Source organism: Diceros bicornis, chromosome 2 (genome assembly GCF_020826845.1).
Source record: "Diceros bicornis minor isolate mBicDic1 chromosome 2, mDicBic1.mat.cur, whole genome shotgun sequence".
In the NCBI taxonomy this organism is placed as follows: Eukaryota; Metazoa; Chordata; class Mammalia; order Perissodactyla; family Rhinocerotidae; genus Diceros; species Diceros bicornis.
In genome coordinates this window covers 74,656,299-74,728,387 of record NC_080741.1, presented here as the reverse complement: position 1 = coordinate 74,728,387, position 72,089 = coordinate 74,656,299, and the positions used below count along the sequence as shown (strand labels likewise).

Below are 72,089 nucleotides of genomic sequence, written 5' to 3'. Positions count from 1 at the left end.
TAGGCATTGATTTCACTTTCTTGTTGTATAAATACAGTCATCTTTCTTTGCTGTATGTGAAAAATGAAGTAAGCAAAATTATTTTCATCACACCTGGAAGCCTTGAGTTCAAGACTTGGCTATGTTCTCGGTTAGGTAGCCAGCTGTGTGATCTTGATCACATGACATCAATATCCTGGGACTGTAGAAGGAGGAATTTAGACTAAATTATTTTTAAATTCTCTTTCATCTAGATTTCTAAGATTACCCTTCTCCACCCCCCATGTAGGAACACACATATCTCAAATTTCCACTCACAACACAATCCTAAAGTTACTTGGTGTTTTTTTCATTCAAGAAACTTTCATTGGACACCCACTATATGCCAGGCACAGTGCAGATTCTGGGAATAAAACAATAGTCCACATTATTAAGAAACTTAAATACCAGCAATGACCCAAGCTCTGAATCTCTGTGATACAGCTTGTTTTATGCAATCCCTTGGTCTCAGTTTTCTAAGGTAACAATTATCTGAATGACCAATCCATGTTAATGCAGGCTACTTACTCTGCCCTTTGTTCCTTATGAAATGAAATTCTTGACAGTAGTAATAGGGTGGGTGCAGGCTCTTTTTATTATTTCAAAAAAATTGAGCTTTTAATAAACAAGCACAAACTGTACCAAAAAATCAAGTTTCTGTGCTTTGGGGTGAAATTAATTCTTTGATGTTCCAATAATTGTTATATGTTGATTAGAAATTCTGCATGTTAGGTACACATGACTTCGGTGAAAAGAAAATAGGAACTATATTAATAACTAGTTCTTAAAGTATAGTTTATATGGGAGACAGGATATATCAAAACATGGGATCCTTAATGGAACTGTATTATGATTGAATAAGATGATTTTTAAAGTCCCTTTGAACTTTAAAATAAGATTCTTTATACTTCTGGGTTACCTCTCTAGATTTCAGAGTTAAAAATTCCAACTTCTCTTCTTGGATTTCTATGTGGTCTCAAATTTCATACGTGATTCCAATGGCTGATTTTTGTTTCCTTTTTCCTTTTTCTTTTTTTTCAGATTTAAGAAACAGCAAAGTAAAGAGAGCCTTCAAACTAAGTGAAAAAGAGATAAATTCAACACTAGAGCTTATGTAATGCTGAAGTAATCAGAGTCACACATTACAAACCACCACAGCAAAATAATTAATCACTTCCTTAAAAAGCCTTATGAAATTTAAGACTGCAATTCCAAACAGAACTCACTATAAGAAGTAGCCAAAATGCTGCGATAAACCTCTTTAATATTCAAATTAAACTTGAAGTGTTTTGTACTAGAATGAAATAACTATAATTAAAAAAAAAATGTAGGGGGAGAATTACTAATAAGATTCAAATGCTGATTTGTATAGCACTAAATAACTCTGAAGTGTCCAGGTATTAATTTTAGCTACAAAGAATATTCCACAAATAACACATTGGTTCCCAGGAGTGCATAAACAGAAATTTTCTGCTCTTTCTTTTTTAATGCAGTATCATAGATTCATTGGTAGTTTGCAACTGCACTTTACAGATTTATTCAGTCAAACGAATGAACGAGGCCCTGAAAAAGCAGTTTTAAGTATTTCTAAACTTGTAGGGAGTTGAATTGTTTATGATATGTGCCTATTTATAACCCAATTATCTGAGGCAACAATAAGAATGAATATACCAGTAAAATCCTGCCTGGACAATGGTACATTTTCTATCTTAATTCTAATTTATAGGTTACCACATCGTATTTCTTTTAGCTGTATTCAAAAGTGGTCTTTAAATAAATAGACTAGAAAATTGTCTGCTACAAACTTGCAACAATGGAAGTAATGGAAAACAGAGTCAGGGACCATCTAAATGCTGTAAGCTGGGGGAAGAAAAAGTCCACAAAAGTGAACAGAATGTAATGTCTTTCTGAGAAACCCCTACAGAGTAGTGAGATTTGTTAGCAAAAATGAGATTTTGGGGCTGGCTTGGTAGCGTAGTGGTTAAGTTCCCATGCTGCACTCTGGCGGCCTGGGGTTCACAGGTTCGGATCCTGGGCACAGACCTACATACCACTCATCAAGCCACATTGTGGTGGCATCCCACATGCAAAATAGAGGAAGACTGGCACAAATGTTAGCTCAGCAACAATCTTCCTCAAGCAAAAAGAAGAAGATTGGCAATAAATGTCAGCTCAGGGTCAATCTTCCTCACCAAAAAAAGAAAAAAAATAAAAAAGAGATTTTGCTCATAAAATATGTATCATGGACATGGAAGCATCAATTAACTTGATTTCTGGTCTCCTTTTCTATCGCCTAAATAAGCAGCTCCTTTAAAGGTACTCAAATAGGCTGGATGGTCAAGATGTATGAAAATCCTGGATCAATCAAATGACTTTTCCTGGAATAAAAATGCCAAAAAAGAAAAATATAGACTCAAGATCGACAGCTATTTCTTTTTTTGTTTTTGTTCAGCACTCATTTGGAATGCAGGAATTTCTGTAATATTAGAAAGAAACTAACAAGGTATACTTTAGAAAATGTGAATCTCAAATACGAAAAGTCTGGATTAGTAAATTAATCGCAAAATGTTCCCTAGAGATCATCATTCCAGTGCATTGTCCTCGTTTTATATAAAAGGAAGTTGAGACCCAAGCATTAAGGATAACACAAAAGAAGATGAACACATGAGTTTGGCTTAGTGAAGACTCATATTTTTCAACCATAGGAACAATAAAAGCTATATCAGAAGTGTCAGCCAAGAACAGTTATGGTCTTTATGATCAGTCAAGCTCATGGTTCCAGAGAGCACATTTGACCAACACTTGAAAGTAGCAGTTATTCTGATTTCGTTACATCACATTGTTCTTTTTCAAAACCTTTTAACCTGATGTGTCTTGAAATTACGTGTAGGAATAGTCCTGAATATATATTTGTTTATTCATCTATTCTTGCATTTAACATCTATTTCTTGAGCACCTTCCTGGTTCAAAGAGTCTAAGGATTGGAGATAGAGAGGGAAACCACATAACACAGTCATTGACCTCAGAGAGCTTATAGGGTGGTGGAAAAAAGACAGGTGTTAAACATGTAACCCCAATGAAGTGTGATACACCCCATGATCAGGTATTATATAAGCATATATCATAACCCAATTTAAGTGGTCATAGAAGTTTTCCTGTAAGAAAAAATGTTTAAGCTAAGTTCTGAAGGACTAATATTTATTAGCAGAAACCAAAAGGTAACGATTGAGTGTGACTGAGGACATAGAACTTAGTGAAATATTAATGTGTCCAAGGGCCACCTGCATTTGCTACAGGATAAAAATATGACTAATACTTGACCTACTTTATTTACGGAACTCTTGAACTTCTTAAAGTCAATCAAAATTGGTCCTTTAACATAATTGTTTTCAAAGCTTAAGGGGAATTGTTGCCATTTCCACATGTCAATGATTTTCAGAAAATGCTTCATGTTGAAATGAAAATCTATTCAATTACATAGTAAATCACATTTGACAGGAAAACACATTACATAACTAAATGAAAAGAATTATGTACCCTTAAATGGGATTGTGAATTTTCTTAACACTACTTAGATTTTTTGAAACCTTGGGATTTTAACAAAAGAATTATATGCTGACATATAAGTAACTAAAGATAGTGAGAATGCCGTGAAAAATAGCTTTCTCTACTTGTTTTAACATCTTTTAATGTGAATAGATTTTATAATGGAATCTAGTTATGATGAAAAAATAAAAAGTTGATCTAGCTACAAACATATTTATTGCCTAATACGAATACAAAGCTAAGCTCTCATTATATTATATAATATGAATGAACTTTTAGTAATATGGCAGCTGACCTAATGTGGAATGATGCCTCCCTCCCCTAAAAGTACGTAGAAATTTTCTGGATAAAATATAACAAAAGCAGAAGGAAGAAGGAAGGAAGGAAAAAAGGAAAGAAAGAAAGAAAATCTCAAGATGCTAGCAACAAAGAAATTATTTCAAGTAGTAAAAAGTTCCTGATGCTCTGGGTCTCCCATAGGAAAAAAAAAAAAAAAAGAACCCACTAAAGATGAGTTTTCATTGAAAATCACAGCCAAAAGTGTGATCTAATATGAGGCATAATTAGCAGAATGAAGAAGTAGGAGATTCAGCACTCCCTCAAGGTTGACATGTAGAAAAATATAAAAATGAAACTTTAATTATATATGTGCAAGGTTACTGAAAAATAGGAAGTTTTATGACTAGTAATTACAAAATCAAAAAATATTAGGTTAGAAGGGACAATAGTTTCAGAGGGGGAACTGTAGCCAAGAGGATAAAGTGAATAAGTTCATACAGGTCACAAGGGATAGTCCCAGAACTATGTTCTTCCAAGTGTGAAAGTATCTTGTTCTAATTTTACGACGAAGTTTCTTCTGCTGTAGTCACATTCCATCTATTTTTGCCATTTCCATGTACTAATACATATTTAATAATATTATCTAAATTGACTCAATTAATATTCTTAAATTTATTTCAAATGGAGATTTTATATGGCTAGAACAACTGGAAAATCCCTGTTTGCCATAAATAAAAGCTAATTGTAAAAATGTATACAATGAAAATATAACAGTAATAAAAAATTGAGTAACATAAACAAGTAAATATAATAATAAATCTGGTTGACTTACAGAAGATATATCTGGGGGGCCGGCCCCGTAGCGCAAGCGGTTAAGTGCTTGCGCTCTGCTGCTGCGGCCCGGGGTTCGCCGATTTGGATCCCAGGTGCACACCGAGGCACCGCTCGGCAAGCCATGTTGTGGCGGCATCCCATATAAAGTGGAGGAAGATGGGCATGGATGTTAGCCCATGACCAGTCTTACTCAGCAAAAACAGGAGAATTGGCAGATGTTAGCTCAGGGCGGATCTTCCTCACACACACACACAAAAAGATACATCTGAAAATAAAGCCCCCACTGAGAAGGATATAACTGTGTAGGATCAATACATTTGGCATACTGCCTTAGTTTTAAAAAATGATGAAACAGTAAATTCACAAGAGGATTCCATTTTCTAGTTTCTTCTTAACCAATGCCACCCCCCCTATATATATATAATTACTGTTATTATTATTTTGGGACAGACTACCAAGATTTAGTCCCTAACCAAAATGATATGATTTTACTCAACAACAGTTTTGCTACAAAAGTCATTTGAAGCAACACAGAATCTGATTTTTCTCTGAATATGATGAGTTTTGGGAGAGTATTTTTAGAGTGATAGGAAAAAAATGTATTTTATCTATTCAAAGCTATCATTCAGATTGGGAAAGAACTTACAAAGGGATCATACAAGACTTTATAATATGGAAGTTAATTGAATGAATTAATAACTATATTTTCAGATGACCAAATCAACCCATTTCACCATGATCTAAGCATGAAAAGCATGGCTCCATTTTTTCCATTCTCTTTCTTATACACTGAATTAAGCTTTCCTTGTATAGATTAATTTTATTTTTACAAATAAGCAAATATACCAGCAATATATGTTAATTTAAAAATGCAATTTCAGGGCAAGCCCCGTGGCTTAGCGGTTAAGTGTGCACTCCGCTGCTGGCACCCCGGGTTCGATCCCGGGCGCACACCGACGCACCGCTTCTCCGGCCAGCATGGCCGTGTCCCACATACAGCAACTAGAAGGATGTGCAGCTATGACATACAACTATCTACTGGGGCTTTGGGGGAAAAAAAAATTAATAAAATTATTAAATAAAAAATGCAATTCCACAAGTGAATATAATATATTAAATAATTTTTCTTTTCTTTTTTTTTTTTTTTTTTTGTGAGGAAGATCAGCCCTGAGCTAACATCTGATGCCAATTCTCTTCTTTTTGCTGAGGAAGATCTGCCCTGGGCTAACATCCGTGTGCATCTTCCTCTACTTTATATGGGACGCTGCCACAGCATGGCTTGACAAGCGGTGTGTGTCGGTGCACACCAGGATCTGAACCTGTGAACCCCGGGCCGCCAAAGTGGATCGCACGCACTTACCCGCTACGCCACCCGGACGGCTCCTAAATAATTTTTCTTAAAGAAATAAAAACTATTAATGAGAACTTTTCTTTGAGAAGCCCAATTAGCTTCAACATGCAATAGTAACTGTTGGCAATCACACTTTTCGCAAGGCCGAAGTGGGGGACAGCCACGGATTCAGTTCCTTACTCTTGATAACGTTAATGGCTTCACTGAGTGCTCTTAAATCTTCATTGTTTCCTGGTGCTTTCCTTTGACAGCAAAATGAAGATTCTGATGAAAATGTTAGTGCAAGTGGTAATTGTGAATAAATCATATATCTTCAGATTGATAATTTTGCCTTTACTCTTTTAGCACACTATACTTTAGTTTGAATTTCCTTGGAAGTAGACCCTGAGACAAGAATCTGAAAGCAAATAGTTAATTTGGCAGGTGCAGGAACACTGGTAGGGTTATGGGGAAGTGATACAGGGAAAAGAGGTAATAACGAGTGTGACGTCAAGCCAGCAAGCACAGTGAGTCCCTGGAGCTCAGTTTTATAAGAAAACTCTTGTACGTGGTGCAAAACACAATCCTTACAATTATTCTGCCAGAAGGGAAAGGGAGCTGGATATTTATACATGACCTTCCAAGACCCACTGGTTGAGAACTGCATTGAGAGAGTGTTGTTTCTCTGGGACTTCCATCCTACAACACAAGCATGGGTAAACAGCTTTCTGTGGTTCTGCAAAATGCCTTAGGCTCAGAGATACATTGACTGACAGTTGGAAATTGCCGCAAGCACACCAAAATTGTAAGGTCTGAGGAGTATGGGTAGGGCATTGACAACATCTGCTATAACTGACAAATGATTTAGGTAATTAATGTATTTTTAATGATTGGTCTACGACAAATTCCAAAGAAAAGATGGCATAGGTCTGAAATCGATTCACAATTATTTTTATTTATACATATTTTGCTAATTAAAAATATCTTGTATAGTGTTGAAAAGAATGCTGTGGTGTATATTGATATTCTGTACATTAGAATCTATAATAGTAACCTATCCTGTCTCTACTATCTACACTTCTTAATTCATATAAGATGCTTTTGGCCTCCAAGGAACCAAAACCCCAACCAAAAGGGCTTAAACAATAAGGAGTTTCACTGTCATATAATAAGCAGTCCTGACACATGCCGGATATAGGAGTGGTTAATTTAGCAGCTAATAACATCAAAGATTTATGAGGTTCATTGCTGCTTTAGCAGGTAGGCTTTGCCCTCAAACCAGACACACCCAATTTTACAAGCTAGGTCTGATGGTTCAAAAACTCATACTTAAACGATGCACAGTAGAAGAAAGGTTTATCACTTTATATGTACCTCTTTCGAAGAATGAAGGTCTTGCTCAAAAGCATCCAGCACAATGTCCATCTCTACTGTTTTTATATAATTTATTTTTTACTGAGATATAGCTCACTTATGATAAAATTCACCTTTTTTTTTTCTCCTGAGGAAGATTTGCCTCGAGCTAACATTTGTGCCAGTCTTCCTCTATTTTGTGTGTGGGTTGCTGCCATAGCATGGCTGCCAATGAGTGGTGTAGGCCCACACCCGGGGACCCAACCTGGGCCACTGAAGTGGAACACGTTGAACTTAACCACCAGGCCATGAGGCCAGTCCCCAAAATTCACCATTTTAAAGCGTGAAACTGAAGAGTTTTTACTATACTCACAAGATTGTGCAACCACCTAATGACAGAACATTTTCATCACTCCACAAATAAACCCCATACACATTAGTACTCACTTCCATTCTCTCCAACCTCATCCTCTACTAATGACTAATCCACTTTCTGTCTCTATGGGTTTGCCTACTCTGGATATTTCATTAGATGGAATCACGCAATACGTGGCCTTTTTCTTCTGGCTTCTTTCACTTAGCATAATGTTTTCAAGAGTAATTCATATTGTATCAGTCCTTCATTCTATTTTAAGGTTGAATAATATTCTATTTTATTAGGAGAAGACAGAGCAGCAGCAGCAGCAGCAACAGCAGCAGCAGCATTCAATACCACTTTTTTTTATCCATTTGTCTACTGATGAACGTTTGGATTGTTTCCGTTTTGGCCATTATGAATAATGCCACTAGGAGCATTTGCATAAAAGTTTATTTGTCAACTATGTTTCAGTTCCCTTAGGTATATACCTAGAATTGAAATTTATTGGTCATAGAGTAACTCTATGCCTAACCTTTTGAAGAACTGCCAAGATATTCTCCATGGTGGCTGCACCATTGTATATTCCGACCAGTAATGTATGGCAGTTCCAGTTTCTTGACATCTTGACATCCTTGCCAACACGTGTTATTGTCTATTTTTTTTTTTTTTTAATTATAGTCATTCTAGTGGGTATGAAGTTGTGTGACATTGTGGTTTTGATTTGCATTTTCCTAATCATATTGAACATCTTTTCGTGAATTTATTGGCCTTTTGTATACATTCTTTGGTGAAATATCTATAAATTCTTTGCCCATGTTTTAATTGGGTTATATTTTTATTCTTGAGTGGCAAGTTTTCTTTATATATTCTGGATACGAGACACTTATCAGATATATGATGTGCAAATATTTTCTCCCTTTCAGGGAGAAGGGGGTTCTATTTTCACTTTCTTGATAGTGTCATTTGAACCACAAAAGTTTTTTTGATTTTGATGAAGTCCTATTTATCTATTTTTTATTTTGGTTGCTCATGTTTTAGATGTACATATCAAAGAATCCTTTACTAAATCCAGGGTCATGAAGATTTAACTCTGTTATTTTTCTAAGAGTTTTATAACGCCTACATTTAGGTCCATTTTGTGTTCATTCTTGTATATGATGTAAGGTCCATCTTTACTCTTGTACAAAAATACCCAATTGTTCCAGCACAATTTCTTGAAAAGATTATTCTTTCTTTATTGAATGGTCTTAGCGTTCTTATGGAAAATCAATTCGCCATAGATGTATGAGTTTATTTCTGAAAAGTAGACATTTGAATATTATAATGTGGTAACTCTAGATACAAATTCTCTTCATTCCCCAATTTGCTGTTTTATTTTGCTTTGTTTTTTTAAAATTGATGACAGCTATAGCAGTCTGTTTCTTTAGTGATTTTCTCAAACTGTTTCTGAAAAGACTATATTCCTTGTTGTGTGTGATCACTGTAGTCTCTGTTCCTTAGCTTGGGTTCAGGTAGTGTTTTGAAAGTGACTTTCTTAAATGCCAGAAAACAAAAATAAACAAACATGAAAAAAAAAATTATACCTGTCTCAGTCTTTGCATCTTGGCTCTGTGCCAGGGCACTCCATCAACACTTAGCCAGGCTTGCAAAGAGCTAGGGTTTAGCACAAGATAAAAGTTTAAAGTCTTCTCTAATCTTTTCTGAGTGTGCATCTTGCCCTGGGCAAGCTTTCAAAATTGGCTTTCTAAATTCCCCATGCACATAAGTCCTTTTGAATTTCCTAATTTACAAAGAAGTTCTCTCCAGCTTTTCCCTCTGGACCTTGGCAGTATACTGTATGTTTTGACTGTAATTGTTTGCCCCAGATATCTGTGGTTTGTTAGTTCACATTGCAATGTTTGTGAGCAATGCCCACCACTTTTCCAGCCTGAATTCTGGTTCATTCTAGATGAACCAAAGAAGAGTGTCTTTCATCAATCATTCAGATAGTCCACAGACAGGTTAGAGCAGACATACATAATGATTTGTGATTAAGGGCGTCTCTACTCCTGCCAGGATGAGGGATCAGTTTCACACTGGAAACATAGATTTCCCTCTTCAGGAGTGGTACCATGCCAGGGAGGAGGTGGGACAAGTGCAAATAAAATTCTTAAAAGTCAGTTTACCTGAGATAGGAGTTTATTTACCTGAGCAACTTGCTTGCTTATCAAACAACAGTTTACTTATCAAGAATCATTTAAAGATCCTTGCTTCGCTATGTCCATCATCTAAATTATTATCTTAAATTTTGTCTTATCCTGGGGCCGGCCCAGTGGTGTACTGGTTAAGTTCATGCACTCTGCTTCCGTGGCCTGGGGTTCACAGGTTTGGACCCCAGGCGCCGACCTATGCACTGCTTCTCAAGCCATGCCGTGGCAGGCATCCCACATATAAAGTAGAAGGAGATGGGCACGGATGTCAGCCCAGGGGCAATCTTCCTCAGCTAAAAGAGGAGGATTGGCAATGGATATTGCTCGAGGCTAATCTTCCTCACAGAACAGCAGGAGGACTGCTGATAGGAAAGCAGCTTGAGGACCGCCTCCACTGCCCTGCACCCTCCATGCCTGACTAAATGTTGCGCAGGTGCACTGAGAAGCTAAAATGACTGACTGTAAACTTTAGATGTCACAGACTAAAAACCCATTTCAGGCAACACATGGAACCCCCTCCAATTTGCACAGGCGACCCATGAAGAGATATGAAGCAGTCATGCCTGCGCAGAGGACTCTTCAAACTTCACCCCCAAGGCCACATGGATGCTCCCCCTCCCCTACCTAAAACCCCAAATAAAAACCCTTGCGTGTAGTTTTTCAGGGAGTTCGGGATTACAGCTTTGGCTGCCCGTTCTCCTTGCTCAGCACTTTGCAGTACAATTCCTACTTTCTTCCACTACACTCCGTGTCAGAGATTGGCTTGCCGCGCGATGGGAGGGCGAACCTACTTCCGGCTAGGTAACAATTTCATTTGTGGAATATGAATACATCTGATCTTGCAAATGTCTCACCTCGGGGAAAAGAGTGCACACGAATTCACAAACCAGCTTCTCTGGCAAAAACAGTTCCCTGCTGCCCCGGGAGGCTGAAACAGCCGACCAGATAGGTGGCAGCTAGGATCACTTGAGTCTGAAGAAAAATAACCTCAGCAAGCAGGGACCCCTGGGGTAAGGGGTGGGGTACAGGAGGGACTCGCAGGGTTCATTTAGCAAAGACCACCAGCTCGTGGCGTCCATCAATACCTTAGTGAGCCAGCTAACTAAATCCAGACATCGCCTTTCTGGTCATCAAATGCAGCCCCTCTGCCCACTAATTTCAGGAGGGTTTGCTGCGGAAAGGGGGACAAGGGAAGTTTCTCTGTTGAGCAGGGTGAACGGTCTACTTTTCTCTTTTCTTCCAGCTGGCCCTGACTTTCTCAGCTTTGGTGTGCTCCCGCCCCGTGTCTAACCATCTGGGGTTGTGCTGGCTTGGGGCAAGAGCCGGCCAATATGTGCTTCAAGGAGAAGGAGCTATATAGCCTAGGAGGTGATGCCCAACACAAAAGGGGGTGCAGTTCCTGCAGCAAGTGGCTGAGAGAGGTCAGCAGGGGACCAGGTGGTGGGAAATGGGGAGAGATCGGTCAAAGGGCACACAGCTGCCGGGAGGGAGGATAGATAAGTCCAGAGATCTAATGTGCAGCACGATGACTGGAGTTAACAGTGCCATTTCATATACTGGAAATTTGGTAAGAACAGATTTCAGGTGCTTCATAAAAAAACAGACATTTACGTAAAGAGATGGACACGTTAACTAGCTTTATTGTAGCAACCATTTCCCTATGTATCTGTATACCAAAACATGTTGTCTGCCTTAAATATATATCATCTTTATTCACACACACAAAAAGACGAGGTCTGTGATATGAACGCCCAGTAGCTGTACCTGGACTCTGTGACTTCTACGATGGCAGGAATGACACTCCTGCCAGGCTCAGGCCCAACCTTTAAAGCGACTGGCAACTTGTGCTCTCTCACTCTTAGAAACCAGCCACCACGCTGTGAGGAAGGCCACGCAGCCACGTGGAGGAGGACCAAGGCCCCTGGCCATCAGCCCTGCCGAGCGCCCAGCTGTCAGCCAGCACCCCCTTGCCAGCCATTGTGAGCAAGGCCTCAGCTGATGTCACAAAGGGCAGAGAGGAGCTGTCCCCCCTGGGCCTTGCCCAAACTGTGAAATCTTGAGTAAATAAATGATGATTCTCGTTTTAAACCACTAAGATTAGGGGTGGTTTGTTACACAACGACCAATAACTGAAACACCACCTCACCCCTTGCTCCACGCACGCTCCAGTTCTTCAAATTCCCCTCCCCCACTACAGGCTGAATGCCCAATGGAGTCTGGCCAAGTGCCCGGCGTGTGGGCTTCCCAGAGAGTAAACCTCATGGGCAGAGCGTCTGTGGGAAACGGAACCATTCAGTGTGAGTCAAGTGCAAGGAGGAGGTGGTAGTGAAAAGGTCCGCAGGGGGACAGGTCACAGAGGGTCCCAAAAGCCCACTGAGGAACTGGGACTTGCCCTGAAGGGAATGAGAGCCATGCACAGATTTCAAGGAGAGCAACACTGGGTGACCACACATCGGGCTGTTTAAAGAAAACCAAAACAGGGGACGTGAAGGGGGAGTGACAAGACTCCCAGCCCATCCCCAGCCCTCTTCTTACCTATCCTGGCCCTGCTCTCAGAGGGAGAAGGAAAATCTTCTCTGACCGGCCAGACGCTAGGACCGTCCCTGGGCAGTCTCGTGAGCATGTTGACAGACTCTGCACACACTGCAACCCAGCCCCTCGAGCAGCAGCCAGCGGCCTCCTGGACATTCCTTGGGCTTCTTAGGAGCCCATGTGGACGTTCCCTGATAGATGAAGCCTCCCTCTGATGAACCACCCCCCGCCCAGGATGTCTGGCTGCCCATGGAGCTCCCCTGGAACCTTGAGCTGGCTGAACAGCCCACACCTCAGGCGGGCCTCTTAGAGGGACTGCTCTGTGCCACTGTTATAAACAGGAGAAATCCTCACAGTGGAAAGGCCTAACTCCTGCATTATAGTCAGAAAACTCAGCTGCACTTGTAAGTGACCCTTAAACTGCTCTGGGGGCCCACACCCTTGTCACTTGTCTGACGCCCCACACAGGCTAGCTCACGGGACTTTGTTATCCTATTATGGACCTCTTGGTTGTAGTTAATCAAGGCCACAGGATCAGAAGTTTCCCTTGGTCCTTCTGAAAACGTTAGGTAATGTCAGTACCCAGTTTCTGTCTTTCTGCCCTGCAATATGCCTCACAGCCTTTTCCCTTCAGAACCACATTCGTTGCTGTTGTGAGTTACCATCATAATTCTAAGTCACTTTCCCATTTAGTCGTTCTGACTAACTCCAAGCACTACATCACTACACGCTTCTCACACTGCAGCATGCACAGCCCCATCCTGTGCAAGGAGGATGCAAAACAGCGTCTCTGTGACACATCTTTCTGAAACTTCAAGTTTATTATAAGACTTGGAAAACCAAGTACTTTATAAGAACCGTGCCTCTTCCCCACAAACATGGAAGAAGAGACGGAGAGGACAGGGGAGGGAAGAAGTGCCCCAGGAAAAACAGTCCGTTCTGGCAGACCTGCAGCTAGGGAGGCCTCTTCTCGCGGCCCCCAGGCGCCTCCAGGCCGTCCTCTAAGTTCACCAAGTGTTCTGGATACGATGCTTCTGAAGGCCACGGAGGTGCCGGATACCATTTTGACTTGAATCCCTCAGCAGTTTGCACCCCTCCGTCGTCCACCTGACCAAGTCCTCTCGCCCGGACGTCCGTGCACGTACGGCCCGTACTGCTTGCCCTGCTCCCACTCCCCGCTGAAGGCCTCCAGCCTCTGGCCAAACTCCCACACCACGCTGCCAGGCTCCCTGGAGCTCAGCATCTTGCTCTCCATTTACAATGGGGGCGATGCAGCTTGACCTCCCCACAATCGTTGATTTGTCCCTGCCAGAGCTTAAAGCGGCTTCACTTGGTTGAGTTTGACGTGCTTCTTCTTGCTGGGCAGACAAAAACAGAAGCGACTTATAAAGTTTATGAATCTCCCAGCGGCGCCCCGCCAGCCCTGGCTGGGGCCCGAGGGAGAGGCTGGGGTCTCCCCATCAGGCTGCCCGGCGTTGGGGGAGTTTCTGTTGTAGGATACACCCTGGGGGCAGTGGGTGTCCTCTGGGGCTCCAGTCCCGTTGCTGGTGCTGTGGGTGCGGGGGCAGGCCCCAGGGCTCCTCGAAGGGGTTGGGCTGGGGCTGGCGGTCCTCGACTCCAGGCTGGGGAGGGCACTGGCGGGCTCTTTGGCCTTCAGCCCTGACTCCTGCTTCTCCTCGGGCCGCTGATCTTCTTTGTGGAACCAGGTCGGAAGAAGAGGTTCGCTGTGACTTCGTCTCAGTGGAGATGCAGAGAGCAGCTGCCCCTCGCCGGTTGGGAAAGATTGGGGGCCAACGGTTGGGATTACAGTCGGGGGGCCCTGCTCCTCCTGTTGCTTGGATTTCAAGATGAGGTACGTGGCCATCAGCTGGTCGTATTTTCTTGCCCTTAATGAAGGCCGGATCTTGCCCCACTCAAAGCCCAGGTCCCTCACCATTACCTCTGTCACCGAGGGGTCCATGTTGTCACAGGGCAGCTCCCTGTGAGGCCTGAGTTTCTCGTGGCCCACATTCACCCACGCGTCGTTCAGGATGTCTTTTAGAGTTGCTCTCTCGCTGGGTTCGACGGTCAACAGTTTTCTCAGGAGATTTCTACATTCACCTGATAAAAATAAAGGAAGATGGACTCGCCTCGTCAGGACCCGCCGCTTCACGGTCCCTATGTCGTCCCCCGGGAAAGGCAGGCACCCAGTGACCATGACGTATAGGACGACACCCAGGCTCCAGACATCGACCGCGGGGCCGTCGTATTCTAGGCCCCGCAAGATCTCCGGGGCCACATAAGAGAGGGTGCCGCAGCAGCTAGTCAGCTTCCGGCCCAGGAACATAGTGCTCAGACCGAAGTCTGTCAGCTTTATGTTCAGGTCGTCGTCGAGAAGAATGTTCTCCGGCTTCAGGTCCCGGTGGACAATGCCTCTCTGGTGGCAGTGGTGGAGAGCGGAAACTAGTTGTCGAAATTTCCCTCGGGCCTCTTCTTCCGTCATGGGGCCGTGGATTCTTAAGAAATCATACATGTCTCCTCCCGTAACGTGCTCCATCACAAGGCATAACCTGTCTTTGGTGTCAATCACCTCAAACAATTTGACGATATTCGGGTGCTGCAGCGCCTTCAGGCTGTGGACTTCCCGGGCAAGTGTCTTGATGCTGGAGGAGCTCTGTTGGTTCTTCTCAAGGACTTTAACGGCCACCTCTGTCCCGGTCGGGATGTGGAGGGCTAACTTTACCTTGGCAAAGCTGCCCTCGCCTATGGTCTTAATGAACTTGTAATGGCTAATACTGGCCCTCTTCTCAGAAGAGGTGGCCTCATGGCCCGGAAGCATGGTGACCTGCTAACACTATCTGACTATACTAACTAACGATGCTAACTATGCTAACAAACAAAACTATAGTATGCTAACTAATACTAACTAATGATACGAACAATGCCACCTACACTTACTAACTACACTAGTAAATAATACTAACTATACTAACTGTACCAACAATACTAACTATACTGACTGTACTAACAATACTAACACTAAATAACAAAATAAATTTATCAACAAAAGGGGAACAAAAAAACAAAATGGGGAAAAAACAAAATGGGGAAAAAATAAACAAAATAGGGGAAAAAAGGAAAAAAACAAAATGGGGAAAAAACAAAATGGGGGAAAAAGGAAAAAAAAAACAAAATGGGGAGGGAAAAAAACAGGGAAAAAATAAACAAAATGGGGGGAAAAGGAAAAAAACAAAATGAGGAAAAAATAAGCAAAATGGGAAAAAAGACAAACGGGAAAACAAGCTAACTAACCGCAGTCCAAGTCCGACAGGTCACCACAAGCAGCTTCCTGGGCTATAAGGACAAAAAACCTAGGCCCGGCCAGAGACTTATACAGGTATTGTAAACCCCATCACAATGGCTCCTTATGAGGTCAGAGCAACAAATGGGCCAGTCACGGCTGGGGATAAACCATAGTGGTTTTCTCAGCATTTGGTCTCAAGACCCTTTACTCTTAAAATAAAGGACCCCAGAGAGCTTTTTATTTATGTGGAATATTAGAGAATGATATTTACTTTATTAGAAATTAAAATCTGTAGGATGCTTCAGTGGCCTTTTCATTTCTAATTTAAAAATCTGTAATAATTTTTGGCTTTTAAAGACCTCATAATGTCTACACTTTAAAATATTCAATTCCTTTTCCTTAAACTCTGATTAGTCTCAAAACGCTCCTATAACTTAACTGATATTATAATACTATAGGAAAACGTTCTGTCGCGTAAGACTCGTGAAGGGACATCATCAGCATTTATAAAGCTGAGAGGAAAACAGCTTTCACTGTATTTTCCCCAATAAGATCATGAGCAGATTTCTCAACAGAAACCTTGGAGCCCAGATGGCACAGGCTGACGTATTCCAAGTGCTGAAGGAAAAAAGAATCCAACCGAGAATCCTGTATCTGGAAAAACTGTCCTTCAAAATTGGGGGAGAAATTAAGACACTCTCACATAAATCAAAGCCGAGAGAGTTCTTGCCACTAGACCTGCCCTCCCATGATGGGAGTCCTTCAGGTTGAAACCAAAGGACAGGGGACAGTAACTCAACGCCTTATGAAGAAATGAAGATCTCTGGTCAAAGCAAGCACGTGGACGATTACAAAAGCTAGGGCTATTGGAACTTTGGTGTGTAGCTCCCCTTTCTGTTTTCTACATTAAGAGACTAAAGTATCAAAAAACCCAATTGTTAATATACGTTTTTGGACACACAATGCCTGAAGATGTAATTTTGTGACATTAATAACTGAAGTGGGGTGGAGTCAGAGCTGCACAGGGGCCGGGTTTCTGTGTGTTACTGAAGTTAAGCTGGTATAAATTGATATTAGAGTGCTGTAACTTCAGGATGTTAAGTGTAATCCCATGGTCACCACAAAGGAAAAAGCTATAGAATATACACAAAAGCAATTGAGAAGGTAATTGAAATGTTTCTCTACCCAAAATGAACTAAATGTAAAAGAAGACAGTCACGCGGTAATGACAAAAAAAGCCATAAGGCATATAGAAGACAAACAGCAGAATGACAGAGGTAAGTCTCTCCTTATCAGTAATTACTTTAAATGTAAATGCATTCGACTCTCCAATCAGAAGACAGACTGGCAGAACGGATAGAAAATCATTCTCCAACTATCTGTTGTCTACAAGAGACTCGCTTCAGACCCAACGACACAAAAAAGTTGAACATGAAAGAGTGGAAAATGACAGTCCACGCAAATAGTAACCAAAAGAGAGCTGAGGTTCCTGTACTAATATGTGATGAAATAGACTTCAAGTCAAAAAAGTTTACAAGAGGGGGCCGGCCCGGTGGCATAGTGGTTAAGTTCGCACACTCCGCTTCCAGCGGCCTGGGGTTCACACGTTCAGATCCCAGGCGTGGACCTGCACACTGCTTATCAAGCTATACTGTGGCAGCATCCTATATAAAGTAGGGGAAGATGGGCATGGATGCTAGCCCAGGGCCAATCTTCCTCAGCAAAAAGAGGAGGACTGGCAACAGATGTTAGCTCAGGGCTGATCTTCCTCACACACACACACACACAAAGTTCTATCCCAATCACTTTCCTGCCCTGAAAGCCTTGCCTTGACATATTTGAATCCAGACCCCAAGTCTTGTAAATCCCCCCTTATGACTTTCCCCTTCTGAGAAACTGGTAAGATTCTGTTAAGATAGTGTTCTCATTTACTGTGTGTTCTTAAAAAGTTCGTTTTGACTTATTAACAGGTTGTTTGGTGATATTTCAGAGAATTCTCCATTAAGTAAGCAACTGTGTATACCACAATGTTAAACAGTTATGGTAAAAGTTACTGAAGTTTTGAAACATTGAAGAGCATGTTTGAGCTCTATATGTGCCAGTAAGTTTTAACGCCTGCTTAATTTGGACTCTCCAAAGCTGAGTACTTCCTAAACTACAGTGTGTATATTATAATTTTCTATGCTAAATATATTGTTTTATATCATCAATTCTAAAAATCATATTTTTATTTTTTTCATAATATCTTTGTTCTACATAAGAACAAAGATACAAAGAAAGATGCCCTATCTTTCTCAATCTTTGAGAAATTTAACACAAGATTCTGTTTGAAGGAGCAGCCAATCAGCAATTGTGACCAGTTAGCAAGTACCATTGCTTGAATCACCCAAATTTGTCACGTAAAATTCCTAGAGAGTATGGTGTAGATTGCAAAGCAGCATTTTTGTAGTTATAGATGTAATTGTCTATCCGCTGAAGATAGTGGAGTAACCAGTGGAATCTCCTTGCATTCTTAATAATTGGATGGATAGACTTTGGGGAGATGGCGGAGGTACTTAAGAATAATAGCTGAACTCTTAGATATATTTAAACTTAAGCACTGTGTTTACTTAATCATCAGTTTCCTTTTTTTCCACACTCACTAGTCAATTTCAGCATCTCCTATGAAATTAGAAAGGAGAGAAGCTTTGTTGGAAAGGAAAAAATGTAGTCAATCTGATTTTACTATTTCGTTGTGGCTTCATACTCAATTTTCAACAAGTGTTTGAGGCACATTTACAATGACCACCAAACCAACAGTTCCACTGATATGTCTAGTCATTTATTAATCCATTTATTCATTGATAGCTACCATCTTATAGTTAGCAGACTTTTAGTTTTAAAGTGGTAAAGAAATGTTTTTAGGCCCTTTCTCCTCCTATACTGTAAGAAGTATGTGAAACAGAAATGTAAACTCTGGCCTTAATAAATTTAAGATAAAGCAATATCTCCAAATCACAATATAAAAAGATAGAGAATTGAAGACATGGAAATAGAATAAGCAAAACAGAAAAAAAAGTCAAATCTCCATGGTAGATGAGGAAAATACTAACAAGGTAGAAGATGACTTACTCCACAGGACTCCCGGAAGGCTGCAAGTTGGAGGGCACAGATTGCTGAAAAACATATAGTTGAGGTTGGTGGTGGATATACTTCAAAGAGATATTGATTAAAAGTCTGTAGATAGAGCAAGAGGAAACTAAGACTGTCACTCCTTTATTCATAGTCAGGTGGATAAATCTTCTACATCCCAAGAGATGGGAGATCTAATCTCTGGAATAATTGAATTAGCTACTCCCAAATCGAGGATCAGGGGAATGTAGGATGCTGCTTACGGAATTGTGGGACTTGAGCTCTTTTTTCCTTCCTGTTTTTTATAAAACTGGCAGAGAGGCTCATAATCTTCAATGAAAGATATAGGAGCATTCTTTTCTGGCTAAATTGAACCACTCCTGAGAAGAGACATCTAGATATTGATATTAGGGAGTACCAAATGAAATAAAAACAATTAGCCAAAATGAGGAACACATTTGGGAACCTCTCCAAGGTGGAAGATGACCAAATGAATAAACTTAAAAAAAAAAAAAAAAACTAACTCAGGATGAACAAGACTTTGCAGAAAGTAGAACATTTCAAACAAAATGTATAATCAGTATCCTCAGAGAAATCTCAAAATAAGAGCAGGGGAAGCTTTACAAAAGCTATACAAATTGCAATTAGGGAACAAGATAAGGATCTTAGAAATTAAACAAATGATTAGATGAAATTAAAAACATCTGTAAAATTTTACAAACTATAAATCTGTAATTCTCTTGGAAATTAGGGGGACAGAGATCTAGATAACAGCAGGGAACATATAAGAAAATTGAGTGAATGAGTCAGCCAGTCCAATATTCCTCTAAGAGTTATTCCAGAAGGAGACAACAGAGAAAATAATGGAAATTTATAGAGAAATAATATAGGAAAAAACAATCTCAGAACTGAGGTAAACAAGTCTTCCCATTAGAAGAGTCCACCAAGTATCTAAGAAAATGAATTTGACAAGATCCACTCTGTGGCACATGGTCATGATTTTATTTTTCAAAATACTAGTTATAAAAAAGAAGATCCTGGGGCCAGCCAGGTGGTGCAAGCGGTTAAGTGTGCACGCTCTGCTTTGGAGGCCTGGGGTTCGCAGGTTTGGATCCCAGGCGCACACCGACACACCGCTTGTTAAGCCATGCTGTGGCGGCGCCCCATATAAAGTAGAGGATGATGCTCATGGATGTTAGCTCAGGGCTGATCTTCCTTACACACACAAAAAGAAGATCCTGAAATCTTCCAGATACTGATAATAAGAAAGTTTCATACAAAGAATTGGAAATCAGTATGGCAGGAAACTCTTTAGCATCCACATTGGAAGCTAGAAGAAAATTGGATCAAATGTGTTCAAAATCAGAGTGAAGATTTTCTTTTTATTTATTTATTCTAATAAATAATATGACTGAATATAGATTTACACATTAGGTAAGAAGCTAGAATAACGATGTTTTGAGATATTCAGTGTCTCAAAAATTTTCCTTTCATCCACTCTTTTATGGGAATTGGAAGCACTCCAAAGGTACTGAGAAAGAAGACAAGAAAGAAGAGACATTGGATCCAGAGAACAGAGGATCTACTGCAGGAGAGAGACCTGGAGAATTCACAAGATGAGGTCAAAGAAAAACCTGTAAAAATATCTGGACGACAGGCCTTGATAAAAGCAATTAGTATAATTTGGAGCAGAAAGAAAGTGACTCCAGAAGAGAGATCTACAAGGGATAAAAAAAAAAAAAATGAAATTGACAGAGTTTTTTTACAGGTCTGACTATATGAATACAGTATTGAGAAGATTTTCAGATCTGTTGGAGAGTGTGGGAAGTCTTGGCAAAAGATCAAAGACTATTAAGCAATAAAAATGAATGATGCTTAACTGCAGGAAAAATAAAAGAGGGAATAACAAGAAAGTGTAATCATAGTACACTGTGACTCAATAGTGAACAATATTTACATGATCATGATAATTAAAACGCTGAACATGGAATTAACAAAAGATTTGATATAACTATGTGGGGAAAATAGACCTAGAGAAAGTAGACAGCAAGAGAGCTAAAATCCTCACCTGCAATAGAAAATTTAATAAATATCAGTCTATATATATATCCATCCAGGGACAGCAATATAAGCATGTTATTTGGAAATATAGAAGCAAGTTTTTTCTTCTAAGGTTGGGATAAGAGTAGCAGGAAATTATGGTGCTTATTCTAAAGACTTGGCACTATTTAATTCTTTAAACCCTATGCTTGTTCTACTTTGATAAAGTATTAATTAAAAGTTATTTGGCAACATTACTTGTGCTTGGCTACTGTGATAGATGCTAGGAATAAAGGCTTGCCCTCAAGCAACTTTCTGAAAGTGTTGAGAATTTTTCAAATTTCAGTAATCTTCACTTTTTGAGTAACATTTAATTCACATACTATTGAAAAATTTTACATTTTACATTATGTCACATAATGCTACGTGGTGCTGAATGAAGAACTTGGATTGAAAGCAAGACTCTCAAACTGCTTGAGTTCAAATCTTGGGTTCTATACCAGTTCTTTCTAGGTGTCTGAGCATTTATTTACTTCATTTTTTTTTTTGTGAGGAAGATAAACCCTAAGCTAACATCCATGCTAATCCTCCTCCTTTTTTTTTGCTGAGGAAGACTGGCTCTGAGCTAACATCTGTTGCCAATCCTCCTCCTTTTTTTTCCCCAAAGCCCCAGTAGATAGTTGTACGTCATAGTTACACATCCTTCTAGTTGCTGTATGTGGGATGCGGTCTCAGCATGGCCGGAGAAGCGGTGCATCGGTGCGCGCCCGGGATTCGAACCCGGGGCGCCAGTAGTGGAGTGTGCACACTTAACCGCTAAACCACGGGGCCGGCCCTATTTACTTCTCTTTATAAGCAAATTTCAGATGATTTTACTACCTACCTGATGGATTAGTTGCCATCTCTTTTTCCTACTTCTCTGTCAGGTTAAGAAGATAATCATGTAAAGTGATGAGCATAGAACTTGGTATTTGTTAACTAATGAAGGAATGATGGTGATGATGATGATGGCAATGATGAGAGGGACAACAGTGGTGTACAACTGTGTACCAAGGAGAACATTCATTATTCCTCAAGCCTCCTCAAAAAGTAATAAAATTCCCAACCTATATAATAAGCTACGTTATCCCTTCTTCTTTCATAAAATTTTACTTGATAATATCATGTTTGTTGTCATCAAAATGAATGATAAATTAGGAAGCAATCTCCTAAAGACACAAAACGTTGGATGATCCTAATAACTGAAATTGAAGTTATTCGGGTCTATATATTTTCATCGTTTTTCTTAATTTTGACTCCATTTTTTGTTGAATTCTTTTCCCATCCAAGTCCATATTTTTGTTTGCTTTGACTTCATTTTCTAAAATATGAATCTCTGTTGAAAGTCAAAGGAGGCTCCATGCAGGAACGATACGCAAAAATGTGAACCTGGGAGAAAGAAAGATGCCCCAAAAGATTGGATGGCTTGGTGAGGAGTGGCTTAGAATGAGGCAGATAAATTATCTGTTACTACCATATTTTTCACAAAACATTAGAGAACGGTGGAAGAGTTGAAAGTTAATGGCTCTTTGCCTAGTGATATTCTGTCCTTGTCATTTTTAATATGTTTTCTTGAAGGGACACCACTAGTTTAAGGCTGTGAATTCATAGGAAAAGTGCAGCTGATATTTTGGTGCTGAATCTTGTTTTTAATTACTAAAACTGGAGGGAGGTATGAGAAGCATGGAGTGGTTTTTAATTCTCTTTCCAGTTTACAGATTTTTCTTTAACAAATTAAATTGTAATCACTCATAGAGAAGAGTCACCTTGGTGCAATAAATCAACTGAAAATAGAATTTTATCCCTCAGTCATAGTTTGAAAGAACTTAGTGTTTTTGATATGACTACCTATATTTTGAAAGCTGTCTAGAGACATATCACAATATTAGCATGTTGTGAGCTTCTTCCAGGTCTATTTATTGTCTAAGTAGCACTTAAGAAAATTAGACATAATCTCACACTAAGCTTGATGTGTAATCAATCTATTTAATAATTCCCTTGACCTCTATGCCTTGACCTCCATAAGGTCAGTCCATTGTTCACAGGTCTTGATACAAAGTCAGTGATTCAAAGTTACAAACAGCTGGATAAGCCTATTGCACGTAATAGAGGCATCCATTTAGGCACTTCCTTAATACTTTGACCTTGAAAAACTTCCAATTCACCAACTGTGTCAGTGGTCACTTCTTGAGTATCTGACAGCTCCTGAAATTCCTGTTTTCCCTGCTTCTCTCTGAGATAGAAAGACTTGGAATTCATTTTAAATGTATAAGTGACAATGTGATCACAATTCACCATAAAGACTAATAATATAGTATCTGTTATGAATCTTACTTTTTTTATTTTTTATTGCCTCTAATGATAACTTGCACACCATAACATGTCTCTTTTCTATTCAGGATGAAAAATAATGTAGAACTAGCAACATATATTTGGAGTTTTTGAATTCTCAGGAAATATTAAAAGTTTAATAATTTTATACCTATTGAGATTATATATATAGTTAGATATATCTAGATCATATAAAACTACTTATTTGGGAACTGACCCAAATAAACTGAACACCTTTCTTACATGGTGAAAACTGCTTTTAATAATTAATTTTCTGGCATATGCTATTGTCTGGGAGAAGGTAATAAAAGGTGAGAAAATAATTGCTTATTTTATTTATTTATTTATTTATTTATTTATTTAGTGAGGAAGATCAGCCCTGAGCTAACATCCATGCCAGTCCTCCTCTTTTTGCTGAGGAAGACTGGCCCTGAGCTAACATCTATTGCCAATCCTCCTCCCTTTTTCCACTTTTTCTCCCCAAAGCCCCAGTAGATAGTTGTATGTCATAGTTGCACATCCTTCTAGTTGCTGTACGTGGGACGCTGCCTCAGCATGGCCTGACAAGTGGTGCATTGGTGCATGCCCAGGATCCGAACTTGGGCTGCCAGTAGCGGAGTGTGCACACTTAACTGCTAAGCCACAGGGCCGGCCCCAATAATTGCTATGTTAAGCGATGTCTTCAGGATGCCAAAACATCCCATCAGTTGGGTCAAAAATTCAGTCAAACTTATTCAGAATCATGTAAACAAAGTTGGGTTACAGGATGGGCATTTTTCACCAAACGTGCCATGTATGAAGCTTGGCTTCATCTCTGCTGTTTTCTTCTTTTCTATCTTGAACTAATATACTTTTATGAATAGTAATATCTTAAATTAATTTTAACACAGAAATTTAACATGGAAATTCTTATTTTATTATCTTTACAATCTTGGAAGATAAATAAGAAAAGAATTGTAATTACCACCTATATTTTACCAAAGGAATTTGCTCAGTCACCCAGCTAGTACATGGCAGGCAGAGACTTGGTAGGACTTGGAGGTATTATAACTCCAAGTAAGTGTTCTTATTAACAGAAATAGTGTCATGTATTCTATTTTTCTAATGTTGCTTGAGATATTTTAGACAAATCATCAGTATTAAGGTTGCTCGTAAACGCATCTGAAGATCAATGGAATTAAGTTGGGACAATTCTAAAATGAAAATTCAAGTGATGAAATCCCCCAGAGTTCAATTATCTGAGTTAAAGGTGTTTGAAATAATAGACCTTATTATTAATAACAGCTGGCACAATTCTCTGTTGTGTTTTTCCTCCTTCCACCACCCTTCGGTTTCTATTACAACTCCCTGCAGGGTATTATTAATAAATTAATTATTGCAAAAGCATATATAGCCTCAAGGTTCATGTACCAGTAGCCATCAGCCACAATATGCCTAGAATAGATATGCCATTTCCCTGTTGAAATACCAGTCAAGTAGAACTAAATGATCAATGTTCAGAGGACATGCAGAGGGAAGAAAAATGTATGCATATTTATTTGGAGTATTTTACTCCATAAAGCATGTTTACTGAAAAAGAATGGACTCATGCAGGAACTGCGCACAGCTGGTTGGAACCATGATGCGAAGAAATTGGGAGTTGTTTTATAAATGTATGTTCCAGTTTAGGAGCAGCTTCTCAATAACAAACTCCTTTTAATAGCGGCATCTTAGGCACCTGATCCACAGAGGGAAGTAATTAAATTTAATAGACACAATCCTCATTTTGAGGATACTCTCAATTTAAAGTAGCAGGGGAGCATAATTAAGTCTAATAGAAACCATGGCTTGAGAATGAAGATGTACTAACAAGCAAACACAGACCAAGTCTACACAGTACCAATTACCCAGTCAACCAGGATTACAAAATGTGTTTATTTCATAATATTCAACCAAAGCAAAGCTTGAGGGTTGAGATTTGTTTATTTATTTATCTAGTTTGAATTACATTTGTAGTTGGAATTGAGTGACTATTAACCACAATATTAAGATGAACTTAAGGTTTGCACATATCCAACACAAAGTAAAGTGAAGAAGTCAAATAATTAAACAGGTATTTCTAACCAAAAGAATATATTCTGAAACATACAGATATTTGAATTAGAAAATGTGTAGCCTAAATCATCAAAATAATTGTCTATGTTCCTCTTTCTAGTCTTACACAATTGACTCATAAATATGTCTGGAATTAAAGGAAATTACTTTGATTTATAGTTAGATATAACATATTATCTGTCGCCATGTCTGTTATGGATAAAGTCAGCTTGGTGCAATGGAAAGAACTCTGGTCTGAGAGTTAAGAATTCTTGCTTTTTATCTTGTTGCTATTCATTTATGCTTCTATTTGTCAAATACACGTTGAGCCTACAATGTGCCAGTTAGCATGGAGAGAAGCGGAGGAAATAATTAAACGGACAAGATCCATTTCCTATCATTGAAGAGCATGTAAAATATTCAGAGAGAAACATGTAAGAATAATTATGGTCAAATGTATTTAATACTAGAATGGATGTTTATAAAATGTGTTGTAAGAGATAAAGGAGGGAGACATAAATACATCTGAGTCAACTGGAAAAGAGCTCATGAATGAGTTGATGTTTCTTCTGTGACTCAGAGGATGACAACATGATGCCCAGAGAATGGCATTAGAGCTGGAGCAAGCAGTATGTGCAAGGGTATGAGTAAGGGCCTACGACATTTCTTTGAGATTCCAGTGTATGTGGAGGATGTGTGGTAAAATGGGAGTGGGGCTAGAAGGCTCTGGTTGTTCACAGCAAGAGGGACTTGAGATGAAAAAGAAAAAGTGAGACCAGACAGTGGGCAACCTTGTAGGATACGTTCAGGAGTTTAACTTTACCCTTTGGAAAATAATCTTTTAAGCCAAGGAGTTATGTTCTATCTATATTCTTACCTAAATTGCGTGATCTTGTACTTTTTTCTATCTAAACAGTGTACAGCATGCTGTGTGTTGAATGAATATGAATGAGAAAATAATTGGTCACAATCTGTATTTAACTTTATGTTATAATTTTTTAGTTTATGACTTTTAGAGGATTTAAAGGATTATGACTTTAATAAATTTGTCATCCAATGGCATTCCTGGAATACTTTTATGCTCAGATAAAACACCAGAAGCATCGGGAGAGTGTAAATTGACCATGTTAAAGAAATGGCACACATATCCAGAACCAGCTCTGCCTTCAGAAACACTGGAGAAGGGTGTGGATAGTTTAAGAGAAGGCTGTCTATTGGGAAGAAATAATGTAAGAAAACGTCAAAGAGAACTTAATCTCTGACTCAAACTCGGGCACAATCTGGCTGTGAGACCTGACATGTCACTCTATTCCTCTAAGTTTTATTCATTAATTCTACAAATATTGTTTTAGCACCTATTGTGTTTCAGACACTAGGGCATGAAGCAATGATAGACACAGTTCTTGTCCTAATTGAGTTTTTATTTAATGGGCTAAAGTCAACAAAGATTCTTTGAGAGGAAGCAACAGAAACCAACTTGAGGTCTCACCAGCCAAAAACAACTTAATTAGAAGGGCCCAGGGTAGCTGACAGACTGGAATGGGAAGCTGGAAAACCAGGACTTGGAAAGACCACAGGCCAATGAATTCCAGACAGCTAGGTAGCAGGAATTAGGAGAAAATGGACTATGTGCTGTGTTATCACTAACAGAAAAGACAATTAATACTGGACAGGTAAAGGAAAATGTTTGTCCCCAAAGCACCTCTTATTCCTTAGGTGATTTCTAAGGCCTTTACAAGTTGTAAAAATTCTAGAAACAGATATAAGATCATGATATGGTGTTTCACATTTTTTAGGTGTTCTTTCTTTTCTTTAATATACAACCCTGCCTTATGTGAATAGAATCTCATAAATAAAGGAAGACGGCTTTCATCTCAAAGTGAGATGAGAAAAATTTAGTGAAAACATATTTTTTTCAAAAGAAGAGGCCATGATTGTATTTAAAGTAGTTCTATAAATAAGCGTTCTGCAATCTGCGACACACTTTAGGGAAAGAGCAAGGTTCAATTCTATAGCTCATTTAAAAATATCCTTCTTGAGTTGAGATGGCCCCAGAGAGGTTTATTTTCATGCTTTTATAAACTCTCAGAAATTGTAGGTTTAACATGGGCTAGCTAAGAGATGTTTAATTACTGACTTTTGTCATTGCAGCAATGACATCGGTCCTCTAGTTAAAAAAAACCCCGACAGTGTCATCAGAACTAACCTGTAAAGATTTATTAAAACTATCTTTGGTGATCATCTCTTTTAGGAAGCATTGTTTTTAATTAGAAGCTGGCTTTGAAAGCAAGAAGAGTCAATGAAAAAAAAATTAACAGACCCCCAGTTACTCTGCTCCATCTTTACAAAATTCAATTATTTCTATCCAGCACAGCATAAGAAACATTTGGCAACTGATTAAAACAATTCTTAAAGCAAATTATAACATTGTGAGAAAACAAGAAATCAGAATGTTCAAACACAAGGGCATTGCTATGTAAAATGTCTTGCAAGCGTCTTTGACAGATTATTTCTGTCTGCTTGTTATATTAGTTTCATTAATTCGGTCCACATCAAGAAAAGAAAAAAAAAAGTACTTCCACACATTTGTTATTTGAAATAAAAATCCTCAAATGAATAATATTCCCAAAGATAACCAAAGTAGCCGTGTGGGGAAATTTTATGCTTTAGTATTATCCAAGCTTACTCAGCACTATAAAAATCTATGTGCAGGTTTATAGCTGTAGAGATCCCAAAATAACTGCTTTTTTTTTGCAATAAAACTGCATCTATAAAATTTTAGCTACTACTAATTTGTAAATGCCATTAGACGCAGATTTTATTTATTGCTTTCTGAGCAAAGCCAAACATAACAATATGTTACTTGTAATGTATTTGATGTACATTTTAAAAAGTGAACTTCTGAGATACATAGATTTGATCCATGTGTCCTAAAATATATTGTGATTTTGACTTCGATTTACGTGTTATTTATACTTTGTTTATGGAAGATTACAGATTCTTCTTCTCTTTTAAAGCTAAGGAGAAACTCCAAGATACACGTTGTAGAAAGATGAAATTCTAGGTTAATATTGAAATAAGGTTATCCACAAGAAATCTGGCTTCTTATTAATAGATTTCCTGTCCCATATCAAAATTCAAGTGCTAGAGTCTTATACCCAGGCTTATAAGGTAAGCTAACTGACTCTATGCTTTGCACATACGCGAATGATTGTAGCCTCATGGTGCTTGTCGCCTTGTCCCTGAGACACTCAATACATATTTTTTTTTAAATAATTTTATTTATTTATTTATTTTTCCCCAAAGCCCCAGTAGATAGTTGTATGTTATAGCTGCACATCCTTCTAGTTGCTGTATGTGGGATGCGGCCTCAGCATGGCCGGAGAAGCGGTGCGTCGGTGCGTGCCCGGGATCCGAACCCCGGGCCGCCAGCAGCGGAGCGCGCTCACTTAACTGCTAAGCCACGGGGCCGGCCCTCAATACATTTTTGTTCAATGGAAATAAATTGCAAGTATTGGTCTTCAAATCTCTATAGGAATGTGTCTAATGGAAGTACGAACTTCTCTTGTGCGTATTTAATCAACTTACTTTCTTAATAGAATCGTTTTTAGGTGAAAATAAGCTTGAGTCTAGAGCTCTTTTCTATTAAGGATTGTGGAAGACGTTTTTTAAATTATCTGGTACGCATACTCACCTACTTTCAAATGGAAGAAATTGGTGGGTAGTTTGAAAAAAGAAAGAATTCTTAGATAAGAATATGGTTTTGATTCAGACACATAGTTCTGAGTCTTGGTTCTACTTGAAGCTGTACGAACAAGGGCCAGCTTCCATGTAATACCCAGTTCATGAAACTAAGACTCAGTTTCCTCATCCATGTAATGGAGTTAATAAAATTTATCCCATTTAGTTGCTGTGAGGAATAAATGAGGCGATGTAAGTGAGCCACTGATTTTTTTAATTGAAATGATATTCTAATGTGCATCATCAGATGGACTGAAACTTCTTTATAACATTGTATATACATTTTGCTTCACAAGATAACCTCACAGTGTCAGATAATTGTCATGCTTCAATATAAACCACATATTGAGGGCAAAGCCATTTCAGAGTTTGAACTAAGTTGTGAAGCAACATCTACCCCAAAAACAGACAAATCGGAAAAATCCCAGCCAAATATTACAAATTTTTGTCAGCCCTCAAGAAAAGAAATTGATGCTACACCCTTGCATAGGCGAAGATTGGAGATTTAAGGAGATGACTAAGCTACTGCTAATTCTTTTGTCTGAGTTTAATTAACCCTCTGAAGTGTTTTGGCAGAATTTGGGCCTCATTCTCCCTCTACCCAAACAAACGCACCTACCAGGCTACTACAAAGGAACAACATACATGTTTTGCTCTATACAGTCAAGGGAACCAGCTAAACTTGGAGAATTAGACCCCAAACCCATAATTTGGTGTGTATGGATAGTTAATCCATAATCCAATTAATTATCTCTGCATTTTATCAAATTAGTTAAAAAGTGCAGGCTCTTTACTTCTGGTAACTTTTGCTAATACTCTGTGCACATACTCGCTGCCTTACCTTGAACAAGGTAACAAGATTCAGCGAATAATATTTCTGGTGACCCTACTTGAAATCCCTTAGGAAAATATTGCCTCCCAGCTCCCTGTTTACTTACAAACAAAACAAAACCCAGCTTTGAAGTGTTAGTCCTTTCAGAGCACTCCCTTTTGGTGGAAATAATTAGATAATCACTGAAGAACAGGTAGCCGCTCACCTAGGAGGCAGACGAGTTTGAAAAGGCCGGTCTGTTTGTCAGCATTTCAGGAACACCGTAAATGGAAGAACTGGACCTGAAAGGAGAAAGCCATTTCCTCATTTTAGAGAGGACCTAGGCCAGAACACAAACAACTAATTTAATACGATCACAGGGAGAAAGACAGTTAAAACCAGTACGTGTTGTAGATATGTAGCACATTATTGGAGAGGGGCATATATTATAAACTTTTGATGCAAAATTTAAGCGTGTGTGTGTGTGTTGTTGTTGTTTTTGTTCCTTCACTGTGTAAATCTATGACTAATACTTGCAGCAGTTTCACTTCAGCAATGTTTGGAATTTGTTGAGAAAAGCCAGGAACTATGCGTAGGGTCAGAGTGGCCGAATTCACGTCATGCTTTCACTTGGGTTAACTAGGGTAGCTGTCATAACTAAGGGTTGGAAAGTGAGGGGGAGGTTTTGACTCTAAAGTCATAAATCTCAGCAGGAGAAATAATCAAATGGGTTAGTTCTGTTTCCAGGGAATATCTGTCCATGCCCTCTGCCCAGTTTCAGAGTATAATGTATCTCTCGGGTTTTCAAAGTCAGGCACAAAATCCACGGTTTAGAGCACAGGCAGTGACCCTGATCATTACTGAATAAAGTGCTTCATTCTGTGCTGTCCAGAAATATCAGAGACCATGTCTCTCTGTTTCACACAGAACTGATTCTATTTGGTTCTTCCATTTGGCTAGGCCAAACAGTAGTCCCCCCTTATTGCGGCAAGGGGCTAGGGTGTGTGGAGACTTTTGAAGACCCCCAGTGGATGCCTGAAATCTCAGATAGTACCAAACCCTATATATACTGTGTTTTTCCTATACATACATACCTATGATAATATTTAATTTATAAATTAGACACAGTAAGAGATTAACAACAATAACTTCTCTTTGGCATATCCGAATTGGCAGCATCCCTATTCTTGCACTTTGGGGCTGTTATTAAGTAAAATAAGGGTTGACTTGAACATAAGCACTGCCATACCACCACGGCTGATCTGAAAACCAAGACAGCTACTAAGTGACTAAGGGCGCATAGCCTATGGAGCATGCATACGCTGGACAAAGGGATGATTCACATCCTGGGCAGGACAGAGCAGGACCACAAGAGATTTCATGACACTACTCAGAACGGTACACAATTTAAAACCTTTGAATTGTTTATTTCTGGAATTTTTTATTAAATATTTTCAGACCACAGTTGACCACGGATAACTGAAACCGTGGAAAGCGAAACCTTGGATAAGGGAGGACTACTGTGGTTCTCAAGAAGGGGTGAATTTGCCGTCCTCCTCATCCCCAGGGGACATCTGGCAATGTCTGAAGACATTTTTGATCTTCACACCTGGCATCTAATGGGTGAAGACCAGGGACGCTCCTCTGACACCCAAATGTCAACAGCGTGAGGTTGAGAAATCCTGGGCCAGAATTTGAGTTCAGCACAAATTCAGATAAAAATGTAACCAAAGTCTTTGAAATAAAAACTTGATGAAGGAAAAGTATCAATGAATATACTGAAAATTTTTTTTGAGGTCACTGAGATTTTGTCATATAAAAATATGTGAACAGTTTCTACTAGATGTAGTTTCAATTCTCTTCTGACAAATGGATTTTTTCCAGTAGAAAGAAGAATCCAACTGATCTTCTCTGGGGAAAAAAAGCAACTTAGTTACTTTGCGGTAGTTCAATTGTGAATAACCTGTCATTTTCCAATCCCTAAGAAGTGCCTTGTAGCTATTTTTCTTCTTCTTTAAGAAAGTGTTGTAAAATTAAAATGGCTTTTGCCTATGCAGGTGTACCTTGCCTTAAGCAAGATCTATATAAGAAAACATAAATTTATAAAAAAAGATTAATCTGGGCCAAATGTTTGCTTTAGAATAAGAACTTATAGCTGTATAAAAGACAATGCAGGATGGGGCTGGTCCCCTGGCATAGCGGTTAAGTGCACTTGCTCCACTGCTGGCGGCCAGGTCCGGATCCCTGGCGCGCACCGACGCACCGCTTGTCAGGCCGTGCTGTGGCGGCGTCCCATATAAAGTAGAGGAAGATGGGCATGGACATTAGCCCCGGGCCAGACTCCCTCAGCAAAAAGAGGAGGATTGGCATGGATGTTAGCTCAGGGCTGATCTTCCTCACAAAAAAAAAAAAAAAAAAAGACAATGCAGGAAAGATTCCTGTAAAAATCTGAACTGTGGTCCCTTTACATAGTGTGACTTAGTTTCCAATTTGGGAGACATATAAATATTAATTTAAAAATTAAAAAAAATTAAAATCAGTTAATCAATTTATCATTTTAGTAAAACAATCCGCTTATTTTCTAACAAAAATAACTACTTATCTTCCATTGAGTAAATACAATTGTTAAAGTACAGGTTTTACTTAATCACTGTGTCTATTGAATGGGTCCCCAAGATGTGCTTTTTTTCTCTACACTGTCATTCTTGCACGAAATACTGCCAAAAAAAAAACACTTTTTATTTTCTTATCAAAGTTTTTAGGGGTGTTAACCCAACTGAGCAGATTTACAAACAATGCAGCACTGTGTCAGGGATATGTTGAACATATTGCAAATCAAAAGAAAAATTAGAAAAACACCACTAAATATTAACCCAACATAAAGTCCTGGCAATTATTTTCAAAATTTCTGCAAAACTGACATTTCATTAATTTATTCATTCATCCATTCTATCATCAATTATGCATCTAGTACTTACCAGAATTTAGTGCCCATGAGAGGCATTCTAGCACCTAAGCCCTGGTTATGGTGATGCGGTTTTTAAACCAGATGAGCAAGGACCTTCCTTCCCTGAGCTTGCAGCAGAGGGATAAAAAGGAAGAGCGGCACTCAGTCTGCTGAGTGGGGAGACGATGGAGAACAGGACCGGAAAACTGCACAGAAGCAATGACGACTAACTTTGTCCAAGGGGGAGAGGGTCAGGACAGCCTCCAAGAGAAAATCACATATGAAAACAACCTTTGAAGACCTCCAAGAAAAAAACAGAATGACAAAGGAGCAGACAACTTCCCCTGGAGTGTCCATGGAAACTTGAAGTCCACTTCATGTTATGATACATTTCACTTATTATACCATTATTGTAATAAACTCATTTGGAGACTTATGGGGGAAGCAGTCATTCATAAGAGAACCCAGAAGCCAGACTAGAATACATACAAGAATACTTTTTTAAATAACCGTTATGTAAAACTCTGTCAATAATATAATCTGCAGAATGGATTTTAGCCATTTTCTACTAACGGAATCTATCTTTTGACTAAGGTCTAGATTCAAATGATAAGTCCATAGTCTACCAACTGCACAGCCTTGAAGAACTCATCAGTCCATTCTCAGTCTCAGTTTTGTCATTCTTAAAAAGGACATAATAATATCTACCTTTAGAATTTTGTTCTGATAATTTAAAATTAGGTATCTATAATTTCTAGCACATAGTAGGTATACACAAAGTGGTAGTTTAATTGTTCCCTTACCTATAAGATATTGGTCATCATATCTGAAAAGCAGCTTTCAGAAAAATTTACTATTTTAAGATAAATGATAAATATATGTATATATAACACATATTCTCTGTGAAAGCATTATAAAATGACTTCTTATTTTTGTGAAAGGAAAAGAATTTTAAATGACAGCTTGAGAATATGGACTGCAAACTTGAATGAGTTTTTTTTTTTTTTTTTTGTAAGGAAGACCAGCCCTGAGCTAACATCTGATGCCAATCCTCCTCTTTTTTGCTGAGGAAGATTGGTCCTGGGCTAACATCCTTGCCCAGCTTTCTCTAGTTTATATGGGATGCTGCCACAATATGGCTTGACAAGCGAGGCGTCAGTGCACGACCAGGATCCGAACCTGCGAACCCCGGGCCACCGAAGCGGAGCGCGTGCACTTAACCGCTGTGCCACCAGGCTGGCCCCCTGAATGAGATTTTTATTGTTATAGTATAGAAATATAAAACTTTAATAGAAAATTGTTAAACATTCCAAAAATGAAAGATGAGTAATGAGCAAAGATTAATGTGATATTTACATGGCATTAGGTGACGTGGAAAAGAATCAATTCATACTTAAATTATAAGGTCTTGCAATAGGCCAAATAGCAGGCTCGCAGAAATGTCCATGTTCTAATCCTCAGAACCTGTCAATATGTTAGCTTGTGTGACCTTTCTGATGTGGTTAGGTAAAGAATCTTTTTTTTTTTTGTGAGGAAGATTGGCCCTGAGCTAACATCTGCCAATCATCCTCTTTTTTTGTTAAGGAAGACTGGCCCTAGGCTAACATCCGTGCCCATCTTCCTCCACTTTATATGGGACGCCGCCACATCATGGTTTGACAAGCGGTGCGTCGGTGCGTGCCCAGGATCTGAACCGGCGAACCCCGGGCCGCTGCAGCAGAATGTGCGCACTTAACCACTTGCACCACCGGGCCGGCCCCAAGGCAAAGAATCTTGAGATGGGGAGATTATCCTCGATTATCTGGGTGAACCCAACGTAATCAATCACAAGGGTCCGTGTAGGAGGGAAACAGGGAGACCAGAGTTGGTAGTAGGAGGTGGGACTACGGAGACAAGAAGCTGGAGTAGTGTAAGGCAAAGGCCAACAGCCAAAGAATGCAGGCAGCTGAAAAAGGCAAGGAAATGGATTCTCCCTCAAAGCTTCCAGAAGGAATGCAGCCTTGCCAACACCTTGATTTTGGGATTCTGACCTCCAAAACTATAGAGTAAGAAATTCATGTTACTTTAAACCATTGAGTTTGTGGCAATTTGTTATAACAGCAATAGAAAACTAATATAGGTCTAAATATACCCAGGTTTTGAGAAAATCATGTGAAGGAAGAAGACTGAAAATGACTGATAAGGTAACTGAGCTAAACAATCAAAGAATGTTAAAAGCCACAATGTATTACATATTTATATTTTTCATCGCAAAAGTAATGCAGTTACTTTTTTACACATGCAGAATGACTATATAATTTTCAAACTGTTTTCAATTCATTTTACAGCAGTATGAAATGAGAGGAGAGTAATGTGTATACAAATACTCTGAGACATTTGTAATACAATATGGAAACATCATAGAGATACTTTATTCCTCAATTAGAAGCTTATTGTCCTTTTGTTTATGGGTAAAGTTTTTCTTTCTCGTCAAAATTTCGGCTCATATAGAAGTTAACTCTTCATTCTGTATGCTTGTTTGTTATTTGGAATTAACTGTAGATGTTAATGCCTTTATGGTTAGCTTGGTAAGTAAGCTTAAAGCCTCAATTTGTTTTCCATATCATAGTAAATTTGATTTCGCTGTAGACCAATTTCTCTTTGTGTTTGTTTATTTCTCTACAAATGTAATTTGTCTTACGCTGCTCACCAGGAATCAGTGTCTATCTCATTGTGTATGATTAGACAAAGAAGATCTGTTACAATTTCCCAAAACTCATATCATTGTCTCCCTATGGTTAAGAATGTTGTCTTATTTGATCCAACTACATGGAAATGAGGCTTGTGGTTGACATGGTACCTCAAAAGGAAACAATGAATGACAACAGAGGTTGGGAGAAGGGAAAAACAACGGCTGGAAAATCTCCCTCTTATTCAATGCCCAGAAGGCCGATTGCTTTGGGAAGGAAATAAATTTGTGTTGGCTTAGGGGAAATCAGTCTGTGGACCATACTGCTTTAGGGAAATTTTGTTGCATTTTTAATTCCCTGACCTGCGTCGCTGCAATCAAACAAAATTTTATTCTTTTCACTTGTGCTCCAGATGGAAGAAAATGTAAACAGCTGCCCAAGTGGTGATGGAGCCTTTTCTTCCACATTCTTGCATGTCATTAGGTTGAAGATTTACTTTTTCAGCAAATTGAAACCTCTAAAACCTAGTAATCAAATTCTCCCCCTCTCCCTCACTTTGTATTCCAACTATCATCAATTGCTTACTTTCAGAAATAGTTTTCCAAAGATGAAGCTATGATGAGTATGCATGGTCATTATCATATTTACTCTTGTCAGTACCATATAGCATTATGTTGTTTACAATAATTAGCTGCTGGAAGCAATCCTGTAAACACAACAATGTGACAGTCTGCATATAGAAAAGCAAGTTACTGTGAAGGGAGAAAACGGGTACAGGCTAGTTTGGCTACTATGCTGTGGCTATTCGTTATGAACGCAATGTCAAAGTCCAAAAGAAACCACTCACTCACTACTTTTCAAGATGATGAATATATGTGAAAGAAACAAAGATGTGGGGGAATTTGGAAGTTTTAATAAAACTATTGGGAGATGGGTCTTTTTTTTTAAGTTGTTAAGCTAATTATATTCACTTAAGAAGCAATACAATGAAATTGCATAATTAATGTATTTAACTTACACAAATTTGATTTTATGCACAAGATATGCCTCTATTTCCTTACTCATATTAAATATGCAGTAGATGTGATGACACCAAAAACAACCAATGCAAACTATCAAAACCTATAGAAAGTATGTACAAAGGTTGTTTCCGAGTTTCCCGATCAATGGAAAGAATTAAATGCATTAAGTGATCTTCAAGTAGGTAGTGATAAAACATCACTATCCTTGAGGAAGAAATTGAAGAATAAGTGAGGAGCATAAAGAACGACTGACAGTGGCTATAGAGGAGAGACAGACAGAATTTGAAAGGGCTTTGAATAGACTGTTAGGGGAAACCTGATTGCCTCTGAGGAGGCTGTCAGTGAGAGCTTATAGAAAAAGGAAGAAAATTTGGAAGTGAAAGAAAGAGAATCATTGTTATGTCCTGGCAGAAAGTTTAGCAATACTACTTGTGATAAAGTAGCAAGTAGAAAATGTACCTAATGAAATAGATAATTTATCTAAGGATATTTCTAAGCGGGATATAGAAGATGCCCCTTGGCTTCCAGCTGCTTATAATAAAATGCTAGAGAAGAGGATAAGCTAAATGAGGACGTGTTAAATAAAGCAGATCCAAGACTTGCTGGATTCATAAATAAAACTGTCTCTCTTCCCAGCATCTCCAGGATTCTCAGATTAAGAAAGTGTTTCAAGTAAAGTCATATCCTTCTTAAAGTCATATCTTTCTTCCCCAAATATATAAAGCAGTGCCTCAGAACTGTTCAGTGAGACAAAAAACTCTTTATGGATTTTAAGGCATGTTATATTTTAAAAAATTATTTTTAAAAATAAGTTTCAAATTTAATAAAACATAAGGATGACTTTTACTATCCTAAGCAATATTTTTACAATGTCCAGTAATGAGTTGACTAATAATTTTCTCTTCATGCAATATACTATTGGGTTTATTACAGCATGCTTGAGTCAGTGTCAATTTTATGACCATGTTAAAGCTAAACTCATATTCCTAGAGTGCAAATATTAATATGCTTTCTCAAATAAATAGTACCCTATTTATTAAATCTAAGATGCCACTGATTGACACATTATTTTTCGTAAAGCTAAAAAAAGACAAATTGCTGCCAAATCAACTATGATACAACACTCTGTTTTGTTTTGTTTTGTTTTGTTTTTGGTGAGGAACATTAGCCCTGAGCTAACATCTGTTGCCAATCCTCCTCTTTTTGCTCATGAAGATTGGCCCTGGGCTAACATCCGTGCCCATCTTCCTCTACTTTATGTGTGGGACGCCTGCCACAGCATGGCTTGATAAGTGGCAGGTAGGTCTGCACCTGGGACCCGAACCTGCAAACCCTGGGCCGCTGAAGAGGAGCACGTGAACTTAATCACTACGCCACTGGGCTGGCCCCCAACACTCTCTTATTGTTTCATTGTGTCGTCTTCTCACTAAAATCTTATACTTATTAATAGTTTTTTGTGTGTATGTGAGGAAGATCAGCCCTGAGCTAACACCCATGCCAATCTTCCTCTTTTTGCTGAAGAAGACTGGCCCTGGGCTAACATCTGTGTCTATCTTTCTCCATTTTACATGGGACGCCGCCACAGCATGGCCTGACAAGCGGTGCCTCGGTGCGCGCCCAGGATCCGAACCCAGGCCGCCAGCAGTGGAGTGCGCACACTTAACCGTTACGCCACAGGGCCGGCCCCATACAATCTTATACTTATTAAATAAGATAATTTAGGTTTTTTAGACAATTAAAAACTAAACTCTTGTGTGTATATAAAAAGGGAAACAACTTTGAAAACAGTTAAGGTACTTCTAAAATGTCTTACCATTAAAAATACAATACTTTTGAATCACTTTTGAACTCGAGTTGTTGACGTCAGTGGTTTTCTACACCGTTTGTCTGCTGTACCACCCAAGGCACTGGAGGCGCAATTTTCTTGAAAGATTACTTCACTGTCATCTCCAAGATTCTCTTTCAAGCTCCGACACTGCTTCTGCAAGTTTTACTGCTTTCCTGACTTTACCAGATGATAACAATTGAAGGTTTTTAGACAGTACCTGCAACTCATAGTCCTTCTCCAGTGATTCTCAAGTGGTTTAATAATTTACACGTCAAAGGGTTTCTGGAATCCAGTGATGCCACCAAAAAAAATTACAAAATTTGCATGTGTGCAAGCAACTACCTCATAAATGCTGTCTGGCCAATAGAAATTTTAAGATGTTTCTGATTGTGGCGCATCTCTATTTTAGAGATGTTAAATTGTGAAAAATATGCATACTAGAATCAATAAAATATGGTATTACTGGTAAAATTGTATCTCAATTATCAGTGCATATTGTTCTAGACCCAGAATAATTTAATCAGCACATTTTGGTTTCTTGATGGATCCAACAGTGACATCCAGTAGGATATAGGTGAATTACATTTTTCCCCCTACCCAAAGGCCATGTCAAAGTCATATTAGAGCCTTTCTAAATTAAAGAATTCGACCCTGCCTACCTAGAGTGAAGGAATTGAATGAGAATCACAAACCAAACTAGTTGGCTGGTTACTTCCATTGCCTAAGCCCTAAATAACATGAATGAAAACTTATACTGTGCCAGCACTTCACACATCAACACAGCTCTGAAAAGCTCTCTATTTAGTGTGAGGAAATGAATAAAATTTTTATAAGTATCTGGGCTCTGCAAGTTGAATCTGATGGTATCAAGCAAGTCTAATAACTGTTGGGGTGGGATATCATCCATAGGTTTCTAAGATTCTTGTAAGCTCATTTGCTTATCTATAGTTCCAAATTTCCTGAAGAATAAACACAAGAGCTACCGCTGAATGGTAGGTCCCTATGCTTTCCAAATGACCACAAACATGTACTCTATCCATGGAAACTTGGCCAAATCCAGCTAATTACTCTGGTTTCAAACCAAGTGCACTGTTTCAAAAAACAAGTGCTCTAGAATTATGAGAGCCAACCATTTTCTTTAAAAAATTTGGCTAATATTAGGGTATGAAAGTAGTTTTCTTGCTAAGCGATTCATAATGTAGTTCTACTGACAGCTCACTATTTATAAAATATACCATTTGTGTTTACAATCTGCTATTTAGATCCATCTATATGTAAATAATTATTTGCAATCTGCAAATAGTTATAATTAAATGTAGCTAAGCAAAAGCATGATGAGATTTGTGACACCTACAAATTTCTCTCAAAATCGAGTATAATCGCTAGTGATTAGCTAGTTATCAGATGATTTTTTTTCTGCTTGTTTTATATCAGTACTTTTAATATCCACATATGCATATTTCAAGCATCCTCAGAATAATATGTTTCTTTCAGTTAAACTCCACTATGGTTTTAAGCTTTTGTATGGAAACAGTGAGTGAAATTACCCAGGAATATAAGCACGTGTTTAACACAAGAGGAGACAACATTCAGTATATCATTTAACCAGGTCTACAAGCAATACATTAATATTATTTACATTCCTGATCAAAAAAATCAGTTCATTTACATTTATCCTGTTCAACATATTGGCAAAGGCAAGAGCTGCTGGAAAGAGGGATGATTTGAAATGCTAATGTGGTACAAAGTGATAGAGATGTCCAAGAGAGTTTGGAGTAAGGGTTTCAAATTTGGGTCCATGTTGTAAAGTGGAAAATAGAACTGCACGTCCTCTGGCTTCATTACCAAAGCAGGAGGATACTATCCAGATACTGTTCTCTCCAAAGCATGGTGTGGTGGCTAACACTCTAGGCTTAAAATTAGAAGGTTCAGAGAGGTTAAGAGTCTTGCCCAACAAGGTCGCTTATGTGAAAGAAGCAGTACAGGCAGTTAGCCTAGCAGATGCTTCTCCCAAAGTTCTTTTCTTTACCCCATGCAACCTCCCACTATTACAGGTCCTTTGTTGAGTATTAAAAATAACTTTTAAAAAATGGTTAACACACAGCTCTTCTTATATGGTCTTTAAAATACTTGAGGATTCAAGATATGCATAGCTGAAATGATTAGAGATTAAAATCAAATGTAAAAAGTGTTAATTCTGAGGGAAGAGGAATAAGCACTTGACATCAACAAAGCAAGGTCTATCATATAATACTGTGTAAGACGCTATCCCCAAAACTTAGTAGTTTAAACTCATCTGCATTCATGGTTGCTCTTAAATGTATGAGTAAGCTAGATGGTTCTGCTGATCTGGGTCAGGCTTGGCCCATCTTGGGATCTGTGCTCAGCTGCGTGTGAGCTGGGGGCTAGGGGTCCTAGCATGGACCTCATTCACATCTTGACGATTGGCTGGCAGTCATCTGGCACGACGACTAGGCCTTGTGTCTTTTATTATCCAGCAGATTATCCTGAGTATGTTTTCACGGTAGTATCACGAGAGTAAGCAGTGGCGGGCAGGGCCTTGGAACTGGCACAGTTTGACATACATTGTATTCTATTTGCAAAACAATTCCACAACCAGCCTAGATTCAAGGGGTAGAGAAACAGACTCTACTCATGAAGGGAAGAGCTATAAAGTCACATTGCAAAGGGCTTGGAAATACAAAGAGGTGATGAGTTGGGGACATGTTTTTAACCAGCCTACTGGAGTAGAAATTAGACTGGGAGGTATCAGAGAAAATCTCTCTAAAGAGGTCACAGTTGAGCTAAGCTGAAGAGTTAGATGAATGTTATGTATGCAACAATAAAAAAAAGGAGTGGTCTGGCACATTTGGAGATAAAGGGGTAGAGTACTAATAATGCAAATAATTGAAGCTTTACGATACTAACTTCATGAAGAAAAATGTTCTAATTTTAATTTCTAATAAATGTTAATGGTTGAAAAAAATGAAGTAAAGAAGAAATTACACTTAATAAATGAACTGATTAAATTTAAAATGTAATTTTAATATAGTTTATCTACTATTTGTAAGATTTCCATAGTTAGCTACAACAGAGCCCAAAGGATTTAATTGTGGATTCAACCCGAGAGATTGTACAAGTGTCAGACTGGCACAATTAGGAATGTCACAGGCATATATTATCATGTTGTAGTTTACCGAACTTTTTAAAAAAAATAGCAATTGTCGATGTTAACCATGTGTTCAAGTTTTCCCTTCTCACTAAAAATTTTTAGAAATAATAGGAGTTTTAAACATCCTAATACATAAGAAAATAACAAAAATGAATGATTATATCAATACAAAAATAAAAACAAATGGTCATGAACTTTTACTCAGAATTGTTCAATAACCTTAGGAAAATATAAAGATCATTTGGCTGTCTTGAAAGAATATGAAAGGTCATCTGGTTCATCTTTCTGACTTTAGATGGAATCTTTCTCTCATCAGAATTCTATATTTAGTGACATTTTTAGACTGTGTACACAAAACAGCAAGGGACTAGTCATTTGAAATAACAGAGGTTAAAAGAAGAGATCTTGAGTGAATACAATTGATACTCCCCCTCCCAGTTGAACTCTATCTGTATCTACACACAAGCATCTCCAATCTTTTGAGTGTGCTGTAGCCTCTGACTATGTAACCCAGGGACAAGTCTCTTAATCTTAACTTCACTGGACTCATTTTCCACAACCACGAGCAGGAGACTTATACTGTTAAATTTGGATGCTATATGTGATTATACTTAACAGCCAGTATATTGTAAATGTTAAGTGTGGATTTTGCATTCAGACACTGGATTACAAATCCTTGTTCCAGACTTTCTAGCTATGTGCTATCTGGCCAATCCTTGAACTTTCTCAGCCTCAATTTCTTAATATGTAGAAAGCAGATAATAATATTACCTACCTTAGTTCCAATAAAGATTAAATGGGAAAATGCATTGAGTCCCTTGCACATTTCTAGCACATGGTAAGTGGTTTCACATTAGCCATCAAATGAGTGAATGAATGGTTAGATACCCCAGTTTTCCCTAAATGATTTAAAATAATTATAAGCTAACTATCATGACTAAAGGAAGATGAACGAGTGTGGTACTAAGCTCTGAGCTGAACTGAGGATTGGTGACCTGAGCATGTTATTTGGTTGCAAATCTTATGAGCTTAGCTTAGGGTCAAAACAGATGTAGACTGGACTTGATATTATTCAATCATTACAAAGTAAAACATACAAGATCTCTCTTTAGAAGTATTTTTGATTGATTATATCAGTGTTTTGTTTACTATAATTAAATAATTATTACTAATGACTTTCCAATTGAAATATTTTCTTTCTTGACTATTAAGAACATTCTGAAATCTTTTTACTTTTATCTCTCAGTTTTACTCCAAACAATAAAAGAGTCCAATCTGTCCTTATTTTAAATCTCTCCTTACAACTCTCTTTTGCTCTTTTAACTCTAAACAAACATACAGACTGAACTGTGGCATAATTTGTATTTATTTGAAAATAACTAAAAACATAGAAAACTGCTACATCAATGTTTTCCTATGCCCACAATGTAATTATTTCATCCTACTCAGAAAAAGTCACTTGCATTCATCTTCTTCATCCATTAAAAAAATAGTCCAGGACAGTAAAATAAATTTCTTAAAGCAGAGTATCTAGTGTTTTGTCTATCAGAGCAGAAGTAAAGCATCGAACACTAAATTGATTTCAGAAGGCAGCAGCCTTTGTTGGGTCAAGCATGTATGCATACCTGAGGAAGTGATGAAATCATTCACTTGATTCACCTCCCTCCCAAAGGAACTGGTAATTTTAAAAGTCTAGCAAAGACACAGATCAACCTTTAGAACTGTAAAGGACCTGAGAGCTTCTCTAGTCCAATACCTTTATTACATAATTGAGGAAACTGAGGTACAGAGTAAGTGATTGCCTGAGGTCATGAAGCTATGGCAAAATCTGGATAAGAATGGAGACCATCCTACTTCCTAATCCAGTACTTTTTTCTCTACAGCATGATGAAAGGAAGGGAGGAAGATCAACAGAAAGATGTGACTCCTCTGTGGTTATGCAGCCAAGCATCTGGTGATAGACATGGGACCATTGTGGTCAACAGGCCATGAGTCAGGAAGAATAGCAGACACAGAGTAGATGAGAGAGGATACCTAAGGACTGCATCTGACTAAAATAAGCTCCAGAAAGTAATAGTCGCTACTTCACTCACACCATCCAAATCTCACACACGTTTCTCTTTTGGCCAAATTTAACCTGTCACCATACAGTGAAGGGGATTCTGGGAAATAGAGTTTCAAGTTTAACCAGGCTGTCACAATAAAACCACCCCAAATGGTATCCTTTGACCTTCTAAATGTAAAATTCTTCAGGCATCACTCTGCTAAATCAATTATTTTTAGAACGAAGTTCTGAAGTGAAGAGAGTGAAATATAAGTTTTACAAATATTTTTTAATTTCCATAATATTATTATGAGCCTCAATGAACCTCAGTCCCTTTCAATGTCTCTCATCAACCAAACCTTTTAAAAATATGCAAGGCTCTTTACTGTGAAGATGTTCATAAAATAGCTGTTTGGATTCCTCTCTATCTCGCTTGTTCTACTTTTTTCTCTATAGCTAGCTAGCTGGGATAGATAGATAGATAGATAGATAGACAGATAGATAGATAGATAGACAGACAGACAGGTAGGTAGGTAGGTAGATAAATAGGTAGGTAGGTAGACAGATGACAGATGATTTTAAACTGCTTCATTACAAATAAGAAATTGAAGTTCTGATACTGTATTTTTTTAATACATTATGAAAGCACTCAGACTTGTTTTACTGGAGTCAAATTTTTGGTGCTATCTTGGCAGCTAAACCATCACTGGAGCTGAAACGGTAGTCACTGATATCATACCTTCTTCTCCACCAGTATGCTCTTATGAGTGCTGACCCTTCCAGTAGATGAAATGAATTCTCAAAGGCACTGTCTGCACTGTCACCAAGAAAAAAGCTTCCTTCCACCAAACATTAACGTTTCTCACACCAGCTCAACACTCAAAAAAAATGGATGGGGGCATGGAAACAATTATCCCAGTCACTCGAGGGGCACACCCACTGGATACTTCAGGCTAAAGCATGTTTTGGCCTGAGCTATCCCAATAACTGCCTTCTAGCTCCACAGTGGACATGGTTTGAATGTCCACTTACGTAAATGTCTCTCTTCACCTTTCCCTCTGTTTGTCCAAATACAATGTCAGGATCACCCCCAGATGATTCTTTATCATACTGTTTTGGATCTTTCAGGGAGTCCACTCCTGGTGGAACCTAGGAGCACCTGTCAGGGCAAGGAAGCCTCTGCTTCCAATTATTTCTGCCCTGCAGACACTTCTCATAAAGGAGCTTTCCTAGCCAAGTTCTAGTTATTATTTCCTGAGGCTTTTTTTTTTTCCTTTCCAAGATACCTCTTGAGACCAAAACTTCTGACAAAACTGCAACTTTGTAACACTAGATATAAGAGTCTCTCATTATTTTGGCTTTTTCACTTCCTGACTTTTTATACACTTATAATTGCATGCTTTGCAGTCTTCTCATTTAGATTAAAGCAATATTCTTTAAAAGATTTTTTTCCTTTCCTTTATTTCTGTGGTTAGTACTGGAAAGAGAGGTTTTCAGTAACCTTGCTGAAAGAAAGTACTGACGTGTCTCGTTCATTTTCAATGTTATCTTAAATTCAATCTTTTTTCTTTCAATTTGCTATGTTCTGAATGTCAGACAGGTTTCTAAGGATAATATGATGGCAAAACTCTCACCCTCTTTGCACATTCCTCAACAGTTGCATTTAAATGGTCACTTTCCAGGGACGATATCGTGGGTGTGGAATCGCGCTTTGTCTGTTCTTACTTGTATGTCTAAACAAAGTAAGAAATATTGCTTAGAATGTTCAAAGGAATATAAGTCCAGATATGCCAACATTTTGCATGATTCTGAAAATACTTTCCAGTTGTATCTTTTAGCCAAATCAATCAGAAGATTAATCATATTGCAACATAATCAGTGAATCTAACATTTCGCTTGAGTCATATAACAGGAATATATATCTGATTGGTATATCAGTAAGAATCTGATTAATAGCCTTGCCCTACTGGAACTTATATTCATAAAGGAGACAAAGACAATAAACAAGATAAGTTCTGATGATGAGAAGTGTGGTAAAAATTATGATGGAGTTGATATGATCAATCCTGACTTGAGAAGATACCTACTACAGACAGCATGACAAGAAAATCGAAAGGCTAAAACTGGTCAAACCGTTTGGCCTACTTTCTGAAACTCCGAAGAAAATCACAAAAATGAAAGTTTTAGGCACAAACATTTCAATCAATGGAAAATAATGTCTGTAACCAAAATATACATCTAAGAGTTAATTAAAGCCTACAACATCCATTTGATTGAATATTTTTAAGAAAAAGGTAGACGCTGGTTCCTTAGATTGAGGGAGGAGGGGATCAAGAATTCCACTGTGGGGCCGGCCCCTTGGCTTAGTGGTTAAGCGCCCACGCTCCGCTACCGGCAGCCCGGGGTTTGGATCCAGGCGCGCACTGACGCACCACTCCTCAGGCCATGCTGAGGCCGTGTCCCACATACAGCAACTAGAAGGATGTGCAACTATGACATACAACTATCTACTGGGGCTTTGGGGAAAAAAAGGAGGAGGACTGGTAATAGATGTCAGCTCAGAGCCGGTCTTCCTCAGCAAAAAGAGGAGGATTAGCACGGATGTTAGCTCAGGGCTGATATTCCTCACAAAAAAAAAAAAAAAAAAAGAATTCCACTGTGTACTGACTGAACTTGAGTTCCCTATTACCCATCAAAGTAGAGATATGAAGTAGACAGCATGAGATCACTCAGTATGTACAGCATGATCCCGTCACTGTTATCAAGAAAGCATTTATTGGGCATTATGCTAAGTCAAATAAGTCAGACTGAGAGAGACATATATGTGAAATCTAAAACAAAAAGCAAACCGAACTCATAGATAAACAGAACAGATTGGTGGTTGCCCGAGGCGAAGGGTGGGTGAGTGGGTGAAATGGGAGAAAAGGATCAAAAGGTGCAAACTTCCAGTTCTAAAATAAATAAGTCATGGGATGTAATGTACAGTATGGTGACTATAGCTAATAACACTGTACTGCATATTTGAAAGAGAAATTTATTGCTTTTATTAAGATTTTTTGCTAATTTCATCTTCTAAAAGGAAGAACCATATGAGTAAGTCCATCAAAAATTACTAGCCTACCCTGGAGGCTGAAACATTTTTTCTACCAGTCCATCTCTGCTATCACGAAATTCAACATGATAAATTATAACATGTTCAAATTTTCCCAAGAATTATTTACTGCTTACTAAGATTTATTGTTAAGAGAATAAATCTTAAAAGTTCTCATCACAAGAAAAAAAATTTATAACTATGTGTAGTGATGGATGTTAACTAGACTTATTGTGGTGATCATTTCAAAACATACACAAATATAGAATCCGTATATTATACACGTGAAATTAATATGTTATATGTCAATGATACCTCAATTTAAAAAAAGAAAGCATATATTTGTATATATATAAGGGCAGGGAAAACTGAGAAGGATATACAGCTTAATATTAATAGTGATTAAATCTTTTTTTTTTTAATTTTTTATTTATTGCAGTAACATTGATTTATAACATTGAATAAATTTCAGGTGTACATCATAATACTTCTATTTCTGCATAGATTACATCATGTTCACCACCCAAATACTAATTACAACCCATCACCACACACATGCGCTGAATTATCCCTTTCGCCCTCCTCCCTCCTCCCTCCCCCCTTCCCCTCTGGTAACCACCAATCCAATCTCTGTCCCTATGTGTTTGTTTATTGTTGTTATTATCTACTACTTAATGAAGGAAATCATACGGTATTTGACCTTCTCCCTCTGACTTATTTCACTTTGCATAATACCCTCAATGTCCATCCATGTTGTCACTAATGGCTGGATTTCATCGTTTCTTATGGCTGAGTAGTATTCCATTGTGTATATATACCACATCTTCTTTATCCAATCGTCCCTTGATGGGCACTTAGGTTGCTTCCAAGTCTTGGCTATTGTGAATAGTGCTGCAATGAACCCAGGAGTGCATGTATCTTTATGCATTGGTGTTTTCAAGTTCTTTGGATAAACACCCAGCAGTGGAATAGCTGGATCATATGGTAGTTCTATCCTTGATTTTTTGAGGAATCTCCATACTGTTTTCCATAGTGGCTGCACCAGTTTGCACTCCCACCAGCAGTGTATGAGAGTTCCTTTCTCTCCACAACCTCTCCAACACATGTTGTTTCCTGTCTTGTTAATTGTAGCCATTCTGACGGGCATGAGGTGATATCTCATTGTAGTTTTGATTTGCATTTCCCTGATAGTTAATGATTTTGAACTTCTTTTCATGCGTCTGTTGGCCATCTGTATATCTTCCTTGGAGAAATGTCTGTTCAGGTCTTTTGCCCATTTTTTGATTGGGTTGTTAGTTTTTTTGTTGTTGAGATGCATCAGTTCTTTGTATATTTTGGAGATTACGCCCTTATCAGATGTATGGTTTGCAAATATCTTCTCCCAACTGTTAGGTTGCCTTTTCGTTTTGTTGATGGTTTCCTTTGCTGTGCAGAAGCTTTTTAGTTTGATGTAGTCCCATTTGTTTATTTTTTCTATTAAATCTTAATGGTGTTAAAGACGATGTTTTGCTGTTTGTGTATCTGTACTATGTTTTTAAACAATATGAATTATGTGCGTTCTTTTAAAGAAACAAATGTTTTAAGTTTTTGAATTTAGCCATTGAAAGAAGAAATAAGATCAAGATAAGGAAACCAAAAGCTAGTGGAGTGAAACAGCTAGATTTTGGAGGGGGGAAAAAGTGAGTTTCCTCCATTTCCTAGTTTTTCCTCTGAAACGAACCATTTAGAAATAATCAAGTCTATATATTTGCATTAAAACATTCTCCAGACAAAATGAGCTTTCAAGAAAAAAGGAAAGAAAAAGTAGGCCTAATGATCAGTGTCTAAACCAGACCTTAAGCCACCTTAAGAGAGGCAACTCTTTCTGCCAAAAGCTCTTTCCGGCCCAGCCCACGAGCAGTCTACAGAGCCCACCTCTCATCTGGGAGACCACGGGCTAACACAGACACAGAACATTGTCTGTAGGAGCTTGCAAATTTATGGCTGTCAACAGTGATTAAACCCACTCTAATCTTAAATTCTGCTTCAAATATTACAACAAACACATGCAAATGGACAGCAATATTATGGGCTTACCCAAATTTAAAATTAGAATCTAAGCATACACTTGTACAGGGCACCTAAATTCCAGAGGGCAGGTACTACTGCTAAGGTGCTCTCTTCCTCCTGTTCAGATCAGTGTGCCTTTCCACCTCCTACCATAAAGCTGCAAACCACTCAGTTTTTGTTCTGGCAAGAGGCTGGAATTTTATAACCAGCGTCTTATATTGGAGCCCTTACACTTTTATTTAACTCTACAATCGATCCCTAAGAGTTCTAACTCCACGTACAAGAAAGCACCACTCACTCTCAAACTGCAAGGTTCTCACGGTGATTATTCACTCCGCACAAAGATCAAAACTGAAGAACGGGCCGGCCCTGTGGCTTGGTGGTTAAGTGCGCGCGCTGCAATGCTGGTGGCCCGGGTTCGGATCCCGGGTGCGCATCGAGGCACCACTTCTCCGTCCATCCTGAGGCCAGGTCCCACATACAGCAACTGGAAGGATGTGCAGCTATGACATACAACTATCTACTGGGGCTTTGGGGGGAAAAAATAAAATAAATAAAATCTTTAAAAAAATTAAAAAAAAAAAAAAACTGAAGAACAGAGAAGTTAAATGACTTGTCCCCAGTTCCGCCATTAGTCAGTGGTGGGACAAGCAAAAGGACAACTCCTATTTCCAACTCTTTCCTCAGAACTGTTCCCACAACAAATACTCTAATTATATACTGACCAAGGACAAGCATATCAGATCTAATTTCATCTTCTAAAAGGAAGAACCATACGAGTACGTCCATCAAAAGTTACTAGCCTGCCCTGGAGGCTGAAACATTTCTTCCACCAGCCCATCTCTGCTATCAATTAAATTCATCAACATGATAAATTACAACATGTTCAAAATTTTCCCAAGAATTAAGCAAACAAAAAACGCTTACTTCCTAAACAAAAGCTACTAATATTTAAAACATAATCAAGAGAAATCTAAATGGAATTGAATATAGCTCATAATTACCACTACTCCAGATACATAACAGTCACCATTTACAGAGTGCTTTCTAGGTGCCAGGCACTGTGCTAAGCACTTTGCATACATTCACTTAACTCTGACGACGACTCTAAGAGGCAGCTCGATGATCATCTACATTTTACAGAGGAGGAAAAAACGAAACACAGAGACGCTAACACAAGTGATAGATGGCCAAGTCAATATTCAAATCCAAATGGTCGGACTCCAGAACTCTCCTTAACATTATGCTACACTTTGCATACTGAAATATGAATATAAGCTCATAAAGACATTTTTTCTTAATTTTATATTTTGAATATAATAATATTTTCCATTCAAAAACATAGTTGAGCACCTAGCACGTACCAGGCACTGTTTCAGGCATTTGGAATACATCAGCGAACAAAAGAGACAGAAATCCCTGTCCTCAAGGAGACATTATAGTAACGCAGCAGCTAACATGAAGTGCTTCCATATCACGCCTTGTTTTGAACACTGTTCAGTGTTTTACAACTATTCACTCATAACTCTATGAGGTAGAAGCTACTGTTATTCCTACCTTACTAGTAAGGAAACAGACACTGCAGGGGTAAATAACTTGCCAAAAATAACACAAGTGGAAGAGCCAGGATTTAAATCTAAACAGTCTGGCTCTCAGCTCCTAACCTCCATGCCATTCAAACTCACGTAGCCACCTAATTTAAACGTATTCCAAATAAATATGCCACCATATCAACCACACCACATTCATATGCCAACAGTTTAGGCTCAAAAAATATTCTTTTTTTTTTTTTTTTTGTGAGGGAGATCAGCCCTGAGCTAACATCCGTGCCAATCCTCCTCTTTTTGCTGAGAAAGACGGGCTCTGAGCTAACATCTATTGCCAATCCTCCTCCTTTTTTTTCCTTCCCCAAAGCCCCAGTAGATAGTTGTATGTCATAGTTGCACATCCTTCTAGTTGCTGTATGTGGGACGCGGCCTCAGCATGGCCGGAGAAGTGGTGCGTCGGTGCGAGCCCGGGATCCGAACCCGGGCCGCCAATAGCGGAGCGCACGCACTTAACCGCTAAGCCACGAGGCCAGCCCTCAAAAAATATTCTTAAAGTAATCCTACTTTGGTAGATCCTAAAGTAATTCTTATCCAGTAAATTGTTACAAAAGACATTTTTAGTATCATTTTGTCAATCATCTAAGCTTTTTTGGTTTTTTTTTTTTACAACAAATTATTTTCTAACATAGTTTAGGAGGAAAGGCCTCAATTTTCAAGCAGAAATGTCACTACTTAGATACTTAGATACCCAAAACCTAAATTGTTTTACCAGTATTATAATTTTTAAAAAATACATTATTCTTAGAGATGATTTTTAAATAAACTGGAAAGCTTTGTTAATTTTAAAAATTTTTTTAAAAAGTTCCTTTTACGATATAAAATAAGAATGTTATTTGGATCCCATTATGAAATGGGATCCAAATTCAAGATCCAATATCTAATTTAAGAAACAATGTAACTTTAAAAAAAACAGCACAATAGAACTTAAGGCTTGTGATTTTGACTTTGAAGAAAGAAATTCACTCAAATTACTCCATTAGAGATTTCAATTTTGGTCTGTCACATCTTAGAAAAGCTAAACGCCTTAAATTATCACTTAATTTTGACCTATTCAGCAAATAGGTTAATATTTTTTCCCTAGTTTTTTTCATATACAAGCCTAAAGGACATGAATCAACGTTTATAATTATAAATGATACTCAAATTATGAAATTAAAAAAAATTTCATATGCCATGCACTCAAAAAGCAGTCTACTTGGCAAACTTTCTTAGCCTCTGGTTTAGAAAAGAATATTTTTTAACACTCTCCCCCCTCAAAAAAAAGCATCCCACTATAACAGGACAAGATTAGGTAAGGACTGTGTGGAAATATACCAGAATCCTGGAATACAAACTCCTAATGCAATCTACCAATAAGTTTAAAACAAATTTGATCATGATAGCTAAAGGGGATGAGCTGCATTTATACGGCTTGCCTACAAAATTCAATAAAAAAGAAAAGAGAAAAAAGAATTATGTTCTCTATAGTCTCAGCAGTTGCTGAAACATAAATAGGTACTTTTTAAAACATTAAACACAGAAACAATTATCTAACAGGATAGTTTAAACATACTGCTGGTTTACTTTACCTTAGCAACAAAACTAAATATGTTTTGCCCTAAAAATACAAAAGGACAAAGCGCTTAACTAAAGCCCAACCTTGTACAGGAAATCTATTCAGAAGACCTAGTAGAAGGGCATCCTTTCTGGGAAGCAATTTGGCCATTTAACATGAAATATGTTCATATCCTTTGGCCCAGTGATGCCAACTCTGGAGCCCATCTTCAGGAAATGCAGATCAAACTGCTATACAACAGCAAAACCCTGGAAACCACTCAAGTGTCCAATAATGAGGAAATGATCAAATACACTATGATATATCCACAACATATGCCATTATAGAATAAATTATGAAGGCATTAAAAATGGTTTTAGACATAGAAAAATGCATACACCAGAATTAAAAGAAAACAAACCAGGACACAAACATTACAAATACTATCATCTCAAAACTTTTTAAAAAAGGCATTTGGATGTATACATTTTTAAAAAGACAACAGGAAAATACTTTGAAATGTGGACAGCAGTTAACCTCGGATGGTGGAGATAAGTGGTTTCTTCTACTTTATACTCTTCAAATTTCTACTAATGGTCCTGTATTATTTTGATAATCAGAAAAAAAGCTCCTAAAAATAACATTTAGGTAACTATATTTTATAGGTGCAATGCATTTTGTAGCCATGTTCAGTGACCATCAACTTTATCTTTCTAGAAACTTAAAAACTGCTTTAAGTGGTGAAATATCCTCTAAGTCACTAATTTAAAATGCATTATTGCACTTGAACAGCTTCTTAACAAGAACATTTGGCTTTTGAGATTCTACATCTGCATGGAAAAAAATATCCGGAGAGGGGATGGGGACAGGAAACTTTGAAGAGGTGCTCCCTGGCAAGACACCTCATGTTTCACAATTCCGAGTCTATATTTGAAGACTACATCTTTGGAAGGCTAGCTTCTATAAGTTTCAGATGTGTTAAACTTCAGACTTGAGCCACAGCGTATTTTCTTTAAAAACCGTTTTTGCTTTTCTTACCCCAAAGTAATTAAATAATAAGCGCTCTGATCAAACAGAATTATTTCTGCTTTCTAAAGATATTAAACATAGTTCAAGAACCTAACAATGCCTGTTAGCCAGTTATTTAAATGTCCAAACATGATACTATAATACTCTACTACTCCTACTTTCCATAGATTATCATTCCTTCCCCTAATCCATGTCCTCAAATATATATATACACACACTTATATATATACACACATATTGTATATATATAGTCCTCAAATGTTAGTCAACATGCTTAAGGGCCAGCCCCGTGGCTTAGTGGTTAAGTGCGAGAGCTCCACTGCTGGCGGCCCGGGGTTCGGATCCCGGGTGCGCACCGACGCACCCCTTCCCCCGCCATGCTGAGGCCGCATCCCACATACAGCAACTAGAAGGATGTGCAACTATGACATACAACTATCTACCGGGGCTTTGGGGGAAAAAATAAATAAATTAATTAAAAGTAAAAAAAAAAAAAAATGCTTAAGATGCTTGGATTTAAAATGCTATCCAGATTCATAAAAGGAGTAAATTTATATACAAAAAAGATTTTTAAAGGATTACCATATCACAATTCACAGCTGGGTGGTTCTAATCTCAGCTGGATCTACAGAGAGAGAGAAGAAAAACAGAAAGTGCACTGGCCTTGGGTTCTCATTTTATCTCTGCCACTAATTAGCTTTGTTGCCTTAGGAATTTCACTTAACCTTTCTGGATCTCCCAGATACATCTATAAAATGAAGGTAAAATGAAACCACTTATTTAAGATTTCTACAAACTCTTAAAAAATGATTCTAGGTTCAGATTTCTACCATCTTCCCAAATATTTCCTTTAGCTAATTCTCAGTAGTAATCAACTTTTTCCTCACCCTCAATATATTCCATAAGAATCACAGATTAGGTTGCAGTCTGAGGTTTAAAAAAAAAAAAAAGGTATGAAGTTTACTGAGGTCTCTTTTTTTCAGCATCTTAAAGGCCACAGCCTATTACACCCCAGATTTTCTTTATTAACAGAACCTACTCACACTATCATAATCCAAAAAGAATAGTGCAATGTTAAAATAATAGTGGAACCACTAGTTCATTTTGAATTCAACAGCTTTCCAGAAGTTTCGTTGTTGTTAAAACAATTTAACGCAAAAAAGAAAGGGGGTGGGGGTACATGATGCGATTACTTGCCACAATCCATAAATCCACTATGGCAGCCCACATTTCGATACACACACAGATTCAAAGAAGGAAAGGACCCCAACTAATTCCTTTCTGAAGTTTTAAAAATATTGTTTCTGCATTAAACACGTGTGCCCACTAGAAATAATAACAACAGTTACTATTTACCTAGCCTCTTCTATGGGCAGGCATGGTGCCAGTACTTAACATCTGTCATTTCACTCACTCCTCAGAGTAACTCTGTAAGAAACTTATTATTATCTGTGTTTAATAGAAGAGAAGCAAGGACTGAAAGAGGATACAAGGCTGCTAAATGGCCGAGCCATATTGCAAACCCAGAGTTGCCTGACTTCAAAGTTCATGCGCACTATATTAAGCTACACTGTCTACTAAAAACACATGCATGAAAATCCTGCCTATGTTTTTAGACAGTCCTCAAAGATTCACCAAACTTTTTTAGGTTTCCCATGCATAACTATTTTTCTACAAAAAATACAACTGATTGTTGTAATACACCTATCTACACTATAAGTTAATTCAATCTTGTCAAAAGGACAAGATTTATAAGGAGACTCCAATTCTTAAGGGAATACCAGAAACTTTACAGTTAATTGAGCTCAGCTGCACTCAGGTTGATGTTTTCCACATCATATAAAAGTTCTAGTATGGATACTTGGCCCAAAGTTTCTCCTTTTCAATTTTAGTGGTATCAGATACACACTCCACTCTACCGTACCTGCTGAAAAGATAGTCATCCCAAGCCAAAAAAAAAAAAAAAAAAAATCATACTACAAAAACAAACAAGTAGGTAAATTTTCTTCATACTTATAGGCAACATTCCTCAAAGGAAGTTTGGATTTCTGCTAATCTCTTTTTCTCCAACTCGTACTACTTCCTGTTGCTCTATTACACAAGGATGAAGAGTCACAAGTTACATATTTTCTCCAATGAGAGCTGTATTTCAATCATTCCTGTAACCAAACCAGTTGGACAGCTAGTCTCTTATTAAATAAAGATTTCAACCATCATCTAAAAGGTAGAAGAACTGCTGCCATCTTTCTTGACAATAGTTCTAAAGTTCATCCCTGACAACTACAGGCCCCTATCGGCTAAGACTGAGTCACAGCAACTCCTGGGCTCTAAATCAAGACTGACGAGAATCTTTCCCGCTGATGCCTTCCCCAGCCAACCAAACAAGCAAAATTTAATAAACATCCTTCCCCTCAGTCACTGCTGAATACACACCACATCCTATATTAGTTCCCAGGGCAATCTCCCTCCCAGACACCCATTCCGTGAGCCTGGAATAAGCTATGTTCCTGCCCAGTCCCCTGTTTTCTCTTCAAGTAAGAAACACCCTCACAAAAGACCAACCCTTCTTGTTCAAGCTAGTTAACTTGATGCTGACTGCAGATCCATCTTAGCCTCTCGCTGAAGACAACTAGCTCGGGAACAGCAGAGACCCCTAACTGCTTAGCTTCATAAATGCTGTGGACTACTACAGACTGGCTGGAAGTCTCTGTCCCCACTTTCGCCCAGTGAGCGCAGCAGCAATCAACCTGATCTCGGCCCCAAGGCAAACGAGTGAAAACCAGTAACTGAATTACAGGAGACAAGCTGCCCACACAATTCAGGAAGGAGCCCACACAGGTCTCCCGCTTTCCTCACAAGAGGGCTCTTCGTCCACGAGCGGCGACTTAGGCTGCCTCTCAATTCTTACGCTTTCTCACCGGACAGACGGACTCGCCGAATCCCACCCTTCGGGAAAGTGACAGGCTGGAGTTAACCCTTCAGCTGCCCCCACAGAACAAACCCGAAGGAAACCCCAATCGCTCCAAAAATGTGGCAAGCCCCATCTCGCCCTTTCCAAGCCCCGGCTGCGTTGAGGACACAGCCCTTTGAAGAAGACAACGAAATGGAATTAACCCTTCGGCTGCCGACCTCGGCGCTACACCTCAGCCACCAACCCGCGGGAAACTCCAACTCCCGGTCCTCGGGGAGGTAACAGGCACGGCTTGCACAATCCCCACCCCCCAACACTCCCACTAGCCCCACCGCGCCAAGGGGAGCCCCGACCCGGGCCTTCGGGCCGACGCTGGGCCGGACTCGCGCGCTGCGGGCCCCGGGCGGGTGAGCCGGGGGCACTCACCGCGATGACATTGACGAAGGTGGTCTTGCCCGAGTACTGCAGCCCCACGAGCGTCAGCTCCATCTCCTCCTTCCAGAAGAGCGAGCGGAACCAGTCCAGCAGGCGGGAGATGAGCGCCAGCATGATGGCGGCGGGGAGCGAGGACGGACAGGCGAGCGGGCGGCCAGCGGCAGCGACGACTTCCACGCGAGCGCACCTCGGCCCGGACCCCTCTACGGCTCCTCGGGGCCCGGCACCACACTGACGGACACGGGCGGCGGCGGCCGCCGGAGCCAGGAAGCCGAGCGGGTCATATGACTCGCCCTGCCCCCTACGCTCTTCCCCACGCCGCCGTGGGCGCCCACGGCAAGAGCGGCGGGCCCCGCCCGGCCAGGCTCGTCCGCCGCCTGCAGCGCCACCTTGTGGGGCCTCCCCGCAGCACGGCGTACCCGCGGGCCCCCCTGGGGCTCCCTTTCCTACCATCCCTCCTCTGCTTATTAATGTTGGTTAATTCATCATTCATTCTTTTTACGATTGTTTATTGACAGTCAACTCTGTGCAGAAAGACTTCCAGACTCTGGGGGATTTAGCATAAAAATCCCTGTTGTGAGGGCAAGCCCGGTGGCTTAGTGGTTAAGTTCACGTGCTCCTCATCTCTGGCCCAGGGTTCACTGGTTCTGAACTCCTGGCACTAACAGAGGCACCACTCATCAAGCCATCCTGTGGCGGCATCCCACATACAAAACAGAGGAAGATGGGCACAGACGTTAGCTCAGAGCTAATCTTCAGCAAAAAGATGAAGATTGGCAATGGATGTTAGCTCAGAGCCAGTCTTCCCTACACAGACACAAAAAAATCCCTGTCCTACATTTTTCGTAATAGCAAAAGATGGAAAGCCACAAGTGTTTATCAGGAGGGAATTGATTAAATAAACTATAGTAGGTCCTCAAAAAGGAATGCTATGCAGCTGTAAAAAGAGAGTGAATAAGTTCTCTATAAGCTGGTATGGAATGATGTCCAAGAAATATTTTCAAGAACATAAATGCCAGGTACAGAATATGTATATAATATTTTCAGTGTGAGTTGGGAAAATAAGAATATATGTACATATATGCAAATATGTGTTGTATTTGCATAAAGAAATACTGGAACACTAATAAAAACGGTTTCCTATGGAGGAGGAGGAAATGGGATGGGCAGAGGCAGGAATGAGAATGAGACTTCTCTGGATATCTTTTTACATCGTTGTGACTTTCAACAACGTAAATGAGTTGCCTGCTCAAAAGTCTAACTTAATTGAAAAATACATAAAAAGACTACGAGGCTTTCAAATTCAGAAACAATCCCCACCCTCACGGAGCTTACGTTCTAGTGAGGAGACGTAACATAATCAACAAATAAATATACGATGTAATGCCACGTAGTGCTGAGATTTATAAAGAAAACTGAACAACAGAAGGAGACAAGAGTGGCTGCTGTTCTAGTTATGGTCAGAGTAGACCTCTCGGAGGAGGCGGCCCTGGTTTGGGAAGAAGTGAGAAGGAGAGCCAGGCACATTCTGGCGGAAGCACGTTCCAGACAGAAGGGCAGCAAAGACACTGAAGGGGAAAGGAGCTGGAACGCTCTAGGAATGCAAAGGCGATGAGTGCGGCTAGCTCACATTAATAAAGCAGGGAGGGGGAAGACATGCAGATAGAGAAAAAGGCAGGGACCAGATGAAACAGGGAGTAGTGGCCCTAGTTCAGATTTTATTCTTGGTGTGATGAGAAGTCAGGAGAGTGAGCCCGTTTACGTTTTTAAAAGTTCACTTTGGCAGCTCCATGAAGGATTGGCTGTAGGAAGGCATTATGTGTTGAATTGTGTCCCCAACCCCCAAAAGATATGTTGGCGTCCTGACCCCCAGTACCTCAGAGTGTGACCTTGTTAGGAAACAAGGCCACTGCAGATGTAATCAGTTATGATGGTCCTACAGGAGCAGAGTGGGCCCTTCATCCAAAATGGCTGGGAGAAGAGACGCAGACGCAAGAAGGGAGAAGGCCATGTGACGACAGCAGCAGAGACTGAAGTGTAGCAGCTGCAAGCTAGGGAACACCAAGGAATTGCCAGCGAACCACCTGGAGCTAGGGGAGAGGCATAGCACAGATTCTCTCTCACAGCCTCAGAAGGAACCAGCCCTGCCAATACCTTAATCTTGGACTTCTAGCCTCCAGAACTGTGAGACAAGAAATTTCTGTGGTCTTCAGCCACCCAGTGTATATAAGGTCCTTTGTTACTGCAGCGCTAGCAAACTGATACAGAGGGAAAGAGCAGAAGCAGTGAGATAGGTGTTGTACATTCTGTGGGTTTGGACAAATGTATACTGACATATAATTGTCATTAGAATATCCTACAGAGTACTTTCACTGCGCTAGAAATCCTCTTGTGCTCTGCTTGTTCATCCCTACTCCCATCCCCCGACCCCTGGCAACCACTCATCTTTTTACTGTCTCCATAGTTTTGCCTTTTCCAGAATGTCATATCATTGAAATCATGCAATACGCTGCCTTTCAAAGTGGCTTCTTTCGCTTAGTAATGTGCATCCAAGTTTCCTCCATGTCTTTTCACGGCTTTATAGCTCATTTTTTTTTTTAATACAGAATAATAGTCCATTGTCTGGCTGTACCACAGTTTACTTATCCATTCACCTATTGAAGGACATCTTGGTTGCTTCCAAGTTTTGGCAATTATGAATAAAGCTGCTATAAACATCCGGATGCAAGTTTTTGTGTGGACATGAATTTCCAACTCCTTTGGGTAAATATCAACTATAACTTTTTAAAAAATATGTTTTTCATCTCTTTGCTTTTGCTCTACATTATAGGGGGTTTATTCAAGATTATCTTCTAGGGCCGGCCCTGTGGCTTAGTGGTTAAGAGCGGGCGCTCCGCTGCTGGCAGCCTGGGTTCCGATCCCAGGTGTGCACTGACGCACCGCTTCTCTGGCCACGCTGAGGCGGTGTCCCACATACAGCAACTAGAAGGATGTGCAACTATGACATACAACTATCTACTGGGGCTTTGGCGGGGGGTGAAGGAGGAGGATTGGCAATAGATGTTAGCTCAGAGCCGGTCTTCCTCAGCAAAAAGAGGAGGATTAGCCTGGATGTTAGCTCAGGGCTGATCTTCCTCATTAAAAAAAAAAAAAAAAGATTATCTTCTAGGTTGTGGTCTCAGTCCTCACCTCCATCTGTTCTAGTATTCAGTCAGTCCATTCAGTATTTAATTTTGGTTATTTTGGTCAGATTGTTTTATTCTGCTGATTCCTTTTTCATAGCAGCCTGTATCGTTTTATGAATGCAAAATATTCTCAAATAATTTTGATGATCCTCAATTACTTTTTATTCAAAAATTAGCCTGTGTTTCCTGAATTTTTTTTTCTCCTTCTTGGATCAGTTGTGTTTGTTCATCTTGATTCTTTTCTTCACTGTTTTCAGTTTTCCTTAATTATCTGGTTCAGCTGGTCTAAATGCAATTTGTGGCAGTTTGTATTCTTCCAAAGGTGGCCTCATGAATATATGCCATCTCACATACTCTTATAATGTGACGCTGACACTGTTCCATCAAGAGATAGGGTCTAGGGGACAGCCCGGTGGCATAGTGGTTAAGTGTGCGTGCTCCGCTTCAGCAGTGCAGGTTCGGATCCCGGGCATGGACCTATGCACCACTCATCAAGCCATGCTGTGGTGGTGTCCCACATACAAAAATAGAGGAAGATGGGCACCGATGTTAGCTCAGGGCTAATCTTCCTCAGACGAAAGAGGAAGATTGGCAACAGATGTTAGCCCAGGGCCAATATTCCTCACCAAAAAAAAAAAAGAGGTAGAGTCCATGTTCCCTCCCCTTGCATTGGGGAAGGTCTGTCTACGGCAGAAGTGATGCTATATGACTTCCAAAGCTAAGTTATAAAGGCAATACAGTTTCTGCTCGGCTCTCTGTAGGCACATATCCATTTGGAGCCCTGAGCTGCCATGTGAGAAGCCCAGCTGCCTGGAAGCCACTGCACTGGAGAGGCCATCTAGAGAAACCACACAGAGATGGAGGTGCCTGAGGAGCCTCCGGTGGTCCAGTCCCCACCTCTGAATTACTCCAGTGCTGCAAGGAGCAGACACAAGCTGTCCCCACTGAATTCCACCTAAATTGCAGATTTGTAAGCAATATAAATATTGTCATTGGTTTAAATTTTTGGCAGTTTGTAGCACAGCAATAGATAACCAGACACTGCTCTTAATCCCAGTGACTGCCCCAAATTGCCCTTCCCTGAGGACTCCCACTCCCAAGCTTCTCTTGTACCTGCAGGAAGGATTGCTCTTTATTCTAGTGCTTCCTCTCCACTCTTTTCTCCATTCATCAAATTCCACTGCCCTTTACCTTTTAGAATTTGCCCCCAATTTCTGCTGTGCTCCTAGCTCCCTTATATTATTTTCCTTCATAGTTATGGTTTCAGTGACATAAAAAACATATCTTTTTTGTCTTCTCAATAGACCCTGGGAGGCCAAATCCTGTGCTCGGTTGACCAGAAGCCTTGAAAAAGTAACACACACACACACACACACACACACACACACACACATGTTTTCAAAATGGAACAAAAAATCTGAGTGGAAGAAGGGGAATGAAATAATTTAATGAAGAGAATTTTTTTTTGTCAATCACACAATGAATTTTGACCTTCTGGGCTGAGAATTGAGGGAGGAAGTGAACACTCAACATGATGCAAAGCAAGATTCAGGTATGAAAAGCCCCCTTTGTTTTATTTTGTTTTATTTTGGTAAGAACACTTAACATGAGATCTATCCTCTTAACAAATTTTACACATACAATGCATTATTGTTGACTATTGGTGCAATGTTGTACTGCAGATCTCTAGAGCTTCTTCATCTTACTTAACTGAGACTTTATGCCTATTGATAAGTGATTCCCCATTTTCCCCTTTCTAGCCCCTGGTAACCACCATTCCAGTCTTTGATGTTATGAATTGGACTATTTTAGATTTCATATAAGTGGGATCATGCAATACTTGTCTTTCTGTGATTAGCTATTTCACTTAGTATAACTTCACTTAGTATAATGTGCCCAAGGTTCATGTTGTCACACACTGCAGAATTTATTTCTTTTTTGAGGCTGAATATTATTTCATTGTATGTGTATGCCACCTGCTCCCAGTCAATGGAAGAACACATGAGTAAGTCAAGAGGCCTCCATGAACCTTCAAGAAACTGCCTTGTCTTTAGCTCCCTCTGACTAAAACATTCCCATGAGGGGCTTTCTTCCCTGAGTTGCTGCATAATTGGAAAAATCAACTCACATCTTGGGCTATGTCCAATTGGATCAGAGATGGTGACAAAACTGTCTGAACATGAGCAACTCTACCCTCTCAGGCTGTATGGGCCATGAAACTCTTCAGAAGAGACATTCCACATTGCATAGTGGAGAGCTGACCAATCATGTCCTCTTTGGTGGGAAATATATATTCCAAATGAGCAAACGTGAAGACGAGTGCTTGACTCAGGCTATCTTCTGAGCCTCAAGTCTCCATGAACATCAATCAAAGAAGCACTGGGAGGCAGGGAGACTGGATGGCTGGGGAAATGTACCACGCTATCTCTAATTCCCTTGTATCCTTGCAATAACCTCCAATCTCAAAATGAATCTCTGGGCGTGTTTGCCATGGACAACTTAAAGGTAACAGACTATTCAAGTGAGATGTAACAACCAAAGTTATAGTTTGTGATTTCTCTGTTCAGCATTAGGACTTTGGAGAGGGCAATAGCTCTGTCATTGCTTTGCAAAACACAAGGTGATTTATAAATGGGGCTGAAGTCCTTGCCTTCTGACCATCTGCATCAGATCCACCTGTAGAGGGGATACCTTTTTAAAATACAAGTATCTGTGTCCCACTGGATACCTAATTAACTAGAATCTCTGATGGTGGATCCCTGGGAATCTGCATTTTAACTGTTTCCTCTGGTGATCCTATACACACTGAAGTTTGACAACCGCTATAATACAGGTAGCTTTCTTCAAAAAGTGTGTGTATATGTGTAGGGATATGCACAATTTGCATGTCAGGAGTTTTGGGGTTGCCATTCTTAGAAGAGGTGGGGTAAGTACCATTGCCCAGAAAGGAGGGAGAAATCAGCCTTTTATATCCAAAAGCTCAAAGGACACTCTGGGAAGTTCCCTCTAGGAATGAGAGGGAGGCAAATGCTTTCATTTCCAGCAGGAGCAAAGTCCTGCTGAACCCACAGAGAGGAAGCCCCTTTGAGGAGGGCTGACCTCATGGGAGGATGTCTGCAAAGATGTCTGTGAGGACTGGGTAAAGACTGTGGAGTGGAGTGAAGGGTTCTCTGGGTCATGTTGGCACCAAAGGAAAGGAACAGACATGACCCACCTTTCTTCAAAGGACCCACTATATAGGGCATGAGTTTGGGCAAGCAAGAACTCACTCCCATAGTCAACAGCCCCCCTTGACAGACAGGCCATGAGCAGGGCTGTTTACCTGTACACACAGGTGTGGCTATATGGGTAGTCAACATACTGAAATACCATTGTAATGGTTGGTCAGTAGCTGTTGCCTCAAGTGTCCTCCTCTCAAGTGTCCCCCCTACCCTGGCCACTCTCACCTGGCTGCCTCACCCCAATATCCCATGATCTAGTGATCAAATGTTAGTGCCAGATATGGTGGGGGTTCCAGGACCCTGCACTAGCACAACAGTTGGCTTGTCTTCTGATTTGTTCGTGCCCACACTATATAGATGATCAAATATTTTGGTCACACTCGTAGTGGGTGACTCATTTCTGACAATGACATCAAGTAGCTTGGATCATTAGCAGCCCTGGTAATCCTTGGACTGACAAATCAGGATCCTTCCTATTGGAAGTTGATCTGACCTCCTTGGATTCTGAGATCTTCTTAGGAATCCTGACATGCCAAGTCAGAGAGAGCACCCAAGAGACAAATACCAGACTCCCTTCTAATCTTGATATGTACGGCTGTGAGCTGGTCCTAATTCAATTGCAAAAATACAGACATACAATAGCACTAACCCAGGGATCATGAAGCAATTCATACTGGTTAAATAAGCATAAGGAATTATTATTTTTATTAAATTATCATGTATGCCACAGAAGGGTTGCTGTGTTCCTGAAAATAGATCATCAGGAACTTTGGTTTTCCTGGCCTATTTGAAGTTCAGACCACTAGAATGGACACTCCAAGAGGGTTTCTTTTTTTCTGTTTTGTTCACTGATATCCCAATGCCTAGGACAGTACCTGGCACACAGTAGGTGGTCAATAAACGTTTGTTGAATGAAACTATGATTTCGAAGGATTCTCAGTTTACTGTTTTGTTTCAGCAGGTGCAAGAAGAAATTAGCAGGAGATATCAAATCTGTTTTCTGCATGGAAGCATCCAGAGTCACTACCTCTCATAATGGTGGGAGCCTCCATTGGAACTTCTAAATCAGTGATTTCAATTTGCAACCTCTGCTTTTGAGGCCAACCGCAATTTACTATTTTATGAAAAAGTAGTACCCTAAAGACATGACCAAAAATGAGCATGTCCACATTATTCCAGGTTGGTAACTGAGCTCTGTGAGAGAGGCTCTCAGGGCTCACTAGGTGATGGGTTCTGAGCAGACCTCCGTTAGACCTAGGAACTCATCTCAAGAGACCAGAGGGATTTATGGATGAGATGAAAGCCTTCAGACTTGATCTCCCGTTGTCGGATTTCTTCTTGGCATTTCACTCGTTTTGCATTTGTCTTGACATGAGTACAGCCATGTTTGGCCGCTCCATTGACCCATAGCCACCAGCACACAAAGAAATATAAAGCTGCTTTCTGTGTGGTGGGAACTGGCCTTTTCCCGGGAACTGGCCTTTCTCCCACGGAGAGAGTTCCAAGTTGTAACATTTCAAGGCTCTTCTGGCGTCATAGCGAGGGACAGACTGGCCATCTGTGCTGGGCTAGGACCATAACCAGAGAGAACAATGCACGTACACAACTACTGGGCTGGGACCTTAGCCAGGTGGCTCAGTGCACGTACACCACTGATAGCCATTCGTGCATGGAAACACTAAATGCTTGCTCTGCATACTCTGTAATTGCTTACTCTGAAAATTACTGATGGTATAAAAACTGCTGGAAACTGAGCCCCAGTGAGAGTTCCATCTGTGGAAGGGACGCCTTGCCCAGGACGTGTGATCCCTGCCCAGCCGCGTCGATTGACAGGGCTCTCCAGGCAGTGGGGCGTGGATGTTGCGAGTAATTGATTTGATGTGAAGTAATTGATTTGATGTGAAGTAATTGATTTGATGTGAAGTAATTGATCTGATGTGTGCTCTTTTCAGTCAACCTGGTGTTTCTCTTTCTGGTTGATTTGTGTCATTTCTTTTCAGTCGATGTGGATGTTTTCCCTTTCCAGTCGATCTGATGTATTTCCCTCTTAATATTTGACCTATTGGAATCTGTTTGCAGACTATTGCCTTTACTCTCCTCTATATAACAAAATATACCTTCAGTTCATTTGTTTGGAGAGGAAAGTTTCTTTGACATCTCCGATCGAATCCCCGAACCTCTCGTAACAGCATTTTCTGTTTCATTCTCTAAACCTCTTTAGAGAGGTCCTTAAACATTCATTCCCAGCTGTCTATTTTCTCCCTTTTCTTTCTGAGCCCACAACAGCCAAACCCTTAACCTAAAACACCCAGAGAGAACTGGCAGGCCATTTAAATTTAGTAGATTTTAGTTGCCTTAGGATAGTCACATTAAATTAAAACAAACGAATAAAAAACACCTCCTTTAATTGGTGGTTCACCTGAACATTAACTAGGAATGCTAATCGTGGTATTAACAGCTGTAATTTCTTCAGTACCTACTATGTGTCCCAGGTACTTTACATACATAGGCTAACTTTCATGTTGGTAATAACAGTGAAACTGAGGTTTAGAGAGATTGTCTTGCTCAGCGCAATGAGTCAGAATCACAAATCTTGGTATAAAGGTAACTATAATATATTCAGTGAAAAAGGCAAGTTTCACAACATCACGTTATACTTAATTTCATTAATAGAAAATATACATAAACACATACATATGCACTCATATAATACACGTTTGTCGATGTATGAGAAAACTATGCAGAAAGCTGTGCACTCTTGGGCAAGTCACCCACCTTCTCTAAGCCTTGGTTTTTACATCTGCAAAGGAGGGGTAGTAAAAGTATCCATCAGGTAGGAAGAATATGAGGATCATATGAAACAGTCTATATAAGGCATTTAGCACAGTGCCTGACACAAAAATGAGTCCTTGATCCATTTTTTGCTATTATTACTATTCTTACTAACACTGCTATTACAAAAGCAAATTCACCAAACTGTCAGCAGTGATTACCTTCAGGGAGTGAAGCTGGGGTGTCAGGGCGGGGATGGTGATACGCATTTTCTACTTTATACACATCTGGGTTGTTCGAAGCATTTACATCCATCAGACGCTACTTCTATTATATATTATGCAAATTATTTTACAAAAAATACCTCTCATGCCAAAATTTATTTCCCCGAATGCCTTTATCTTCCCCTACAAGCAACCAGTAAAATAATAATTATGAACTCTTTTTTTAAAAAAACAATCTGAACGATCTATTCAAGTGCTTCTGTTCCGTAGCATATTTTTGGCCCCAGAGCAGTGTGCAGACTCTGGTTATCGACAGTGTTTTCTTTGGACGCCCTGAACCAGCCTTCCCCAGCACATGGCAGAGCAGACCACCCGCCTAGGCCTGGTCAACGCCGGCAGTGTTTTGGAGCGACGTGTCTATCCTGAAAGCTTCCAGTCCGCCTTTGAACTTGGCTTGGCTGCGGGTGAAAACCTCCCCCAGCCTCCCACAGATCCCAGACCAGCCAGCTGCGCGTCAGAACGCTGTTCCCGGTCCCTGCGGCCAGAAGCAGCCCCTGCAGTGCGCCCTGCAACCGCCAGCTGGCGCTCAGGTGCCGAGGCGCCGGCTCGGAGGCCGGGAAGCCGCGCGGTGCGGAGCGCATCACATCGCTTCCCTCCCCCGCCGCTCGCTCCCCTCGGGGCAGACCTGCCAAACGAGAGGCATCCTTTCGGAAGCTGGGCAGTTCACTCACGTCTCACTTGTCTACGCCTGCCTCTTTGTTCCATTATCAAAGGTGGCTTTAGGGGTTTATTTTTTTTATTTTTAAATTCAGATTCTTTTTTTAACTGTATTTTATTTATTTTTTTCCCACCAAAGCCCCAGAGGATAGTTGTATGTCATAGCTGCACATCCTTCTAGTTGCTGTATGTGGGACATGGCCTCAGCACCGCCAGAGAAGCGGTGCAACGGGGCACGCCTCGGATCCAAACCCGGGCCACCAGCAGCGGAGCGCGTGCACTTAACTGCCAAGCCACGGCCCGGCCCGGCCCGCTTCAGGGGTTTAATAAAACCAGTCTGAAACATTGCCAAAGGAAAGGGATCCGAAGGTAGAGAGGGCTGCAGAGTGGCCATTACTTCATTCACTGGGAAACATTTACAGACCCCCTACCAGGTGTCAGACCAGGAGCCAGACGCTGGGGATGCCGAGTTGAGTAAAATAATCCCTGCCTCCAAAAGGCCTCAGTCTGGATAATAATAGGGTAAAAGATAGTTAAGATGGGGCAGGCCCAGTGATGTATCTGTTAAGTGCGCGCACTGCGCTTTGGCGACCAGGGGTTCCAGATTCGGATCCCGGACATGAACAGACACACTGCTCGTCAAGCCATGCTGTGGCGGTGTCCCATAAAAAGTAGAGGAAGATGGGCACGGATGTTAGCCCAGGGCCAATCTTCCTCAGCAAAAAGAGGAGGATTGGCAACAGATGTTAGCTCAAGGCTAATCTTCTTCACACACACAACAAAAGGATTAAAATGAAACCATTTTGTTCTGCTTTTGGCTGAAATGCCACAATAATAGATGTCACATATCAATGTGATGTGTGAGATCAGCGTGAAAGACTTGAGAGAGGGATGGCTTTGAGACGCTGAAGGCTTCACCCCCATTGAAAGGGACCAGAAGGGGAAATTAAAGGAAAAGAGAGTGTTTAGAGACAGCTGTTGATGAGTTGAGTCCTTCCCCCACCCCACCCTCACTCCCAGAGAGGGTGTGTGAGAGTACCTCCTAGTCATCTTAGAGAGGCTAGGGGTACAGTGGACTCCTGCCTGAGTGATCTACAACGTGTGGCACTGGGGCTGGGCTAGCTGTCCTGACTTAGGAGCAAAAAGACGTTACCACACTGGGGGCAGTCTTGCCCCCTGGTTTGTGGGGGCAAAGTATGGTGAGTGTTTCCAGGGGACCAGATGTGGATCACCTGCTAGAGAGAACTGGGGTGGGGCTGTCTTTGGTCTTGTCCATGGAGGCCTCCTGGTGGGGTAAGGAGACCTCAGCAGAAAAAAGATAGACTCCTGGATACTCCAGATTCTAAAGGAAGGAATCCTTAAGCCACCAGCTGGAATAGAGATATGTTCCCTGAACCCAGTGAATTGCAGTGAGCTATTTCCAGTGCTCCGAGAAAGAGTCAGCCTGAAACAATGGCCTTGCCTAGAAAGTTCCAGCATCTATGATGGCAATGTTGGTCAAGTCAACACTTTCTGGCCCCCTTAACTCTGCCCCCCACACCCTACTCCGTGCCACCACGAGTTCTGATGCTTCGTGGACAGGGTGACCATATGCCCCAGTTTGACCAGGACATTTCTGATCTGCAGTCCTGGCATAATTATTAACAACACCCCCTTTCACTCTCAAAAAGGTCCCATTATGGATGATAAATTACATGTTCATCCAACTAATGGAAAAATAGGGGTAGCTGCTTAGGCAGGGGTTATGGACTGAATTGTGTCCCCCCAAAATGGTATGTTGAAATGCTAATCTCCAGTACCTCAGAATGTAACCTTATCTGGAAATAAGGTCTTTACAGAGGTAATCAAGTTAAAATGAAGTCACCAGGGGGGGCCCTCCTCCAATACGACTGGTGTCCTTATAAAAAGCGGAAATTTGGACACAGAGACAGGCACACACACAGGGAGGGTGCCATGGAAGATGAAACCAGAGATAGACTGATGCATCTACCAGCCAAGGAATGCCACAGATTGCCAGCAAATCACCAGAAGCTGGGGGAGAGGCCTGGAACACAGTCTCCCTCACAGCCCTCAGAAGGAACCAACCCCGCTCACACCTCGATCTTGGACTTCCAGCCTCCAGAACCATGAAATAATACACTTCCATTGTTTAAGCTGCCCGGTTTGTGGGCCTTTGATATGGCAGCCCTAGGAAGGGAACCCGCCAGGAAACAGAAACAGCCAGTCTTGCCCTCGGTCCCTTCCCAAATGTCCAGTCTGCAGCTGGCTCCAACTGGGGGGCAGGAGAAATTTTTATCTGAAATAAATTTTTTGTTTTTTTCGATTTCTTAAGACTAGACCTATTTGTTACTGATCCTGAAGTGTGTGCAGTGATTTAAAGTGACTGCAGGATGTTTTTGTTACATAAGAGTGACAGGGACAGGGGAAGAACCAGAGCACAGAGCGATGGCATGGCGGGGGCGGGGAGGGGGTGCTGGGTGCAGCAATAAAGGGGTGCATTGTCTGTAGAGAAGGTAAACGCAATAACAAATCAACAGCTGATCTGCATTTTATTACGGCTGTGCTGGCAATATTGAACAGTGTCAGTGATAAGACACTCCTCCTGCCTGGGGGCCAGCCCTGCTGCTCCCACCTCTTGGTAGCCACGGCCCCAGAGTGGATTTAAAGAACATGACTGTGGGAAATAGAAAAAAAAAAAAAACTATTGTCGAATCCAGTGGTTTTTAACGAGGAGCAATTTTGCCCACCAGGATATCTGACGATGGCTGGAGACATGTTTCGATGTGACAACTGGGGGCGAGGATGAGCTACCGGAACCTAGTGGGTGGAAGCCAGGGATGCTGCTAAAGATCCTACAGTGCACAGGACACAACACAGAATTATCCAGCCCCAGATGCCAATAGTGCCGAGGCTGAGAAACCCTGGCCTCGACATTGCAACCACAGGACGTGTACGAAGTGCTCCTAAGGTGCCAATGAGGACAGCTCAGAGAGGACTGCCAGGGCACATTGCTGTAGACTGTGGACCCTTAGAAGAAGAGGATTGTGTGTGTCATTTTCTGGTAGGAAACACAGGAATGCAGAAAAGGGAATTTCCACATTAGGCATAAATCTCGGATGTGAGAAGTAAGAACAGTCCGATTTAATGAGCACTTTCTATGGGCAGGGCACCATGCTAAGAGATTTTGCTACATTGTTGCATTTGACCTTCATGACAACCCTAAGAGGGAGCTCTTGTCCCCATTTTAGGCTCAGGAAGGTGAAATAATTTGCCAAAAGTGGGAAGTGAGAGAAGTGGGATGCAACGTCATACCTACTTGACTCCAAAATACATGCTTTTACCCATCAAACCATATACTGACTAGTAATCAAATCCACCAAAAAGCAGTGATGACCTGGATGAAGCAGAGACCCACTTTAAAAAATTTAATGCTTCTATCCTATACTTCTATGTTCTTTGATTTTTCTATCGTTTCCTCTGCTTTGCTGCATTTTCTTTCATTTTCCTACCTCTTTTTGTTCTTTTTATAGATAGTCTTTGTTTTTGTTTTGAGTCTTAAATCTATTTTAGACAGGATTCTTACCAGAGCACTTGACGGAAACTCAGATCCAACTGGTTTAAGGGGAGAGAGAGAGAGTGGTTTTCTCATATAATTGAAAACTTCAGAATAACAGCTTCAGGCCTGGCTGAATCAGGGTGCTCCAACAAACAAAAATTCTTTGGATCCTTTCTCCTCTGCCAAATGGTCATGTAGAAGTTGCTGAGTTGCACTGATGACTCTTTTTTTAGTTTTTTTTGTGCCACTTGATGTTTCTTTGTTTCTTTTAAATATTAAAAATCATAGACTATCAAAGTTGAGAGAGTTATCTCGTGGATTTTTAGGGCATTCTGTATCATACAGTAAGGTGAATACATGACATTATGCACTTGTCAAAATCCGTAGAACTGTACCACACAAAGAGTGAACTCTGAGGTACCCTACAGACTTTAGTTAATAATAATGTAGCAATATTGGTTCACTAGTTGTAATAAATGTAACAAATGTAATTAGTGAAGCTGGAGGGAGGAGAGGGTTATGAGAGCTCTCTGTACTGTCCGCTCATTTTTCTGTAAACCTAAAACTCCCCTACAAAAATAAAGGCTATTTAAAAAAAAGGAATTATTTCCTTTCCCATATAGGAATCCCTTCCTGAACATTTCATTCAGGCTGCTACGAAATCAGAAGATTTTAGAGATAAGAGCTTCTTGAATTTTATCTTATCCAAACCCTTCACTTCATAGATAGGGAAACTGAAGCCCAGAGAGGGGAAGTGGCTTGCCCAAGGTCACACAGCTATTTAGTTTTTAAAGCCAGAATGAGAACTTTCTATTCAAGATAAGGCTTTTCCTTCCTAGCAGAGTGCTCTTTGCATCACTCCACACTGTACTGAGTATCTGTTTCTACCTCTGGAATTCTCACACGATTGACTTTTCTTAAAATGGAATTGACTAGCTCAGTTTTAGAATAATGAGGAATGTTCCTCTAAAGAGAACTCCCTAACTAGTCCTTTCTTCCCTTTTTCTGAAGGCTGATCCTCTCCTTTTAAAAGAAAGAGCTGACATTCTACCCCTTGCAAATTTGGGGGGCTGTCTACATGACGTGGGGTGACATCCATGGCTAATGGAAAAATTCTAGCTCCTTGACTGACTTGGCCAAAATGCAGAAATGGCCTTTGGAGAAGGCCCATGTGCTGTCATTTTAAGATGCTATGAGGCTGATAATTAGGCGAGTGGGAACGTATGGAATGTGTCAGACCTATTTTATTCTTTGGCCAAAGCTATTATCCCCTTAGACAAATGCAAAGCCACCAAAACAGATGCCCGAGAGACGAGATTTCAGAGTCCCCATACTGACCGACTCGTTTACTCAAAATGACTTTATTGATTTAAGTAGAAATGGTCCCTGTTCTTAAGGAGATTGTAATTTAAAATCGCATCTCTAAGTGTGATATTGCGTCCACTGTGCCCCCCGTTTTCTGAGAGCTGAAGTTAGAATGGTCTTCGAGGATGCGTCCAGCTCTGATACCAGGGAATGTTACCTTTCTCACACAACAGCCTTATTGCAAGCTCACAGGTCAGTCTTACCTCTTGCCCCTGTCTCCCCATCCACATCCCCAGGACACTGGGGTTCCTAACCTTTACATATGACTTGTGAATGTGTTTGAGCACAGGACCCTGCATTCCCACTCTTTTAACCTAATTCTAGAGAGAGTTCAAAGGCAGTAGAGCACCCACAGGACTTTGTACACTATTGGACTGACTCCAGCAGAAAATGCCTCCTCAGTTAAAACATCAGATAAAGGTAGTATCCTTACCCCTATTTTATGGATGAGAAAGTGAGCCCCTGAGTTGTTAACCAAATGTTCCCAGCCACTATGTTCCAGAAATAATAACTAGCATTTAATGAATGTTAATGCTGTGCCAGGCACTATTATAAGAACTGTACGTGAACTCATGCATTCACTCCTCACAGTAATCCTTTGAGGCAGATAACAATATTATCTCCCTTTACAATAAATGCAGGCACAGAGAGGTTAAGCAACTTGCAGAGTTCACACAGCTGACGGGTAGAGGAGCTGGTAGCAGAATCAGTCGTTCTAACTATGTAGGCTATATGCAGTAAGTGTGTCATCCTGCCTTTCATTACTTTACTTAATCTAATTTAATATTATTTTATTGAGTCTTCATTCTATGCTCTGAATTAGGTATTATCAGCGGTGTGCTG

General features: G+C 40.0%; 1 protein-coding gene and 1 long non-coding RNA gene across 3 annotated transcripts; both read right to left on the bottom strand.

Moving 5' to 3' along the window:
* Window positions 1–13,754: 13,754 nt before the first annotated feature.
* LOC131421147 (serine/threonine-protein kinase MARK2-like) lies at window positions 13,755–15,257 on the bottom strand. The gene has a single exon (XM_058567856.1). The coding sequence runs from the start codon at window positions 15,255–15,257 to the stop codon at window positions 13,755–13,757; it is 1,503 nt and encodes a 500-aa protein (XP_058423839.1).
* A 2,241-nt stretch (window positions 15,258–17,498) lies between these two features.
* LOC131418790 (uncharacterized) lies at window positions 17,499–56,422 on the bottom strand. 2 transcript variants are annotated; one of them, XR_009223033.1, is made up of 3 exons: window positions 56,198–56,422; window positions 30,095–30,170; window positions 17,499–18,938 (listed from the first exon to the last, which is right to left on the bottom strand). It is a non-coding gene; the product is annotated as an uncharacterized LOC131418790 (long non-coding RNA). The 2 variants fall into 2 exon arrangements; XR_009223039.1 differs by having other exon boundaries at window positions 17,499–18,877.
* Window positions 56,423–72,089: the final 15,667 nt, after the last annotated feature.

What these genes read in the sequence shown, in the direction of transcription:
- LOC131421147 (XM_058567856.1), bottom strand. Translation starts at nt 15,257, where the DNA reads ATGCTTCCGGGCCATGAGGCCACCTCTTCTGAGAAGAGGGCCAGTATT.